Source organism: Lutra lutra, chromosome 16 (genome assembly GCF_902655055.1).
Source record: "Lutra lutra chromosome 16, mLutLut1.2, whole genome shotgun sequence".
In the NCBI taxonomy this organism is placed as follows: domain Eukaryota; kingdom Metazoa; phylum Chordata; class Mammalia; order Carnivora; family Mustelidae; genus Lutra; species Lutra lutra.
This window is the reverse complement of record NC_062293.1, coordinates 35,025,587-35,096,568: the sequence shown is the minus strand read 5'-3', so window position 1 is coordinate 35,096,568 and position 70,982 is coordinate 35,025,587. Positions and strand designations below refer to the sequence as shown.

At 47.9% G+C, this 70,982-nt stretch overlaps 1 protein-coding gene and 1 pseudogene across 5 annotated transcripts; one reads left to right on the top strand and one right to left on the bottom strand.

Moving 5' to 3' along the window:
- Window positions 1-15,284: 15,284 nt before the first annotated feature.
- Window positions 15,285-16,316, bottom strand: LOC125086683 (putative high mobility group protein B1-like 1; annotated as a pseudogene).
- Window positions 16,317-25,404: 9,088 nt separating this feature from the next.
- TBX4 (T-box transcription factor 4) lies at window positions 25,405-56,638 on the top strand. 5 transcript variants are annotated; one of them, XM_047708907.1, is made up of 9 exons: window positions 25,405-25,417; window positions 30,026-30,229; window positions 31,022-31,116; window positions 39,237-39,356; window positions 40,648-40,795; window positions 51,375-51,527; window positions 52,484-52,572; window positions 52,711-52,946; window positions 54,433-56,638. In XM_047708907.1, the coding sequence occupies exons 2-9, from the start codon at window positions 30,029-30,031 to the stop codon at window positions 55,050-55,052; spliced, it is 1,662 nt and encodes a 553-aa protein (XP_047564863.1). In that variant the 5' UTR covers window positions 25,405-25,417; window positions 30,026-30,028; the 3' UTR covers window positions 55,053-56,638. The 5 variants fall into 5 exon arrangements, with proteins under 5 accessions (XP_047564863.1, XP_047564861.1, XP_047564860.1 ...); XM_047708905.1 differs by having other exon boundaries at window positions 25,409-25,423; XM_047708904.1 differs by lacking the exon at window positions 25,405-25,417 and adding an exon at window positions 25,974-26,200.
- The last annotated feature ends 14,344 nt before the right edge of the window (window positions 56,639-70,982 follow it).

Sequence of the window (70,982 nt, the reverse complement as noted above, 5' to 3'; positions counted from 1 at the left end):
GCAGATTACTTAGCCTGGCCCCTGGCAAGGACAGTGCTATTCTGCCTTGGGAAAGACATTTGAGACTTACTGCAATAGGCACCTCCCCCAGAAGATTAGCAAGGACATCCAGCCAAGAACAAGTTCACCAATCAATGAGAACCGCAGAACTCCAAGCTAGGGGAATGCACCACATAGAATTCATGGCTTTTTCCCCATGATACATTAGTCTTTTCAAGTTAAATTGTTAAAATTTTACTTTTTTCTTATTCTATATTTTAAAATTTTTCCTCTTTCCTATTTTACCTTTTTTTAAAAACTATTTTATCCTATCAATACATTTTTTAAAAGTCTTTTTAAATTTTCATTAGTATAGTCATATTCTATCACTTCATTGTATTTAACCTTACTTTTTGTAGACTTATAAATTGTTCTTTCTTTTAAATTTTTGGCATATAGTTTCTTCCAAAAGACCAAAATATACCCTAAATCTAGCATATAGCTTTGTTCTAGTCTGAGCCTGATCATAGTTTCTCTTTTTTCTTCTGTTTTTCTTTTGCCAACCAACTTATCAATTCCATTTTTAGAATCTTTTTCAATATTCATCTTTACAGTCATATTACATCCCTTCATCGTGTTTAACCTTGTTTGTATGTGTGTGTGTGTGTGTGTGTGTGTGTGTATGTATATGTATATGTGTGTGTGTGTGTGTGTGTGTGTGTGTGTATATTTTTTTTTTCTTTCTTTAAAATTCGGGGAGGCAATTTCTTCTAACAGACCAAAATACACTCAAAATCAAGTGTGTGGCTCTGTGGGGACATATATATATATATATATTTTTTTTTTTCCTCTCTCTCTTTCTCTCTCCTTTCTTCTCTCCCAGTCTTGGTCTCTTCTGATTTGGTTAGTGTATATTTTTCTAGGATTGTTTCTACCCTTTTATTATTTTATTCTCTCATTCATCTATTCTTATCTGGATAAAATGACAAGGTGGAAAAACTCACCTCAAAAAAAAAAGAACAAGAGGTAGTACCAATGGCTAGGGACCTAATCAATACAGACAGTAAGATGTCTGAACCAGAGTTCAAAATGATGATTATCAAGATGCTACCTCAGCTTGAAAAAAGGATAAAAGATATCAGAGAATCACTTCCTGGAGAAATAAAATTCCTTTCTGCAGAAATGAACTAAAATCTAACCAAGTTGAAATTTAAAAAGCTATTAATGAGGTGCAAACAAAAATGGAGGCTCTTACTGCTAGGAAAAATGAGGTAGAAGAGAGAATTAGTGATAAAAAGACCAAATGAGGGAAAATAAAGAAGCTGAGAAAAAGAGAGATAAACAACTAGTGGACCACGAGGGGAGAATTGGAGAAATAATTGATACCATAAGACAAAACAATATTAGAATAATTGGGGTCCCAGAAGATGAAGAGAGAGAGAGAGGGGCAGAAAGGATATAGGAGCAAATTACAACAAAGAACTTCCCTAATTTGGTGAAGGGAACAAGCATCAAAATCCAGGAGGCCCAGAGAACTGCCCCCCTCACAATCGATAAAAATAGGTCCACACCCTGTCATCTAATAATAAATCTTACAAGTCTAAGTGACAAAGAGAAAATCCTGAAAGAATCTCAGGACAAGTGGTCTGTAACATACAATGGTAGAAATATTAGATTGGCAGCAGACCTATCCACAGAGACCTGGCAGGCCAGAAAGGACTGACTTGATATATTCAGAGCACTAAATGAGAAAAATATGCAGCCAAGAATACTATAACCAGTTGGGTGGTCATTGAAAATAGAAGGAGACATAAAAAGCTTTCAGGACAAAAGAATTTGCAAACACCAAACCAGCCCTACAGGAAACATTGAAAGGGGTCCTCTAAGCAAAGAGAGAGCCTAAAAGTAACAGAACAGAAAGGAGCAGAGACAATATACAGTAGCAGTCACTTTATAGGCAATACAATGGCACAAAATTCATATCTTCGAGTAGTTACTCTGAATGTAAATGGGATAAAAACCCCAATCAAAAGACACAGGGTATCAGAATGGATTTAAAAAAACAAACAAACAAACAAACAAAAACAAGACCCACTGATATGCAGTCTGCAAGAAACTCATTTTAGACCCAAAGACACATCAGATTTAAAGTGAGGGGGTTGAAAACAGTTTACCATGATAATGGACATCAAAAGAAACCTGGGGTGGGGGGGGAGGAGTCAAGATGGCGGAGAAGTAGCAGGCTGAGACTACTTCGGGTAGCGGGAGATCAGCTAAATAGCTTATCTAAAGATTGCAAACACCTACAAATCCAACGGGAGATTGAAGAGAAGAAGAACAGCAATTCCAGAAACAGAAATTCAACCACTTTCTGCAAGGTAGGACTGGCGGAGAAGTGAATCCAAAGCGACGGGAAGATAGACCGCGGGGGGAGGGGCCGGCTCCCGGCGAGCGGTGGAGCAACGGAGCAAAATCAGGACTTTTGAAAGTCTGTTCCGCTGAGGGACATCGCTCCAGAGGCTTAACTGGGGTGAAGCCCAGGCGGGGTCAGCGCGGCCTCAGCTCCCGCAGGGTCGCAGAAGGATCGGGGGTGTCTGAGTGTCGCAGAGTTTACCGGTATTAGAACGGGGAAGCCGGCTGCAGAGACAGAGCCGAGGAGTGACTCTCAGCTCGGGGTTGCCTTGAACCGGTCGCAGGCTCGGTCAGCTCGGAGCGTGGCCGGAGGCCAGGGTGGCGGGAGTCATTGGGCGCTGTTCTCTGAGGGCGCACTGAGGAGTGGGGCCCCGGGCTCTCGGCTCCTCCGGGCCGGAGACCGGGAGGCCGCCATCTTTATTCCCGTCCTCCGGACTCTACGGAAAGCGCTCAGGGAACAAAAGCTCCCGAAAGCGAACCCGAGTGGATTACTGAGCGCGGCCCAGGGTAAGGGCGGTGCAACTCCGCCTGGGGCAAAGACGCTTGAGAATCACTACAACAGGCCCCTCCCCCAGAAGATCAACGGGAAACCCAGCCAGGACCAAGTTCACCTACCAAGGAGAGCGGCGGAATTCCAGAGGAGAAGAAAGCAAAGCACGGAACTCATGGCTTTCTCCCCATGATTTTTTAGCCTTGCAGTTAATTTAATTTTTTTTTCTTTTTCAATTTTTTTTTCTTTTTCTCTTCTTCTGCTGAATTTTTTTTAACTTTTACTGTTTTCATTTTTTAACGTTTTTTAAATAGTTTATCTAATATATATATTCTTTTCCTCTTTTTATATTTTTTCTTTATTGGCTTTCTTTTTTTTAATAGTTTCTTTTTTTTTTTCTTTTCTTTCTTTCTGAACCCCTTTTTATCCCCTTTCTCCCCCCTCACAATTTGGGATCTCTTCTGATTTGGCTAAAGCATATTTTCCTGGGGTTGTTGCCACCCTTTTAGTATTTTACTTGCTCCTTCATAAACTCTTATCTGGACAAAATGACAAGGCGGAAAAATTCACAACAAAAAAAAGAACAAGAGGCAGTACCAAAGGCTAGGGACCTAATCAATACAGACATTGGTAATATGTCAGATATAGAGTTCAGAATGATGATTCTCAAGGTTCTAGCCGGGCTTGAAAAAGGCATGGAAGATATTAAAGCAACCCTCTCAGGAGATATAAAAGCCCTTTCTGGAGAAATAAAAGAACTAAAATCTAACCAAGTTGAAATCAAAAAAGCTATTAATGAGGTGCAATCAAAAATGGAGGCTCTCACTGCTAGGATAAATGAGGCAGAAGAAAGAATTAGCGATATAGAAGACCAAATGACAGAGAATAAAGAAGCTGAGCAAAAGAGGGACAAACAGCTACTGGACCACGAGGGGAGAATTCGAGAGATAAGTGACACCATAAGACGAAACAACATTAGAATAATTGGGATTCCAGAAGAAGAGGAAACAGAGAGGGGATCAGAAGGTATATTGGAGAGAATTATTGGAGAGAATTTCCCCAATATGGCAAAGGGAACAAGCATCAAAATCCAGGAGGTTCAGAGAACCCCCCTCAAAATCAATAAGAATAGGTCCACACCCCGTCACCTAATAGTAAAATTGACAAGTCTTAGTGACAAAGAAAAGATCCTGAAAGCAGCCCGGGAAAAGAAGTCTGTAACGTACGATGGTAAAAATATTAGATTGGCAGCAGACTTATCTACAGAGACCTGGCAGGCCAGAAAGAGCTGGCATGATATATTCAGAGTACTAAATGAGAAAAACATGCAGCCAAGAATACTATATCCAGCTAGGCTATCATTGAAAATAGAAGGAGAGATTAAAAGCTTCCAGGACAAACAAAAACTGAAAGAATTTGCAAATACCAAACCAGCTCTACAGGAAATATTGAAAGGGGTCCTCTAAGCAAAGAGAGACCCTAAAAGTAGTAGATCAGAAAGAAACAGAGACAATATACAATAACAGTCACCTTACAGGCAATACAATGACACTAAATTCATATCTCTCAATACTTACCCTGAATGTGAATGGGCTAAATGCCCCAATCAAAAGACACAGGGTATCAGAATGGATAAAAAAACAAAACCCATCTATATGTTGCCTACAAGAAACTCATCTTAAACCCGAAGACACCTCCAGGTTTAAAGTGAGGGGGTGGAAAAGAATTTACCATGCTAATGGACATCAGAAGAAAGCAGGAGTGGCAATCCTTATATCAGATCAATTAGATTTTAAGCCAAAGACTATAATAAGAGATGAGGAAGGACACTATATCATACTCAAAGGAACTGTCCAACAAGAAGATCTAACAATTTTAAATATCTATGCCCCTAACGTGGGAGCAGCCAACGATATAAACCAATTAATAACAAAATCAAAGAAACACATCGACAAGAATACAATAATAGTAGGGGATTTTAACACTCCCCTCACTGAAATGGACAGATCATCCAAGCAAAAGATCAACAAGGAAATCAAGGCCTTAAATGACACACTGGACCAGATGGACATCACAGATAGATTCAGAACATTTCATCCCAAAGCAACAGAATACACATTCTTCTCTAGTGCACATGGAACATTCTCCAGAATAGATCACATTCTTGGTCCTAAATCAAGTCTCAACCGGTATCAAAAGATTGGGATCATTCCCTGCATATTTTCAGACCACAATGCTCTAAAGCTAGAACTCAATCGCAAGAGGAAATTTGGAAAGAACCCAAATACATGGAGACTAAACAGCATCCTTCTAAAGAATGAATGGGTCAACCAGGAAATTAAAGAAGAATTGAAAAAATTTATGGAAACAAATGATAATGAAAACACAACGGTTCAGAATTTGTGGGACACAACAAAGGCAGTCCTGAGAGGAAAATATATAGCGGTCCAAGCCTTTCTCAAGAAACAAGAAAGGTCTCAGGTACACAACCTAACCCTACACCTAAAGGAGCTGGAGAAAGAACAAGAAAGAAACCCTAAACCCAGCAGGAGAAGAGAAATCATAAAGATCAGAGCAGAAATCAATGAAATAGAAACCAAAAAAACAATAGAACAAATCAACGAAACTAGGAGCTGGTTCTTTGAAAGAATTAATAAGATTGATAAACCCCTGGCCAGACTTATCAAAAAGAAAAGAGAAAGGACACAAATAAATAAAATCATGAATGAAAGAGGAGAGATCACAACGAACACCAAAGAAATACAGACAATTATAAGAACATACTATGAGCAACTCTATGCCAACAAATTTGACAATCTGGAAGAAATGGATGCATTCCTAGAGACATATAAACTACCACAACTGAACCAGGAAGAAATAGAAAGCCTGAACAGACCCATAACCAGTAAGGAGATTGAAACAGTCATCAAAAATCTCCAAACAAACAAAAGCCCAGGGCCAGACGGCTTCCCGGGGGAATTCTACCAAACATTTAAAGAAGAACTAATTCCTATTCTCCTGAAACTGTTCCAAAAAATAGCAATAGAAGGAAAACTTCCAAACTCATTTTATGAGGCCAGCATCACCTTGATCCCAAAACCAGACAAGGATCCCAACAAAAAAGAGAACTACAGACCAATATCCTTGATGAACACAGATGCAAAAATTCTCGCCAAAATACTAGCCAATAGGATTCAACAGTACGTTAAAAGGATTATTCACCACGACCAAGTGGGATTTATTCCAGGGCTGCAAGGCTGGTTCAACATCCGCAAATCAATCAATGTGATACAACACATTAATAAAAGAAAGAACAAGAACCATATGATACTCTCCATAGATGCTGAAAAAGCATTTGACAAAGTACAGCATCCCTTCCTGATCAAAACTCTTCAAAGTGTAGGGATAGACGGCACATACCTCAATATTATCAAAGCCATCTATGAAAAACCCACCGCAAATATCATTCTCAATGGAGAAAAACTGAAAGCTTTTCCGCTAAGGTCAGGAACACGGCAGGGATGTCCGTTATCACCACTGCTATTCAACATAGTACTAGAAGTCCTAGCCTCAGCAATCAGACAACAAAAGGAAATTAAAGGCATCCAAATCGGCAAAGAAGAAGTCAAACTATCACTCTTCGCAGATGATATGATACTCTATGTGGAAAACCCAAAAGACTCCACCCCAAAACTGCTAGAACTTGTACAGGAATTCAGTAAAGTGTCAGGATATAAAATCAATGCACAGAAATCAGTTGCATTTCTCTACACCAACAACAAGACAGAAGAAAGAGAAATTAAGGAGTCCATCCCATTTACAATTGCACCCAAAACTATAAGATACCTAGGAATAAACCTAACCAAAGAGACTAAGAATCTATACTCAGAAAACTATAAAGTACTCATGAAAGAAATTGAGGAAGACACAAAGAAATGGAAAAATGTTCCATGCTCCTGGATTGGAAGAATAAATATTGTGAAAATGTCTATGCTACCTAAAGCAATCTACACATTTAATGCAATTCCTATCAAAGTACCATCCATTTTTTTCAAAGAAATGGAACAAATAATCCTAAAATGTATATGGAACCAGAAAAGACCTCGAATAGCCAAAGGAATATTGAAAAAGAAAGCCAAAGTTGGTGGCATCACAATTCCGGACTTCAAGCTCTATTACAAAGCTGTCATCATCAAGACAGCATGGTACTGGCACAAAAACAGACACATAGATCAATGCAACAGAATAGAGAGCCCAGAAATGGACCCTCAACTCTATGGTCAACTCATCTTCGACAAAGCAGGAAAGAATGTCCAATGGAACAAAGACAGCCTCTTCAATAAATGGTGTTGGGAAAATTGGACAGCCACATGCAGAAAAATGAAATTGGATCATTTCCTTACACCACACACGAAAATAGACTCAAAATGGATGAAGGATCTCAATGTGAGAAAGGAATCCATCAAAATCCTCGAGGAGAACACAGGCAGCAACCTCTTCGACGTCAGCCGCAGCAACATCTTCCTAGGAACATCACCAAAAGCAAGGGAAGCAAGGGCAAAAATGAACTTTTGGGATTTTATCAAGATCAAAAGCTTTTGCACAGCAAAGGAAACAGTGAACAAAACCAAAGACAACTGACAGAATGGGAGAAGATATTTGCAAATGACATATCAGATAAAGGGCTAGTGTCCAAAATCTATAAAGAACTTAGCAAACTCAACACCCAAAGAACAAAGAATCCAATCAAGAAATGGGCAGAGGACATGAACAGACATTTCTGCAAAGAAGACATCCAGATGGCCAACAGACACATGAAAAAGTGCTCCATATCACTCGGCATCAGGGAAATACAAATCAAAACCACCATGAGATATCACCTCACACCAGTCAGAATGGCTAAAATTAACAAGTCAGGAAATGACAGATGCTGGCGAGGATGCGGAGAAAGGGGAACCCTCCTACACTGTTGGTGGGAATGCAAGCTGGTGCAACCACTCTGGAAAACAGCATGGAGGTTCCTCAAAATGTTGAAAATAGAACTACCCTATGACCCTGCAATTGCACTGCTGGGTATTTACCCTAAAGATACAAACGTAGTGATCCGAAGGGGCACGTGCACCCGAATGTTTATAGCAGCAATGTCTACAATAGCCAAACTATGGAAAGAACCTAGATGTCCATCTACAGACGAATGGATAAAGAAGATGTGGTATATATACACAATGGAATACTATGCAGCCATCAAAAGAAATGAAATCTTGCCATTTGCGACGACGTGGATGGAACTAGAGGGTATCATGCTTAGCGAAATAAGTCAATCGGAGAAAGACAACTATCATATGATCTCCCTGATATGAGGGAGAGGAGATGCAACATGGGGGGTTGAGGGGGTAGGAGAAGAGTAAATGAAACAAGATGGGATTGGGAGGGAGACAAACCATAAGTGACTCTTAATCTCACAAAACAAACTGAGGGTTGATGGGGGAGGGGGTTGGGAGAGGGAGTGGGGTTATCGATATCAGGGAGGGTATGTGCTATGGTGAGTGTTGTGAAGTGTGTAAACCTGGCGATTGCAGACCTGTACCCCTGGGGATAAAAATATATGTTTATAAAGCTGTAAAAAAAAAAAAAAAAAAAAAAAGAAAGAAAGGATGAATCCCCAAGTTTTGTAGCAACATGGACGGGACTGGAAGAGATTATGCTGAGTGAAATAAGTCAAGCAGAGAGAGTCAATTATCATATGGTTTCACTTATTTGTGGAGCATAACAAATAGCATGGAGGACAAGGGGAGATGGAGAGGAGAAGGGAGTTGAGGGAAATTGGACGGGGAGGTGAACCATGAGAGACTATGGACTCTGAAAAACGATCTGAGAATTTTGAAGGGGTGGGGGCTGGGAGGTTGGGGGCACCAGGTGGTGGGTATTGTAGAGGGCACGGATTGCATGGAGCACTGGGTGTGGTGCAAAAATAATGAATACTGTTATGCTGAAAAAATAAAAATTAAAGCTAAAAAAAAAAAAAAAAAAAAAGAAACCTGGGGTGGCAATCCTTAGATCAGACAAGTCAGATTTTAAACCAAAGATATATATATATAATAAGAGATGAAGAAGGACATTATATCATACTTAAAGGGTCTGTCCAACAAGGAGACCTAACAATTTTAAATATCTATGCCCCCAACATGGGAGCAGCCAATTATATAAACCAATTAATAACAAAATCAAAGAAACACATCAACAGTAATTCAATAACAGTAGGGGACTTTAACATCCCCTGCACTGAAATGGACAGATCATCTAAGCAAAAGATCAACAAGGAAATAAAGACTTTAAATGACACACTGGACCAGATGGACATCACAGATAGATTCAGAACATTTCATCCCAAAGCAACAGAATACACATTCTTCTCCAGTGCACATGGAACATTGTCCAGAACAGATCACATCCTGGGTCACAAATCAGGTCTCAACCAGTACCAAAAGTTTGGGATCATTCCCTGCATATTTTCAGACCATAATGTTTTGAAACTAGAACTCAACCACAAGAGGAAAGGTGGAAAGAACTCAAATACATGGAGGCAGAAGAGCATCCTACTAAAGAATGAATGGGTCAACCAGGAAATTTAAGAGGAATTTTTAAAAATCCTGGAATTGGGGCACCTGGGTGGCTCAGTGGTTTGGGCCTCTGCCTTCGGCTCAGGTCATGATCTCAGGGACCTGGGATCGAGCCCTGCATCGGGCTCTCTGCTCAGCAGGGAGCCTGCTTCCCCCTCTCTCTCTGCCTGCCTCTCCATCTACTGTGATTTCTTTCTCTCAAATAAAAAAAAAACTTTTAAAAAATGATTGGAATGGAAACAAATGAAAATAAAAACACAACTGTTCCAAATCTTTAAGACACAGCAAAGGCGGTCCTGAGAGGAAAGTATATAGCAACAGAGCCTTTCTCAAGAAAAAAGAAAGGTCTCAAGTATGCAATCTAACCCTACACCTACAGGAGTTACAGGAAGAACAGCGAAAATGAAATCCTAAACCCAGCAGGAAAATAGAAATAATAAAGATAGGAGCAGAAATCAAAGAAATAGAAACCAAAAGAACAGTAGAACAGGTCAACAAAACTAGGAGCTGGTTCTTTGAAAGAATTAATAGGATTGATAAACCCCTGGCCAGACTTATCCAAAAGAAAAGAGAAAGGACCCAAATTAATAAAATCATGATGAAAGAGGTCAGATCACAGCACAAAAATACAAACAATTATAAGAACATATTATGAGCAACTGTACACCAGAAAATTTGACAATCTGGAAGACATGGATGCATTCCTAGAGATATATAACCTACCCAAACTGAACCAGGAAGAAATAGAAAACCTGAACAGACCCATAGCCAGTAAGGAGCTTGTAGCAGTCATCAGAAATCTCCCAACAAAGAACCCAGGGCCAGATGGCTTCCCAGGGGAACTCTACCACACATTTAAAGAAGAATTTACACCCATTCTCCTGAAACTGTTCCAAAAAATAGAAATGGAAGGAAAACTTCCAAACTCTTTTTAGGAGGCCAGCATTCCCTTCATACCAAAACCAGACAAAGACCCCATCAAAAAGGAGAATTAACAGACCAATATCCCTGATGAACACGGATACAAAAATTCTCACCAAAAATTCTCACTAGCCAATAGGATCCAACTGCACATTAGAAGGATTATTCACCACGACCAAGTGGGGTTTATTCCTGGGCTGCAAGGTTAGTTCAACATCCACAAATCAATCAGTGTGATACAATATATTAATAAAAGAACAAGAACCCTATGATACTCTCAGTAGATGCTGAAAAAGCATTTGACAAAGTACAGCATCCTTTCTTGTTCAAAACTCTTCACAGTGTAGGGATAGAGGGTACCTACCTCAATATCATCAAAGCCATCTATGAAAAACCCACAGCAAATATCATTCTTAATGGACAAAAACTGAGATTTTCCCCTAAGCTCAGGAACATGGCAGAGCTGTCCACTCTCACCACTGCTATTCAACATAGTACTAGAAGTCCCAGCCTCAGCAACAAAAAGCAGACAACAAAAAAGCCTCAGAGAACAAAAAGAAATAAAAGGCATCGTAATTGGCAAAGAAGTCGTCAAACTATCACTCTTTACACATGATATGGTACTTCATGTGGAAAACCTAAAAGACTACACTCTAAAGCTGCTAGAACTCATACAGGAATTCAGTAAAGTGTCAGGATAGGAAATCAATGCACAGAAATCAGTTGCATTTCAATACAACAACAACAAGACAGATGAAAGAGAAATTAAGGAGTCGATCCCATTTACAATTGTACCCAAAATTGTAAGATACCTAGGAATAAACATAACCGAAGAGGCAAAGAATCTGCACTCAGAAAACTGTAAAGTACTTGTGAAAGAAACTGAGAAAGACACAAAGAAATAGAAAAATGTTCCAAGCTCATGGATTGGAGAACAAATATTGTGAAAATGTCTATGCTACCTAGAGCAATCTACACACTGAACACAATCCCTATCAAAATACCATCAACTTTTTTCAAAGAAATGGAAAAATAATCCTAAAATTTATATGGAACCAGAAAAGACCCCGAATAGCCAGAGGAAGGTTGAAAAAGGAACTCAAAGTTGGCAACATCCCATTTCCAGACCTCAAGCTCTATTACAAAGCTGTCATCATCAAGACAGTGTGGTACTGGCACAAAAGCAGACACCTAGATCAATGGAACAGAATAGAGAGCCCAGAAATAGACCCTCAACTCTATGGTGAACTGATCTTTGACAAAGCAGGAAAGAATGTCCAATGGAGAAAAGACAGTCTCTTCAGCAAATGTTGTTGGGAAAATTGGACAGCCACATGCAGAAGAGTGAAACTGGACCATTTCCTTATACTACATACAAAAATACTTTAAATGGATGAAAGACCTCAGTGTGAGACAGGAATCCATCAAAATCCTTGAGGAGAACACAGGCAGCAACCTCTTCGACCTCAGCTGCAGCAACTTCTTCCTAGAAACATCACCAAAGGCAAGAGAAGCAAGGGCAAAAATGAACTATTGGGAGATCATCAAGATCAAAAGCTTTTGCACAGCAAAGGAACAGTCAACAAAACCAAAAGACAACCAACAGAATGGGAGAAAATATTCACAAATGATAGACATGTCAGATAAAGGGTTAGTATCCATGATCTATGGGGAACATATCAAGCTCAAAACCCAAAGAACAAATAATCCAGTCAAGAAATGGGCAGAAGACATGAACAGACATTTCGACAAAGAAGACATCCAAGTGGCCAGCAGACACATGAAAAAGTTCTCAACATCACTTGGCATCAGGGAAATACAAATCCAAACCACAGTGAGATACCACCTAACACCAGTCAGAATGGCTAAAATTAAGGCAGGAAACGACAGATGCTGGTGAGGATGCAGAGAAAGGAGAACCCTCCTACACTGTTGATGGGAATGCAAGCTGGTGCAGCCACTCTGGAAAACAGCATGGAGGTTCCTCAAAAAGTTGAAAATAGGGGCGCCTGGGTGGCTCAGTGGGTTAAGCCTCTGCCTTCGGCTCAGGTCACGATCCCAGGTCCTGGGTTCGAGCCCCACATCGGGCTTTCTGCTCAGCAGGGAGCCTGCTTCCTCCTCTCTCTCTGCCTGCCTCTCTGCTTACTTGTGATTTCTCTCTGTCAAATAAATAAATAAAATCTTTAAAAAAAAAAGTTGAAAATAGAGCTACCCTACGACCCAGCAATTGCACTACTGGATATTTACCCTAAAGATACAAATATAGTGATCCAAAGGGGCTTGTGCACCCCTATAGTAGCAAGGTCCACAATAGCCAAACTACGGAAAGAGCCTAGATATCCATCAACAAATGAATGGATAAAGAAGATGTGTATAGGGGCACCTGGGTGGCTCAGTGGGTTAATCCTGTGACTTCAGCTCAGGTCATAATCTCAGGTTCCGGGGATTGAGCCCCGCATCAGCTCTTTGCTCAGCGGGGAACCTGCCTCCCTCTCTCTCTCTGCCTGTCTCTCTGCCTACTTGTCTCTCTCTCTCTCTCTCTCTCTCTCTCTCTCTCTGTCAAATAAATAAATAAATAAATAATCTTAAAAAAATGAACAGAGGACTCAGGAAGTTAAAAAAAAAAAGGAGTGGTGTATATATAATGGAATATTATGCAGCCATCAAAACCCCAAAATCTTGCCATTTGCGATGACGTGAATGGAACTAGAGGGTATTATGCTAAACAAAATAAGTCAATCAGAGAAAGACAATTATCATATGATCTCTCTGATATGAGGAATTTGAGAGGTGGCAGGGGTGGTTGTGTGGGGAAGGGAGGGAAAAATTAAACACGATGGAACCACAGAGGAAGACAAACCATAAGAGACTCTTAATCTCAGGAGACAAACTGAGGGTTACTAGGGGGTGGCGGGGCAGGGATAGGGTGGCAGGGTGCTGGACATTGCAGAGGGTGTGTGCTATGATGAGTGCGGTGAATTGTGCAAAACTGACAATTCAGAGACCTGTACCCCTGAAACAAATAATACATTATATGTTTAAAAAAATTAATTAATTTTTAAAAAGAAAAAAACAAGCACAATGCAAGAATCTTGAATTGCGGAAAAATGTAAAAGATAGACTTGGGACAACTGGGGAAATTTGAATGTGGAATAAATATTGGGTGATACCATGGACTTGTTATTTTTTTTTAATGTAAATGATACTGGAGTTATATAAGAAAAAAAAATGCTACCTACTATGGAGTGTTTGCTGAATCTTAAATGGTACATACAGATGAGGAACCTGAGGCCCAAAGAGGATGATTAAACTCACATTCCTTCCTTCTTTCTGCCATTATGCTCAACTTTAGAATTCTGAGAGCATCTAACATGGTCCTGGCTGAGGATGGACAGAGCCCCTTCACGGACAGTCCCACTAAAATACTCAACGGGAATGATTCTTTCCCCTAAAACTACAAACTTTTCTGAGTGTGAAAAAGGAGTGTGGATGCAGGGGGTGAAGATGACAAATGTCTACCATACTCCTGCCCAGAAACATCCAACTTCTGCCCTGCCTTTTTCCTACTCCACTTCTAAATATTATTCTAATAATTTCCCTTCCTTCATCACTAGTCATCTTCTAGAATACAAGTCTGATCAGTCCAGCCCTGTTCCCTCCTAAAAACCCTTTATGGATTCCCATTGCCCTTAGATAGAGGTGGTTTTTTAAATTGTTTTGTTTCTGTCTCAATTCAAATTTTATTACCCTCATTATATGCAGGTGTGTAGAAAAAAGATTCTTATCAGCTAACTATATGAAAAGATAAATAGTGTAAATCATTCGTGTGATCCAAAATGGGTAAAAGCAAAAGATTATAGCTGCCCCTCAAGAAGAAAAAATTCAGACCTATGAAAAGGACAACACATTTTTAAAAATTGTATTTATTTAGAAGCATTCAGAATATCAACAGAACAGGGACACCTGGGTGGCTCGGTCGGTTAAGTGTCTGTCTTCGGCTCAGGTCATAATCCTGGGGGGCCTGGGATCGAGTCCCACATCGGGCTCCCTGCTTAGTAGGGAATGTTTCTCCCTCTCCCTCTGCCACATTCCCTGTTCACATGCCATGCTTTCTCTCTCTTTCTCTCTCAAGTAAATAAATAAATAAATATTGTTTTTAAGATCTTATTTATTTGTCAGAGAGAGAGAGAGTGCACAAGCAGGGGAAGAAGCAGGCAATAGGAAAAGAAGATCCCAAAACTGTGGGATCCCAACCTGAACTGAAGGCAGAGGCTTAACCAATTGAGCCACTCAGGCATCCCCCCCACCAAAAAAAATACAGAGGGCCGTCTGGGTGGCTCAGTTGTTAAGCATCTGCCTTTGGCTCACGTCATGATCCCAGGGTCCTGGGATTCCAGGGTGCTGGGATTGAGCCCCAAGTTGGGTTCCCTGCTCGGCAGGAGGCCTGCTTCTCCCTCTCCCACTCCCCCTGACTGTGTTCTCTCTCTCGCTGTGTCTGTCTCTGTCAAATAAATAAATAAAACCTTTAAGAGAAGAAAAAATGTCAACAAAACAGCTGCAACTTTTTTTTTTTTAACAACTACAAAGTGAACAGAAAAACAATGATTTCATATAAGTCGCATCAGCAACAACTGAAGATGAGAAAAACCATCATCCTCCTTTTTATCTGATTTGGGCTGTGCACCAACAAGAACTTGCTTTACATTTTTATGCCCATACTGCTAACAAATTTAGTAGCTATTGAAAATACCACGGAGATAAGGCTAGCTAAAGACAAATTCGGTAGTATGTAAATTCCATTTTAAAAAAGACACGGTAAAGTTTAAAAACAGATCTTACACTGCCTAACAATTTTTTTTTCATTAAAGGGGGGGGGCATTAAATGCTTTATGGACAAGAAAAAAAGCTGCCCTCAAACCAATTTTTCCACCATTATCATCTTCTTCCTTGCCTTCCTTCTTTATCTTGCTCTTTTCAGCCCTGGATAACTCCCATTTCTGCCTCATTAGCTTCCCTGTAGCTCAATATGCAACAATATTCTTTTCCTATTTTCCCTTCAGCTAGGCAGCCTCAGGAGACTGCTCATCGTCTCCAGCAGCATTATCCCATGTCTCTCATGGGATCCCAGGTCCTTCCCACATCACCAATGGACAGGCCCAGATGTTCTCCTTTGATTTTTGGATGCTACTCAGAACAAAACAAGGCCAAAGGAGGCTTCTTGGATACATCAGGATCTTTGAATTTCCTTATTATTTCCCCTTTAAGAGGTATGGATACAGGTTTTCATGTCTCTTTCATAATGAGCTTTGTCAGTCTTTGCCAGATCTTCAAATTTTCCTTCCTCTCTAGAAGACATGTCTTCCACCCCTCTGAGCACTACTTAGAAAACTTGGAGAAGCTGGCTGAAGCATCTTCGTGCCTCATCTTGTGCCTCTTCCAGCAAGTTTGCAGAAAGAATGTACACGATGTTTTCTGCCTATCAGGATCCTTCTTAGGGTCTCCTTTGCCTATGTTTAATTATTTTTCCTCCGTGAGGCTCAGAGTCACCCAGTGCCCATCTGGCTCTCAAGGGCCCTGGTGCTATTTCTGCAGAACTCAATGTACTGCCATGGCTCTCTAGATGAAGTTATCAATATGGTTTGCAAGGCCCTTCCCAAGCCCTCCCTTCCCACAAAGTTCCAATTTCTATCACCGCAGCCCTGCTGCTCCTCAAACATGGCCTCTGTGCCTTTGTACAGGTTCTTCCCTTTTCCTAAAATACCCTTTTCACATTCTTCCTCAGGAATCCATACATATTTGTCTTTCAAAGATGGGCTCAGATGGTACCTGCTCATGGAGCGAGCCTTCCTCGAAAAGGTAGGATTAGTTGGTAACTCCCCCTTTTGTACTCTCATCATACCCAATATGGACTTAGATTATAGCCCCAAGCACATTTTATTACTGCATTTCTTTACAAGTCTGTTCCTCACTAGTTTGGGAGCTCCATCTCAAGTAGGGCCTGGGTTTTTCTCTGCTTCATTTCTGTAGCACTTAGCACTGTGCCTGGCATATAGTGTTTGCTGAATCTTAAAGGAACTATGCAGATAAAAAAAACCCTGAAGCCCAAAGAGGGTAAATCACACACCTAGAAAAATGAACCAACCTGACGGAAATGGATTTGGAGGAGATAGGATACATCAGATGGTGATTTTAATAGTTTGGGCAGTTGCTAAGGACCCTATACCACCCACCCCACACCTTGCACCCACATACAGGCTGGTAACCACCTAGTTATTCCCTTGGGAAATTTCCCTTTGGGAAAATTGGGCTCAAACTCAAATAGTCAGGAGAGATTTAAGTTAAAGAAGAGTAAGATCTTCTTGTTCCTGGGTTCTTATAGAAAAAAAAAGTGAACTGACTCAGCACGGACTTGACCTCTGGGGGCTTTTAAAAACAAGAGAGATTTTGTCAGGAGGACTAAGTCCGAAGTCCTGTTAGAGGCAGACAAATGACAGAGCAGACGCCTGAAGAGTCTGCCTCTTGAGGAGGCCCATGAGGAGCAAAGGAACCAGCCAGAGAAGTCCAGTGTCTCCAACCATGTTCCCATCGCGCTCCAGGATGTTTGGGGGAGGGAAGACGAATGAGGGAGCCCTTGTTAATTAAGCCTCTACCCAAAAACGAATGTGAGGCTAATAAGGCGGCCCCATTCCAGGGCACCTCCACACCAAGCCAGCCGGTCTGCCTGTTTATTGCCCGTATGGAGATCATTAATGCCTCCTGACACTGAGGTCACTCCTGGGGTCAATCCCTGAGCCCGTTGTGCAAAACAAGGGGAAATGAACTTCCCAGCACATGTGGCTCAGGCTTGGAGGGGAGGAGGACTCCCGTCACCCCACACCTCAGCTCTGGGAGAGATCAGCACCCCAGGCTGTCAGACCCCCCAACACAATCCCCTCTGCCCAAGCCGTACTCTGGGGAAGTGGTCCTGCGGAAGGTGAAGGAGAGCCTTCGTCTGGACCAGGACAACCCCCACTGAGGTTGTCCCAACCCACAGACGGACACTAATCCCCTGGCGACGGGCTGGGGTGGTGTCTGGGAGCTGCAGCTGCAGCTCGACAGGGGCCAGGCCCCGGCCACAGGTGGCGGGAAGGCACAGGTCGGTGGCCACGTGGGCTCGAGCTGCAGCTTCACCCCACCCTCACCGGCTTCTCCTGTGCTGATTGGACCCCTTACCCCTCTGGATCCAAGATGGTGGAGGGGGTGGGGTTCCGGCCAAAGCAAAGCTGCAGTTGGTGAAGCCCAGGACTTCTGAGCTGAAGGACGGCCTCAGTAGCCATTCAGGGAGCTCCTGGCGGTGGTAGTGGGCACTTCGCCATTTACCTCACACTTCAGCAACCAAGGCAGCCACACAAATCCATCTCTTACAGCCTGAGAAGGGCCAGTGTGGGAAAAAGGAACACGAAGATGGTCCTATGGGCAAATCCATACCAGTCTGGGGCCTCCTACTCGGTAATGACCAGAACTGGCAATCAGCCCCTACTGACCCAGGAAGATGTTGAGAAAGCCCCCAACTGGCTTGGAGGAAATCAATAGGATTATGAAGGCCACAGCAGGCTGAGTGACAGTTACCAAATAAATGATCTCAGAGGACAAAGCTGAGGTTAAATGAAGCCCAATAAATAAAGGAACATGTTCAAAGAAGGAACTTTAGAAAATGCAGGGACATGGGGGATTGAACGTAGAGACTCCTTCCTGGCCTCCCCTTTTAGGGTCTGTTGAATTCTAGGGGAGCCACAATCTCAGGCTCTGCCTCCCAAGAACACAGACCAGGGTCTGTGCCCTGTTCAAGACCAGTGTGGCATAGCTCTTAGGCTCAGGGCTCCTTGGACAGCTCCATCCACCCAGCTTTGGTGGCTGAAATTAAGAGAATGGCAACTCCACTGTGAAGGTCTGACCAGTTAACAGAGCCCCAGAATGCTTCTGATTCCTTAGAGACAGGAACAGACCAACTGCAGCAAGAGGGGATGAAGCTAGATGTTAGGAGGCACTTCCCAAACATTATCTAGATGGAGGGAGCTTATGGATCTTGGAGGCAAGGAAGAAGGCCTGTTATAGAGGATTTTATTCCAGACGAAAGTGAGTTTATCCTCATCCCCATTTGTGCCTGGGTTATTAAACATTGTCTTTTTTTGGCCAAGATGGTGTTACCAGCTAGAAGGGGCCAGCAGCACCATCTCTGCATAAGAAAAGATTGCAGTAGAATCAGTACTCTCCATTCTACTGCCAGCATGTCCTGGTGAATGAGCAGCCCACTTCCATGAGTCCTGCTGACTCCTTCGTGGCCAGCTTGGTGGGGGTCAGTGGGAGACAGAGCATGATGTTTCTGGGACCATGAAGGATGTACTATGTCTTTGGGGAGGGAGGGAGGCTTGAACTCATGACCCTGAGACCAAGATCTGAGCTGAGATCAACAGTTGGACACTTAACCAACTGAGCTACCCAGGAGGTGCCCCTGTACTATGTCTGTCTGTCTTTTTTTTTTTTAAGACTTTATTTATTTATTTGACAGACAGAGATCACAAGCAGGCAGAGAGAGGAGAAAGCGGGCTCCTTGCTGATCAGAGAGCCCGATGTGGGGCTTGATCCCAGGACCCTGAGATCATGACCTGAGCTGAAGGCAGAGGCTTAACCCATTGAACCACCCAGGCGCCCCTATCTTTGGGGAGTCTAAAGAGAGATGACTAAGTCTGTGGTCTCTAGGTAGGTATTGTATTTTTTAGAAAATGAACAATAACGATAGTTAAGATCTTGGGCTCTAGAAACTTAGAGGTCTTTTTTTAAGCGTGAGACCGTGGGTAAGCTCAATTGACAGTACAGTAATGATAATAGGATTATTTTGTGTCAGGCAGTATATTACACTTGGACAACAATACTGTAGGGGAGGTACTGTTATCCTTGTTTAACAAGTGAAATGAGCTTAGTTAGGTTAAATGACCATAGAACAGTATATTTGAATGCATGGGCACTGGAGATCCAGACTAATCAATTGGGTTCAAATCCTGACTTCGTTTCCTCGTTGTATGACCTTAGGCATATTTATCTGTGAAATGAGGACCATGATAGTATTCACCTGATAATATGGTAAGGTTGAAATGAGGGTAAAGACATAAAACTCTTGGAATTCTGCTAGGCACATTGTAGGCACGCAATAAACATTAGCTATTGTTGTGAGCCCTTCAAGCACTTCTATGTGCTCATCCTTTCTACTATCCTTCAAGGTGGCTGTTATTATTAAATTCATTTTACAGATGAGGAAACAGGCTTTAAGTGGATCGTGATCTACGTCCCTCTGTAAGCAGCCTGCTGAGGACCTGAATTCAGGTTTTTTCACTTCAAATTCCAAGGACTTGCTGATCGATCACATACTCTCTCATTCTTAGTCCTAATTTGTTTCAGCCTCTCATTCAAAAAATACCCTCAGGGGACCCAAAATCAAACCCAGTTTTGGATAGTCTGTGCTTAGGAAGAATAGAGGGGAGAAAGAGGAAGAAAGAAAAAGGGGGTTGGATAATGAGACAAATTCTCTGATGTAGGCATATTTGTTACCCAATCCCACCCTTGTAGAGATACCTTACTCAGAGGGATAATAAAATAAGCGCGCATTTCAGAGCAGTCGTACTGGAGGAAATGGGCAGAAGTGGCAGTGTAGGAGCAGGTAGTGGAATGGGGGAGAAAGTCTGATCGGCAGATAACCCACCCATGGCTAAGGCCTTGGGAACAGAAGGCCTAGATTGCTAGCCCTGACTATGCAAAACCCAGATCTGAGTATTCGTTCCTTATCTCTGTAGCGCCCCCACTGAGAGTTATAGGAAGGACTCACAGGGTAAATGGTAAATCACTGCTTCTGCCCTCAGGCCTGAGGGGGCTCAGACCAGCCTATATCACCCAGGTCAGGGATCAAGCCAGTCCACTCCTCAATTTCTTCTAACTGGAAGTTTCTTAATTCTCTTTGTGGGCGAAGGCCTGGGAGGCCAGGGTGAGGGGTCAGGTGAACACCACACCTGGGGCCTGAGGGGAAGCACCTGCAGCAGCTGCTACCTACTACCCATTCCTGTTGCTCAATCCTCCAATTTCCAGAATGAGCTCAGCTCCTGCCCCCACCCCAGCTGAGCTTGATAATCCTAATGGGATGTGGGCTGGAAAATCTAGAACCAAGATTTGGGGCTACTGGGGACACAGTGGGATAAAGCCACAGGGGACAAGTGAATTCTGTGTTGCCTCACCCATCCTTTCCCTTTGGGGGACTTAATAAGGACCCTAGGCCTTAGGTCATAGCACACACTAAAGAGCATGGCTGGGAAGGGGATGTGGAGGGAGGGATTTCTGTGTCCTGGCTTTGAACAGGAAAGTGTGTGCAAATACACAAGGATACACACGAACATTCAGAGTGTATCCCTCATGGTGGAGTGCCTAAGGACTCACTCAACACATAGTTGCGACCTTTACACACGTCTCTGGAGTGTGTTTGGCTGTAAGTAACTGAGACCCAGACTAACAATGATGTCAAGAAACGGGCTTATTTTTCTCACAAGAAACAGTTGGCACTGGCTTACCTGCTTATTGATGCCCTCAATTGAGGCTCTTTCTTTTTTTTTTTTTTTTAAAGATTTTATTTATTTATCTGACAGAGAGAGATCACAAGTAGACGGAGAGGAAGGCAGAGAGAGAGAGAGAGAGAGAGAGAGAGAGAGAGAGAGAGAGAGAGAGAAGCAGGCTTCTTGCCGAGCAGAGAGCCCGATGTGGGACTCGATCCCAGGACCCTGAGATCATGACCTGAGCGGAAGGCAGCGGCTTAACCCACTGAGCCACCCAGGCGCCCCAAGGCTCTTTCTTTTTGTTTGGATATCCTTAGTATAGTGCCCGTTGTCTTTGTGTCAGGGTCTCTAGGGGGTGAGAATTCCAGGGTTCTCATCATTAGAAGAAAAGAAGATTATGTGTTCCCCTTTACCAAGAAAGCAAAAAAAAAATTGGGGCGCCTGGGTGGCTCAGTGGGTTAAGCCGCTGCCTTCGGCTCAGGTCATGATCTCAGAGTCCTCGGATCGAGCCCCGCATCGGGCTCTCTGCTCGGCAGGGAGCCTGCCTCCTCTCTCTCTCTCTGCCTGCCTCTCTGCCTACTTGTGATCTCTCTGTCAAATAAATAAATAAAATCTTTAAAAAAAAACAACAAAAAAAACCAAACAAAAAACAAAACAAAAACCTCCTCCTTCCCTAACTTCCTCCTGGCAGTCTTCTGTTTAGGCCTTATTGGCCAACATTGGATCACGTGACCACTCCGCGTTACCAGGGAAACTAGGAAAGCAAGGAACAGGATTTCCAGGATTGGCATAGGGCAGTACTTTGCTCCTATCCTCAGCGGTTCTGACTCAGTTGGTCTGGGGTGGATCTTCACATTGGTATTTATTAAATACTCCAAAAACCTAGTGGGTTTTTAATTTGTTTGTTTTGTTTTAAAATTGTAATTTGCTTTTCACCACGCTATGGAGCCAGCTCACGCAGACGTCTTCAACCAAACCTCCCCTTGCCTCGGCGCAACCATTTTACTGTACTGACCAGGATTCTCCAGTTTATCCTGCAGCCCCTGCTCCCCTCGAAGTTGACTATTTAGGTGATTAATTAGTAAGTTTGCAGGTCATTCATTAGTGAATTTGTGGTAGTAACTGGTTAGCCAATCAGTTGACTAACTAATAGAACTAATAAACTAACCAAGAGCTTGGCCTTTCCTTTTTATGCCTGGCACATAGCAAGCACATGATAAATAATACTTTGGATGAATGAATCCATAAAATGGAGATAAAATGGAATTAATACAGCATCGGATGAGATAGTAACTATGAAAACACTTTGTAAATGGTAAGACACTGTACAGACATATAGGTAAAAATTGACATGAGAAACTACTTCAAAAATTGGGAAGGGGAGCGGCGCCTGGGTGGCTCAGTGGATTGGGGCCTCTGCCTTCCACTAGGGTGGTGGTCTCAGGGTCCTTGGGCTTTCTGCTCAGCGGGGAGCCTGCTTCCCCCCCTCTCTGCGTGCCTCTCTTCCTACTTGTGATCTTTCTCTCTGTCAAAGAAGTAAATGGAATCTTAAAAAAAAAAAAAAATTCAGGGGATGCCTGGGGGGCTCAATGGGTTAAGCCTCTGCCTTCCGCTCAGGTCATGATCTCAGGATCCTGGGATCCGAGCCCTGCATCCGGCTCTCTGCTCAGCGGGGAGCCTGCTTCCCCCCACACCCCTGCCTGCTTCTCTTGCCTACTTGTGATCTCTCTGTGTGTCAAATAAATAAATAAAATCTTAAAAAACAAAAAATTAGGGCAGGGGGCACCTGGGAGGCTCAGTCGCTTAAGTGTCTGCCTTTGGCTCAAGTCATAATCTCAGGGTACTCAGACGGAGACCTGCCTAGGCTCTCTGCTCAGCAGGGAGTCTGCTTTTCCCTCTCACTCTCCCTCTGAGCTCTCCCTTTTCTCTCTCTCTCAAATAAATAAATAAATCTTTAAAAATTAAATAAATAAAAGTTAAGGCCAAGGGAAAGTTTGTTCCCTACACTTCACCAAAGAAATACTGTTCCACATTTCTGAAATGGAAAAAGACCATTTTGCCCTGCTGCTGATAAGCAGAATTTGCTCTCAATTATAGTGACTTTTTCAACACTTGGTGATAGCATGTATTTTTATTCCTTTTCCCTTACTCCTATTTTGTCTTTTCACTTGTGTTTTTATTAGCTTATTTTGGTTATAAACTATCTCAAGCCTTTTTGGAAAAGAAGTGGGATAAAATAAATTTTAGAAATAGTTGGGAATTAACCTATTAATTACCTACCACGTGCCAGAAATTTACATGCATTAACTTAGTCAAACCTCACAATAAGCTAGTAAGTTGGAGTGATTGTATCCATTTTATTTAAGTGTTAAGGGACTTGCCCAAGGTCACACAGCTGCTAAATGCTGAGCCAGGATTCAGAGCCAGGTTTCAAAGCCAAAGTGAGCCTGACACCAAACCTGATGGCTTTCCCCTAAGCCAACCCAAGTTTGTGTGATAGATGGTCAATTATTCACTTAGCTAGCTGAGGAGAGCTTTTGTACTCAGAGCTACTCAAATTCATTTTGGAAAAAGCGAACAAAAAAACCACCCATCTTTTTTTCTCCATCAGCTGTTTATCAACAAATACTACACCTTTCTATTATTTTATGTACCACGAAGAAGAAAAAATATTTATTACACTATAGCACTGCAATGAATTAAACTACCATTGATTCTAAGATGCATCCCCATTTCAGAGCTGTCAAAATGTGGAAAGAAATGTATGTGTTAGAATCAAATTAACAAAGAATTCCATTCTACTAACAGAGAATGTGTATACATACCTTCCCTTTCTCTCTTACTTGCTGGCTGGTTTGCCCCATTGTTTTCTTCGCCAAAGGCTTACCAGTCCCTTCTGTATCTCATTTCTCCATGTCATCATGAACTACTTAATGCTGATTTGGAGTATCTCCTGTGAGTCTTTAGAAAGCCTTGCACTTATAGAAAGTCTCCACTCTAGTTTCTGTAAAGAACAACTCTAGATGCTCTCATTATGAACTTCCTCCAATGATTATCAACCAGTTCTTTCTAGACTCTGGCCTAAATGTAGTCTTCCCATGGTACCAGGTGATTCACTGCCTTCCCTGTTCACCATTCCACACAGTAGTTGGATGGTTCATCTGTACACTATTTATTTGCAAGGGATTTTCCTACAGGCTGTTGGGGAGGGCATGGGAGGAGGAGCAGAAGCTGAGATGTGTCATCTAATTCTCCCTAACACAGGAAACATGACTCCCCAGGCATCTCTGAAACACCAGGGTCTTTCCTTTCTCCACTCCAGGAGAAGGCAGGATTGGAGGAGGATTAAACTTCTCCATCCCTTAGATCTTACTTCCTCTTCCTGGTCCCAAACCAGGGACCAGGGGGAAAAATTGGGAAAGGAAGATGGGGTAGTAGAATCTGGTACTGCTAAGGATGATAGGGATTCATGAGCAGTGAGCCCATTGTGGAGATGGCGTCCAGCTCCCGACAGCAGCAGCTGGCTTTTCCTAGTTGGTGGTAGACTTCCACCTTTGAGTGCTGGGTAGTAGGGGAGGCACTGATCCTGGCTTTCCATTCCTAGCATAAGAAAAGGGACAGATCCATCCAGGGAAGCGATTGCCCTGTCCAGTTCCCGTCAATCTGATTTTGAGGTAAAAGTCTGGAAAGGAACAGAGGCTCATTGGAAATGAGTGGAGGGAGGGCTGCAGCTCACGCTGAGGACCAAGAGGCTAACCTGAGAATCCTACTGAGAGGGGACTCTGGTGGGCAGACCTAATCTTGCCTCAGTATCCTGGGCATATGACAGGCTGTGAGGCTTGGAAATAGGCTAAGGTCCACATGGACCTGTCTGCCTGTCGAGCTGAAGGGTCCTGTGTCAAGGTACAGACAGACATAGAGAAGGAGAGGTAAGTGGAGACAGAGGGAGTGGAGAGTCAGAGGCTGGGCAGGGAGGTCTAGACAGTGAGGCGGCAGCCCTTTCTGAGGCACAGAGGCCGGATAGCTCCCAGCACAGTGGTCTAAGCTTCCTAGACTGGAGCGGGCATTGGACTTCCTCCTCAGCTTTCTGGGATTTTGAGGCGGCTGGCGGAGTCTTGGCCCTCGCCGCAGTTTCCCCCAGGGACTCTGCCAAGCCCTGGCACCTTGAAGCCCGGGCCTCGGCTCAGATTCAGAAGCCGGCCCAGCACTTCCCCGCTGCCGCGGCTCCAGGCCTGGCCGCCCGGCCTCCTCCCCGCCCGGGCGAAGGGCCTGCCCTCACCCGTGACCTCCGCGGCTGACTCCGAGGCGCGCCAGGCCGGGTCCGGCGCCCGCTGCCCGCTGCCCGCCAAGCCCGGACAAGCCGGGGGGCCAGTGAGCAGAGAGGGTCCACGCCCTGGCCGTCGCGCGCGGAGCCGGAGCGCGTAGGTGTGAGAATGTGTTGGGGGCATGGTCGGTGGACGAGTGCGGGGCTGTGAGGCGCTGTGCGCCGGTTCCCCCGGGACGTGGGCTTACCGAGCCGCTGCGTGCACGGCTGGGAGCGGGTCTCGGACGGAGGTGTGTGCGGGCGCGGAGCCCGCGGCCTGGGGCTCGGCTGAGGGCGGCTGTCTGCAAGTTGGCTCCGGCCCGACCAGGCCTGGCTGCGCCGCGCCTCAGTGTGCCCGCAGCGCCGGGGCTCGCGGCGTGCCGTCCTCGTTGTCCAGTCTTGGTGCGAGCAGTGCGGCCCGGGTCGGCCGCTCTCTCCCTTCCCGCCCCTCTAATCTAAACCATGCGGGGCTCCCAGCCTGGCCGGGCCGGCGGGGCCCGAGGGCCGCAGGGAGGGCACCAAGCCGCGCCGTGGGGGAGTGCGAGGCCCGCTCAGGGCTCGGCGTCCTGGGGCCCGTGGAGCCAGGGGACCCTCGAGCCCCCCTCCCCGGGGGGGCGGCGGGCGCAGACTGATTGACAGCGGCGACGTCAGCGCAGGGGGGTGGCGGCCCCGGAGGGAGGGAGGGAGGGAGGAGGAGGGAGCTGAGGCCCCAAAGTGCAGCGTCGGAGATCCAAGGGCCCGCTCCAGAGCCGGGATGTGTCCGGCCCCGAGGGCGCGGCGGGCAGCGGGACACTGACCCAGCGGCCCCAAGTCAGTGCCCCAGCCGTCCCGTGCCCCTCGGACCCGAGCCTACAGTGGACCTCGGGCGGCAGGCGCCTCCGCATGCGGCAGCGCAGTTAGGGTGAGTGTGGTTCCGGCGGGATGGGGGTGAGCCGAGTGTGCGGGACAGGGGCTATCCTGAGCCCAGGGTTAGGTTGTAGGGCAGAAGAGGATGAACTGGAAAAGAAGCGAGTAACGGGACCGGGAGAAGGACCTCAGGGACCCGCAAGGCTGCAGAAGGGTGGCGAGATGTGCTTCAGATCAGGCTGCCGCTTCGGCCTGACTCCCCGCGTTTTGGGGCGCGAGCCCTCATCTCCTCTGAATAACAGGATGGATTGGGTCTAGGGACCCAAAGGCAAAGAAGGGACAGCGCCGGCTCCAAAGGAACAAGGTTAAGCCGTGACAAGCGGAGCGGTGGTCTTGAAACTGGTGTTTGCAGAATAAGAAAGGCCAAGAAGACGGCCCGGGTACTTGCGGCGATATCGTTGTGAAAGTGCGCGATTGGAAACCTGGACTTCAGAGCCTTTGATGCAACAGGCTCATCAAAATTAAAACAAGAAGCATTATATATAAATAATTATCGATGATCGAGAATTATCAGAATGTGAGCAATTACCAAAGAAACAGGGCTAAGCGGCAAAACTAATAGTGTTCACACTTTAAAACAAGAATAAAAGAGTAGTCAGTTTCAGAACCAAGTGAAAATTGTAATCACAAATTTAAAAGGATTATAGACAAAGTAACTCCAAATATAGGAACAATGTAATAAGAACCATTGTATTAAAATCAGTAATAATAGTATAGGAAATAGTAACAAATGACAGAACTATGGAAAAAGGGTGAACAATTGAAAAACTATTAAGGGAAATACTAATATTAGTAGTACTGATGGAATACTATCATATAATGTAGATACTCTAATGAATTACTAAATATTAATCAAAATCTTTAGAGCAATACTAATACAAACAAAGACAGCAGCAAGAATTGCTGGAATAATATGACAATTTATTACCAAGGTATTAATAGTCCCAACAACATTATAAATAATGGTAGAGTAATAAGAAGAACCATGTCAATGTGATGAAAAATAATCAGAGCATTAGGAACTACAGCAATATCACCAATTCTGACAAAGTAACAAGAAATAATGATTCGATGAAAAATAGCCAGTGAATCAAGATCGCAATTACAAATAATGACAAGATATTATAAAGATGTGATGAAGAATACCTAGAATATTGTGAACAATTCTAACAAAACAAATAATGACAAAATAAGAAGTATTATAAGGATGTGAAGAAAATTAACATCAATATTGAGAACAATAATATCACAAGTAATGGTAGAAAACAAGTTACCGAAACTGTGACAAAATACAGAGACAGAGGAGCCAGCCACGGAAGCATTTTAGGGGTACAGAATAAAAATTAAAATAACAATAGATTACAATGACCTATGGGAATACGATATCTAATAATTACCTGACTATTGGTAATAGTATCACTAAGGTACCAGGAGACCCTAGAATGATGGAGCAGTGACAGGAAAGCACCAACATATTTGATAACGATGAATTAACAAATCAAAGCAGTGCTTTGATTTTACAGTATTAAAAATTAAAAGTACTAATAATTTAATGTGCTAGGATATTCTTAATGTCATTGAACTGATCGGAATACTGCTGATAATAGAGATAATTAAAATATTTAAAATAATACAAAATGTTAATTCCCCCAGTGCGAGAAAAATATGATCAGTAATCTAGAGTGAAAAGTAAAATGCCCTTCTCCTTAGAAAACGAGTTAGCTGAAAGCCGCAGACCGAGCGGAAGGGCGCCGAGCTGGCGGGCCGCGTCCAGGGAGAAGTCGGAGAGTGGGGCGAGCGCGGAGGCTGCGGAGGCCCCGGGCCGCGGGCTCCGCTTGGTGCGGAACCCGGCTGTGCAGTTCGCGCCGGGGCTCGGGGTGTGAAGGGAACCATAGGGGCCACTCTGGGCCAGCCGGGAGGGAAGAAAAGGAAATCGGCGGGGAGCTCCAGCCAGGGCGAGGGCCAGCTGTCGCGATGTCCACATATGTCTCTGGGGCGGAGAGAAAAGGAAGAAGCGAAGGAGAGCACCGTGCTGCCCTCGTCCCTGGTCGGAGCCATGGGACTGGCGTCAGTGGATGCCGGCGGCCGAAGAGCTCCATGCACAGGACTGAGAGCGCCGGGAGCGAGTCAGATAGCGGTCCTGTATGGCTTCTGGTGTGACAAGTGCCCCGTAGAGGACCCAATGGCTAAAACAGCATTGCAACAGGCGGCGCGCCCTCCGGGCCCAAGCGGATCGCGGGGGACCAACCCGCTGACCCCAGATACAGTTGGAACCAGCGTATTGGGCCAGAGCGTGCAACTCCCCTCCTTGAGCTGTGTCCCCTCGCCCTGGGGCTTCAGGTTTCCTAGGCTTGGCTCGGAACCGCACGTGGCCCAAGGCGGGTACTGGTGCTAACCATGACCAGCAAGACTTGTTTCCTGCTGCCTGTTGCCAGAGGATTGGGAGGGCTGTCAGCTTTATCTTTATGGGCTTTTCCCAGCCCCAACTTGCCCAGGCCCCTTTTTATCTCCCTCGGTTGCACTTGGCTTGTTTACTTTGTGAGGCCCTGGGAGCCAATGTCTAGGACCTGGGATAGGGAGGCCAGTGGGCAGGATGGTCAGAGGCCTGGACCTTGGGATGCTCAGGGAGACCCAGAAGAGAACAGAAATAAGACAGGAAGAGAGGCAGCCATGCACATAGAAAAAAGACCCACCAGATGCAAAAGAAGGGAGAAGAGCAGGGAAGTGGAAAGGAGAAGCAGAGATAATGTAGGGGTGCCTCCATGATGGAGGCAGGAAAGGCAGGACCTGCAGCCTGGGCTCTCATTCTGATATCCCAGGACCAACTTCTAGAAGGGAGCAGGCACTTGGGGCAGCCTGGTGAATAGTTCTAGACACTTGGGGAAGGATGGCTGTGCTTGGGAGCAGGACTAGGTCATGCCTGTGAACTGGACCCACCCAGCTGGCCTGGTCCTTAGCTGGGAAGGGTCTCAGTCCTTTGCCCCAAAGCAGAGCCCTTTGGAGCTTAAGTTTGACTGAGTGAACCAGCACATGTGAATGTGTGGGGAAGAATGTGAGGCTCCTGGCTGAGTTCAAGGCCTGAATCAGTGCTGCACTAGGAGAGTGTGGCTGTTTGAAGGACTAGAAGGCTCTGTGAGGGTGCTTGTGTCCGTGTGAGGCTGTATGTGCCTGTGGGAGGGACCCATAGGGTGTCTATGGGAGTGGGAATGGGCAGGAGTGAAAAAGCCTTTGGTTCAGGAAGTCTTTTCCTGACTGGTGTCTAAGGGACTGCGTGAGTGCAGATGGCTGAGTGGGGACCTGAGGGACTGCCCAGCCCTAGGCCCTTTCTGCAGGTGTGGAGCTTCAGGAGCCTGGGCCCTGCCCTCCTGGCCTGGTTGTCCTCTGGTGCCTACCCAGGAAGTCTCCTGGCTGCCCTGACCCAAGAGTGAGCCTGGATGGCTATTAGGAAACAGTGAAAAGAGACCTAGGCCTCAGGATCCACTGGAGCCCAGCAGGAGGGAGGGACTGGGGGTGCAGCTGGGGCAATGCCGAGAGGGCGGTCCTTCCCCTAGACCGGCTCATCACACAGCCCCACACCCAGGGCCAGCCAGACCTTGAACCGCACACAGACCCTCCCAGGTCCAGAACCCAGAGGGAGGCGGCCACGGTCCTACCCTCCGAATTTTCTCCCTCCCCCAGCTCAGAAGGGGGCGGTGTCCACGTGCGCCAGGGCGGCCTTTCCCTCCCGGGCCCGAAGTCCTTCGGCTGGCCTGGAGCGGGCTGCGGGGCCTCTGGCGAGTGTTGACCCAGGCATGTGACTCGGTGTGTGCTGTTCCCGCAGGAGATGCTGCAGGATAAGGGCCTGTCGGAGAGCGAGGAGGCCTTCCGGGCTCCGGGCTCGGCGCTCGGCGAGGCCAGCGCTTCCAACGCCGCCAACGCTCCCGAGCCCGCGCTGGCTGCTCCGGGCCTCAGCGGAGCCGCGCTCGGCAGCCCACCGGGCCCCGGCGCCGAAGCCGCAGCTGCTGCCGCGGCCGCCGCAGAGCAGGTAGGGCCTGTGGCCGTCGGGCAGAGGTTGGGCATCCGTCTGTCTATAGGGCCGCCTGCGTCTGCCAGTCCGCCCCAAAGAGGACAGGACTCGCTTCCCCGGGATCTGGTTGCGTCCTGGACTGTGTGTTCTGCTCCGCGGAGTAGGGCTCACACTCTGCCTCTTGTCCCTCTTCTGCTTCGCGCCCTCGGTGCTCCTCTGGAACAGGCGGCGGAGGGCACCCTTTTGGCATCGGGGCGAGCCCGGGCCAAGTGAACAGCTCCGACGACGCTGAGAGGGCGGGGGCGAAAGCCTAGCACCGGGAAGAAGAGCGGATCCTAGCGGGTGCGAGCGGGGAGCCGCTGTGGGGACGTCCCTAAGAGGGTCTCGGTGATAACCTGATGATCACAATGAAAGGAATCCGTCTGTGCACGCCCTAGGCCTGCGTGGGTCTGCATAGGGTGTGCGGGTGCGGGCGTCCCTCCTGTGTCTGTGTGTCTGTCCGCAAGCCTGTGGCTACGTCCCACCACATGGAGTGTTTATGTTTGTGTAGTGTGTCATCTACCCTGACACAGTCAGTGTGTGTCCTCTGCAGACCGCTATAGCTCCGAAGGAGTGGGTTTTAGCTACTTTTTAAAGTTTGAAAAATTCACCAATGGTACAGTATAATTTTATGAAACGAAACCTTCAGGCAAGGAGTCCTGGGGCTGGCAGCACTCTGCATGGTTCTTTGGGTCTGTGTTCTCCGTCCTCAGGGCTCCGCATGGAGCCACATCCCAGGCCGATGTAAGTCCCTTTCCTTCTTGCCCCTAGACCATCGAGAACATCAAGGTTGGCCTGCATGAGAAGGAGCTCTGGAAGAAATTCCACGAGGCGGGCACCGAGATGATCATCACCAAGGCGGGCAGGTCAGCTCTGGGATGTTTACTTGGGGATTGGAAGATGACTGGTGAGAGCGATGGGGATCCCCAGGAGCTTGCTTAACAATCATCTCTCGCTGGAGACAGGGGAGCAATGGAGGTCCCCTTGGGCGCTCTGACCTTAGCCCAGCGGCATCCTACCACGGTTTGCCAACGGGCCACAGAACTTCGCCCAGGGTATTCCTCCTCTAGGAAGCCCAGAAGGATGGAAGGATGGGAGGGGCAGCTCTATGCAAATAAAATGCAAATAAGGATCTGGGGGTCAGAGGTCCCACTTCAAGCACTATCGGCCCCTGTGGGGGGCTGCTTTGTCCTCCTCCTTTTGGGGATCTGCCTGGTTTATCAGGATTGCATTGATTGGGGACCCGGAGATGACCCTCAACAGACAGCGGAAGGGGACCTGATGGTGTTTCCCTATTTCTGTAACTTTTCCAGGGCAGCATGAACCCCAGATCTCTCATCCCAGGGGTGCTGTTCCTCTCTTGCCAGCAACCCCCTTGGCCAAGGGAAAGGCACCGTTGGGCCCTGTGTGTGTGCTGTTTAGGGAGCAGCTCTCGGGTGGCTGCCAGAAATAATGATTTATAAAGTGGAAACATCTTTAAAATCTGCTGGTGTCTGTGGGAGAGAGCCTGGAGGAGAGGGTGAGAAGAGGGAGATGCAGAGGGGGCAAGACCAGAGACTGGATGGGGCCGGGAGTCTTGAGCGGGGCAGGAAGGGCTTGGCCAGCAGTTATCAGTGAAGGGGGACTGACCCGCAGACAGAGAAGCTGGGGAGTTCAGGTGTAGGAACTACCCCCTCCCCACTTGCTCACATTTGATTTTGGTCCCTGGGGACAGGGTAGGTGTGGAAATGTCCGGTTGCCTGGCCGTGTGCCCATAATTAGGTTTTCCGAGGAATAAGGTGGTGAAGTATCAATAGCCGGGAATGGGGAGTCAGACCGCAGCTGCTGGCATCTGTGCAACCCCCAGGCAAGAGTCTCTCCACTCTCTCATCCCCCTCTCCTCATCCCTCTCTGCAAAACCATACATACAGTTGTATGCAAAGCACTTAACATAGCTCCTGGCACATGTAAGCAAGCGTGCCCTAAATGCTAACTAAAATTAATCGTAATTAGAGAAATGTCTGGCATCCTCTCAGCATTTTTCTTCTACTTTTTAAAGAGCTCTGCTGACCTGCTCAGAGAACGGTGGGCTGTTCAAAAGAAACAAAAAGCTGGTGGTTTGCAGTGTGTGGTGTAGGAGTGCTGTGGCCCCTCATGTCCGTTCCCTGGCAGGCATGCAAGGTTTCCTTTTTTTTTTTTTTTTTTTTTTTTGGTGGGGGTAAAGGTCTGGGCACTTGGCCACCTGCCCCAGTAGGTGGCAAGGGCGCCTGGGGATGCTATCATGAGAAGAAGCAGGGGGCTATCAGAGCCTGAATTTGCTACATTTGGGCGATGAGGAAGGAGGACACATGAGGGGAACCCAGTAGAGGGTGCCACTTAGAATAGTCCTTGAGTTCAGTGGGGAGCCACGTGTCAAAAGCCTTGCCTCTTCCTAGCTGAGTGCACTAGGACATGTCTCTAAGCTTCCTGTGGCTCAATGGTGTTGGGTAAAACAGAGCTGGTGACTGCAGACTTACCTGCCATCCTTCCTTTCTTGGTTACTATGAGACTCAAACCAGAGGTCCTGTGAGCTATGTATGGTAAATTGTTGAGTGGATTATAGGTGTGAAGAGGGGGAATTTATTTCTTATGACTGCTAGAGTTGAGGGAAGGAAAGAAGAAAGAGAAATTTCCAGAATTTCCTTTTTAGGCAGCAGAAATAACCTTGTCTTTTGAAAATAAATGGCCAGCATGTTCTTGGGGGCAAGCCTGGCTTCTGCTATTTAAAACAAAAGGCATTTGTGATTCTCCTTAGTGGGGTTTCCTGCATCTGTATGGGTCCTCCTCCTTCCCTCCCCTCAACAGACAGACTGACAGACAGACAGACACACACACACACACACACACACACACACACACACACTTCCATAGGTGACCAACGTCAGGTAGATGTTTGTGCCTGATCCTTGAGATGGACCTCAGGGAATGATGATAATTTTTAAGTGGCTGTGATGAAGTTGGCCAACTACGGTTTCATCACACTCTTTCATTTCTCTGGCAGAAAGTTATTTGTGCAACAGGTCTAGTCCTTAAGAAAGTCACTAGTCTCATTGCCCCTCCCCGTGGTTCTCACAGACCCTCTTTCCTCCTACATAGCTGCTCACTGACCTCAGAGACCAAAGTCAGGGCTCTACCCACCCCCATGATCCCCTCCTCCTGCCTCCCCTGACTGGACAGGCTTGGGGGGCATCTTGCTTTGTTTGGGCTACCCTGAGGACTCCCAGTTCTCTTCTTCATATCTCTAACGGCACCCTTCCTGGGACACCTGCATTTCTTAGCAAAGGACCTGGACTGTTCCCCTGAACCTTGAATCACAGATTCCTAGACTGCTCAAGCTGGAGGAAAACCAAGGGAACATAAACCTTATCCCAGAGAAGAGAAGGCACTTGGCTTTTATAGACAGAAGCAAGATTAGGCAGTTGCCGGGTCTGCACCAGTCAAGTGGATGACACTCCACCCCCAGAACAACACCCCACCCCCAGAACAACACCCCAACTTTGAGAAATTCCCCTTACTGCTAATTTAAGAGGTCATTCAATGTGGGGTTGTTGCTCTACCGTAGGGACCCTGCTGGGTTAGGGGCATGGTCACTGCTATCTGGTTGAGGGAGAGGCAGGCCCTGGAGAAGGGGAACCAGAATATTCTCAAGCTAGTTTGTCTTTGGGTCACAAGCCTCTTGCCTTAAGCCCTTGAAGGTCTGTAGGCCAAGGAGAGATCATCCCCTTCATCGGATAGTGGTTTGGATTCTCAAACCATTTGATTTAGGGAATAAAATGCCAATCACATAGGGAGACATCAATTTCTAAATGCTCAGTAACCCCTGATGTCAGGTGTAAAATGGGGCCAGAATGCTCCCAGCCAGTTTCTGTCCCTCTCAGCCTCCAGCACTCACAAGTTTTAAGCCGTTTGCTGCAGAGAGCAGACCCCTCCTCTCTCTACCTCCTTCACATCCCTGCCAAGCTTGATACATGTGAGAAACTGCATTTTCTCCCAAACATAGATAAAAGTGAGCTCCACAAAAATTTAAATATAAACGTCCCAAAAATGAAAATTTCCTAACCGTTTGACTGCTCTCCTCCTAGGTCATGGTTTTGCCACCAGATAAATCTCTACTATCAGCCTTCATAGCCTGCTGAGTTCAATGTTGCTTGTGTTAGTGACAGTGAATTTGCGTTTGAAAAATGAACTACCGATGAGAACTCCTGTTGAACCTGTATTGTTTGTTATTCTGAGGCAAGGATTTGGCCCAGCTTAATCCGGGGCTTCAAAGCCAATTGCCCTCGCTCTGTATACAGAGCGTCAGAGCCCAGTGGCGTGGGTGATAAGACAAGTAAGGGTTGAAGACACTGGGAAAGTGGGTTGGGGAGAGAGTCCTTTGATCTCTTTCTAAAGTATTTTCTGAAAGCAAAAGTCTATCAGAAGGAAGTGTCTTTAAAAAAAAAATCTGAGAAGCAACTGATCTCCCCAAACAGCATCCATTCCACACACCCTCACTCCTGCCTCCCACCTCAGGGAAAATATTTCTTAAAAATGCTTTGAGTGAATTAGAAAACTCTGTGTGTGTATAAAGTGGGAACAAATTATGAAACTTTGCCATGCTCTCAGAAATAATTTTGCTCTAGAAAGTTTGGTCTCAGTATAGGCAGTACCAGCAACACAGGCCCCCCTCCTACAGCAAACTGAACCTTGGTTGATGGGCCTTAATCTCTTCCCAGAAATCTCTCTCAAGATTCCCAGACACTAGGGATAGAAAGAAGGGTGGGGTTTTCTGTGGAACCCCATCTTTTGCCTGTAACTGGTTCCTTTCAGACTCTGGGCTCTGCTGCTGATATATTCTGTTATATATCAGTATATAGACGGATATATACAGTATCTGTATATACACGGATATAATTTTCAATGTCCATTTTATTGAAGTGGAAAATTCCTGCATAGAAATGAACGAACCTTAATTGTACAGCTCTAGAGACTTACACAAAATGAATACCACCCCCATCAAAGCACCACCCAAATAAAGAAACAGAAGCGAATCCTCTTGTGTGCCTTCCCAACCCCCCACCTCTCCCCGCCCCCCTCACAGCTCCTCTCCCGACTTCTCACCCCTTCGATTTGGTTTTGTGCCTATGTTTAAGGGAAGGCACATTTAGCGGCTCCTGGGGTTTCCGGGCCTTCAGAGAAAGTCTGGTGCGTTGGGTTTGGGGTTTGGCGGCCTGGCTAGGTGGAGAGAATCTGGCTGGTCTCCTAGGTCCGGTTTACTCCCTGCACCCCCCTGGATTGGTGGGGGGCTCACAGGTCAAGGCCAGGAATTTGGCGACGGCTTTGGCCGGGGAGCCGGGAGCCCCCGCGGCTCTCGGAGCCCAGCTGACCTTGCACGTCCCCTCTCGGCAGCGAGCGAGCAGTTGAGGGGTTGTTGCCAAAATCACAATGCCCCGAATCCCTTGCCCCGCGCCCCGCAAGCCTCCCACGCCGAGAAACGTCCAAGGAAGCTTATCTTAGCAGTTCATTCTAAAACCATTTCCGAGTACGAAGTAGATAAAGGCTCCAGCCCGCACCCTTTCAGAGCCTGTTTCATGATCAGAGGAGAAACCCCCGGCTTTCATCTCCTCCCCGGCGGCGGGGCGGGCGGCTTGTTTATTCCCCGGCGGAGCCGTTTCCGCGTGCGCCCGGAGCGCCGCTCTGCCTGCGGGGCCCGGAGCCCCGAGGGGTCGCCAGGGGCGCGGACGGGAGGCCCGCCGGGCACAGGGAGTGGGTAGGGGAGAGGGCTGGACGGCGCGGGACTGGAGGGGCGGGTTGCCGCGGGGTGTCTGGGACCGGCGAGCCAGCGATTCCCGGCCAGCGCGGCCGGCGGGGCACAGTGCGAGCCAGGCGGCTGCGAGTCCTTCCCTCTCCTCCCGTCCCTCCCTCCCCGACCCGCTGAGGTATTCATTCCCCCCACCCCCCGCCCCAGGGGTGGTTTTCAGCCACATTTATGTCCTAAATCACAGAAACAATTTACATCGCGTCCCATCCTTTCATAGATTTCAGTAGAGAGGGCCTTCACCGTGGACGGGGACTCCCGAGGATGCCACAGCTCCCAGACCCATCCTGCTGTCGGTTGCCAGAGCCATGCCCACCTGGTGAACGCTCCCTTGCTGGGCCTTTAGGATCCAGCTTTAGCCCCCTCTGGCCCGGAGGAGAGGTTTGCAGGCTGCGTGGACCGTGTGCTTCCCCTGCACACGCAGCCTTTTCCCCACCCGGCTGCACCCTTCATTCTACTGGAGCCCCGCAGGTGGGGAAATGATAGTGCCCAGGGTCCCCAAGGCCTGCGTTCTCAGAAGCAGTCACCAACCTGGACCCTGACAGATGGGGAGATGCTTATTCCGGTGAAAGCAGTGGAACTCACTGAGCCTCATAGTTCAGCCTGGAACAGTGACTTTTGAACCTCTCTCTCAGACCAGATATCCCCTCCCGCAGGGGCTCCTGCCCTAAGAAGAGGGATATTGGTAGGCACGGGAGGCAGAGGCTGGGGAATACCTTCCTTCCCTGCCCAAGTCTTGGCAAAACCTCCCTGAGGGTGTTTTCTGTCAGGAATCTGGTCCATGGTCAGCTTCTGGGAGAAGCCAAAAATCACAGGACCCCAGCTCAGGGCCTGGGGGAGCTGAGCCAAGGCTGCTTATAGGCCTTCTAAAAAGCATTTAGCCAATGTCAGCCTGGCCTCCTGAGCCGCTGAGATGAAGGGCAGTAGGGAGTAGGAGAAGAGGAGAGGCAGGGTCCTTCACCCTCCTCTCAGTCTAGGTTTGGGAGACTATTCCAGTGGCAAGGAGCCATTTTCTCCTGGCCGCCTTGGTAGATACTGGCCTGAGCCGGGAGGGGGTGGGGGCAGCCATATCTGTCCTCTGCCATTGCCACCTGGAGTGATTACAGGAGAAACAGGCTAAGACTAAGTGCAGGGCACTGGTGCCAGGTCAGCCCAAGCACAGCCAGGGCTGTCCCATTTTGTGGCAGTTTCTGTAACAGTTACAAAATGGTGGCCTGGAGGGGACAGGATTCTTGGCCTTTCCCCAGGGAGGAGGGGAGGTGAGGCAGCTGCTGCCGTCCCCACTTCAGCTTTAGGCCTATCAGGGAAGAGGCTGAGCTGGGAAAGAGGGTGGTGCAGGCTGCAGCTGTGCCCCCCAGGCCAGGCAGGGACTGGTAAGCAGGAGGCAGGACTGGGTTCCTGAGCCCTCTCACTTCCCCTGTTCCTGGAGAGGGGGTGGGGTGGACATTTGAAAATGCTTTCAATTGACATCTGAGACAAATTCTTCCACACGGTTTATAAGTCCCTAGACTTGCTGCTAGAACTTCCCTCCTCCCTCCAGGCATGCACACATGCACACATGCGCACTCCACTGTGTATTCAAGTACATGCGCTCGCGCATACACAGGGCCAAACACCTCCCATGTCCCTGGCCCACTGCAGTGCTCTCACAGGCCTTTCCTCCCACAAGAAAGAGGGTGAGCAGGCTGGGGCTGAGCCAGGGGTAGAACTGAACCTCCTACCTCAGGGTCCTGGCTGGGGCTTGCTGTAGGTCTGCCAGCTTATGGAGGCCTTGATCCCTTCTGGAAGCCCTGTCCTGTCCAGGTAAGCTGAAACCCCTGTTGACAAAACGAGGGGCTCCAATCATCTGTTTGAGGCATCTAGGGCAGCTTCTCTTGAGGTTCCCCTTACAGATACTCAGCTTAGTGAGGAGGCAGAGGACCACTTGATGGCTTTCCTTGAGGGGACTGGTTGGGCAGGGTCCCAGCTCAGGGGATTTGCTTCCTGACACCTTAAGCATCTTCAGTTAGGCTTGGATCGGCCTCTCTCTTGGGGAAACACCTTTGTGGGAGATCAGCTAGGAAGGGGTGGGGGTGTCGGAGGAGGATTGTGAGGAAGCTCTGTCTGCCCCTCTGGGGAGATCCAGTATCAGGGGTCTAGTGACCAGGGGGCAGAGCGGCGCCCTTGTAGGTTCGTGTATGTGCTGTTGTTCATGTGTGTGAAAGGGGGTCTGGGGAAGCCCTTCTTTAGAATAGTCACTGAGCCTGAGGGTCCCATGCTTAGCAAGGGCTATGGAAACTGGAAAACGTCCCATTTTTTTAGTGAGTCCATTTTCACAGAGATCGGTCGCCCAGCGGTTTATGGAGGGAGGAGTGCAGTGAGGGCCAGTGGTAAGAGTCACAAATGGACTCAGTGAATCCACACACCAGCCTATGAGATAGGTGCCAATATCCCCATTTTAGAGTTAAGGAAATCCAAGGCACAGAGAGATCCAAGCAAGTTGCTCAATGCCTCACAACTTGTCAGTGGTGGGGCTCATGGCACAGTGGTTCTAGAATCTGTGCTTTTCTCCATGAGGCTCCTGAACTGACTTTCCCTGGTCCCCGGTTAGTGTGCATAGGCCCAGGCAAGGTCTTCACACAGTTAAACACTTTTGCTAAACACTCCAAAGGAATCCAAAGACCTAGCAGCGCTCTCCTGTTTTCCCGTGAATTGGTTTGAGGCCTGAGGGTTTCTACCTAGACAAGGCCCAGAGGAGACACTACACTGATTACAGAAGCAGCTTACAGTGACTTTGAGGTCTTTTGCTCTGGCCCCCGTAATGGCAGCCCAGAACTTTAGTAGTGTATGGACTGCAAAGGACAGAAGCGAAATTAAGCAGCTAGGTTGGTGTTGAAATCTTCTCTTGTGACCCTGAGGGTTCCTATGCCTTAGGTGCTCACAGCCAGGAGGACTAAATAGTAGGGAATTGTGTTGCATTGGGGAAGCCAGGTAAGCCTTCTTCCTAGACACAGCTCCGGGGGCTCAGAGCATCTGGTGCAGGCTTTCCCTTGTGTAGGGGGAAGCTGAGGCCAGAGAGGGAAGGGCCTTACCCTGCTTACAGTTCTGATATAGGGCCTTCTGTCCCCTCACCCCTGTGTGCCATCTCTCCTGGTGCTCTATGCCTCTGCCTCACACCTTGGTGCCCCCCAGGAGGATGTTCCCCAGCTACAAGGTCAAAGTCACAGGCATGAACCCCAAGACCAAGTACATCCTGCTGATTGATATTGTCCCTGCGGATGACCACCGCTACAAGTTCTGTGACAACAAATGGTAAGAACCTGGGACCCTCACATCCCCTGTCTTCTCTCACCCCCCCCCCCCACCTGATGTTTGCTCCAGGGACTCACCAGTTAGTTCCAAGGATTGCCTGGACCGGTAGACTTGGGAACCAAACTCGCAGGGGCTGTGGGGTCCACAGATGTTTGCCCACCTGCTGCCGAAGGGGCTGGGGCTAGAAACGAGCTGCAGTATTTGTTTGGTGGCTTTCGAGAGTCTGTTCTCTCCCTCCAGCTGTGGACAGATGGGATTGGGGACTATGCTGTGGGGTGACAGATGGACACCAACGTTGGATGGATACAGGCTCTGGTTGGGCTGCACTGAGGAGGAGGATGGGAGCTATTTTCTTGAGGGACCTTGATTTGGATGGTTAGCACCCAGATGCCTGGTCTGTGGAGTCTTCTGCTGCTTTTCCACTTGCTCATTGTCTGGCTGTGAGCCCTTCCTTTAAGCGGTTGATCCACAGTGAGGGGCAGCTGCCTGGTGGTTGGATGACAGGACCCTTTGGCAAGGGGCTGGGAGAAACAAGTGGGTTGTAGGGTAAATAAACATTTACGCAGGGGCTGGGTAAATAAACATTGGGCTGCTTTTCCTAAGGCTACCTCCTCTGTACCCTGTCTATCCCCAGAGCCCAGGATGGGGCTCAAGTTGAGAGAGGGATTGAATGAATTAGCAGCCAGCTGGGATGGGGGCTCCACAGTGGGCTGGTCAGTAGAGACTGGGCCGCGGCGGCAGGATTCAGTGGCCAGGACCTAGCAAGGGCCATGTTTCTATTTCTTCTCTCTTCAGGTTGAATTGTCATTCAGAGCAGGCTCTAGCTGAGGGGAGAGTTACCAATTAATTTCTTTGGGGGTAAACACTATATTGGAGACAAGCAATTTGAAAGCTGTCTAGGTCCTCTAAGACGCTCCCTCCAAATAATATAAATAATAACGTTTCAAAATTGAAAGGATAACACGTATACAGAAGTGCCTAAATCTGCCCACAATATATTTGTGATTAGCCCCATTCTTTGAAGTAAATAATCACATCTGTCTGTAACTTCCCTTTCTCTTTATACTGCAATCAAATAAAAGTTTCGGAGTCGCAGCTCCTCCTCAGCACGCTCTCCTCTGACCAACACTCAAACTCCCAAAGCCCTAAATTGAGAGTACAGGATAAGCAGTGATTCCCACCCCGCCCCCCTCAGGTTTATGGGGATTTGCTCTCAGAAGGGGCAGGGAATCTGGGCTTTTCCAGACCCCAGAGTAATCAGCTGCTGTGGTTCTATCTGCTCTGTTGGCAGGATGGTGGCAGGGAAGGCTGAGCCCGCCATGCCAGGAAGGCTCTATGTCCACCCTGATTCTCCTGCCACTGGGGCCCACTGGATGCGGCAGCTCGTCTCCTTCCAGAAGCTGAAGCTCACAAACAACCATCTGGACCCCTTCGGCCATGTAAGAAAGAGACTGCCTGGCCTTGAGAGCCAGTCCTGGCAGACCGCACCGCTGGTGGGGGGCTGGGTAGGGGTGGCGATGTGGAGACTCCACTCCGGTGATCCAGCTCCGGGCTTTGGTCCGCGCCTGGGCCAGAGTGAGGAAGGAGGCGGGGGTCTGAGTCCCACCGCCCCAAGGCTCTGCGTCCTTCTCCTCACACTTGCTGGCTGGGTAACTTTGGGCAAGTTTCTTGGCCTTTTTGAGCCTTGGTTTTCTTATCTAGAAACCTTTCATGGTTGTGAGAATTAACTGAGAGAATGCGCAGGAAGCACCGTGCACGTGGGAGGCTCTAAATAAATGGCAACGGTTGACAAGGAAGATGATGATGGGTAAAATCTCTCTGCATCAGTGTCCCCAAATTTGGCCTTGCTGGAGCCTAACACACGTTAACTTTCTTGGGAAAAAGTCACTGATGAGTTCTGAGGCCTCTCATTGGCGTGAGCTGTCTGCCTGGCCTGGCAGCCCCTGCTCTCTGGAAGGGAAGGCCTCACTCTGGCCCTGGTGGCCGCTCCTCCCTGGCCTTGCCCCGGGCCTGGCTCTTACAAGGGAGACTCTACAGCCCCAGAGATGCTGCCGCTGACGCCCCATTCCAGGCTGCTAAAGCTCATTCTTTCCTCATCTGGCTCTGGCAGGCCCACAAAAAGCGTTTTATGTGGAAATTTTTAGCTCAAGTGTGTGGCAAACTGAAGTCTGGGGACCTGGTATTATCGGCCAGGGCACAGGCCCGGCCCCTCTCAGCTACCCATCCTTATTCTGGAAGTACAGGGTGGGGGTGGGGTGGGGCACGGGAGCAGCAGAGGCTGCTAGATGCAGTTACCCAGGCTGTTCATGAAATCCTCAGGGTGTGTCTGGTGGTGGGGGACACAGGGGTAGGGCTGGGGGTGCAGGGATGTGCCTCTTTTATACCTAAGTTCTATTCCGGAGGGGTTGCATGCACATCAGAATCCTGTGAATCATAGTTCCTCATGGAAAATGCCAGCAGTGGGTCATTTCTGAGTGGTATATAAGACAAGCAGCCCTTGCTTCTAATTTTCTGAGTCTGTTCAATTCTCTTCTGAGTTGGTAATCTATAAACAAGCAACTAGGAGAAAGCTTAATTAGTGTATTTAACTCCTGACTTTTCTGTTTTTAAGGGGTGCAGTTTTTCTCATGCGATGCAGGCAGGTGCTGTGGGGGGTGTGGCAGAAAGATGCAGCCCCAACTTCTCATGGGGGCAGAGGCAAGCCACCGATCTAATGGGAAGGGTGGGCCAAGCCCCCACCTCCCAGAGCACGGGGCCTTTTAACAGAGGAAGAGAAGGGCCTCCTGAGTCTTCCTGGGCACTATCCTGGCTAAGACTTTGCTCTCCATGGGCTCCTACCCGGCTTCCCTTGCTTGCCCAAGTCATGGCACCAACCTGGAGAGGTTAACGAGGGCCTCTGTGGTGGGTGTGTGGGAACCTCACTGGGAGGCTTGTCTCTGCCCAACACTGCACACAGGGACCCCATGGGACTGACCACTGGGGTGAGCACAGAGCTTGGCAAGAGCTGGATCTTGGAGTGAGCAGTCCAAAGTACCCAGAGATCAGTCAAAGTTCTGGTGAGAATGTTGGAGGCACGGCTTGCTACCATGGTTCCCAGCTGTAGGGATGCCTGAGAGGACTCATCAAACCCTTACCCCCACCCCAAACCCCTGCAGAAGGTGGCAGGGGTGGGACTCAAGTGCTTGAAAAGTGGGGATTTTTTAAGAAGTGGGAGAGAGACCTGGCCTTCCTAGCCCAGCAGTAGATTTTCCCAGCCTGGCTTGCTCCTCGGGTGGCTCTCGAGTCCGAGTCCGCAAGGAGTTTGCAGGAATCCTGCATATTGTCTTGAGTCTGAGCCCAGTGGGGCTGCCTGAGGGGCTTGTGATGTTGGGGGTGCCCCTGGCTACACTCACCACGTCTGCCTGGAGCTCATCTTTCCTTGGCGATAGGGATACTCCCCATACTAACTCAGCTCTCTGCAGAGGGTTGAGATGCAGAGCCTCCCCCAGCCCTGCATCTGCCCAGCATGAGCAGCTTAGTGGTTACAGCTCCCCATGTATGGTGGCAGGACCCAGAGACAAGGCCATTATCTCAGGTGCTGGGTGTGAAGGAGCTGTCTTGAACCCATACCTGTTCCCAGTCCAGCGTTCTTTTGGCTTCTCCGCCTGTATTTTCTGTACCCAGGGCTTGAGCTGTCGTATCTTCAACTATTTGGAGCATCCCTGGAGAGGGAGCAGCTTTTGACCATGCAGGCAAGGTCTGTGGAGGATGGATTCCTAGATGAGCCAGGTGGACCAGGGCTTTCTGCTTGTTGGCCTGCTCCGGTGGGAGTGCTGAGCCCTTCGTCACCCTGCCTGGCTTCTCAGTGCAGGAGCCTGGGAAAGAGCTATGTCGGGCTATGAGTCTGCCCCAAACAAGCCCTTGCTTCTGCACTGCTCACCTCCACAGTTTCAGTTTTCCTTAAAACCTCCTGGACCTTGAGGCACTTTCTCAACCAAGTGAACTTTGGACTTTTGGCTTGGGTCTCCTAGTATCTCAGGGATTTTAGCTGTTGCCTTTCATTTGCAGCCCACCCCGGGAGAAGGTTCAGGGTCCCAATGAGGGCCTGGACAGGGCAGCCAGTCCTACATACAGGCCAGAGGGACCCCTCGGACCACATGGCCCATGTGTTCTAGGACCGGGTTCTCCCTAGAAAACTCCTGGTGGGTGTTTGTTGCAGTCCAGGAGGGCCCTCTATTCCTTCCTGGGGTAGGTTCAGGGTATTACCACCAGTAATCCCCTGGGAGTAAGTTTCTGGGAGTAAGCCTAAACCCAGAGATGGGCAGAAAGGATCAGGGGGTGCTGGGCAGGACTGAGCTGCTGCCTTAGGGCCCCAATTCAGCTCCACTTCTGTTCCTCTGCTTAGGGAGGGGCAGGTGCCCATTGCTTCCTACTTGCACTGCCTCCCACCCCCACAGGGTCCTGGGCCAGGACACCAAGAAATGGTAAGAGAAGTAGCTTCGGGAAATTGAGGAGGGCCTCCCTGAGGTAGGGCCTGTCTCCTGCAGCAGGACTTGGTGATGGCTGGGTCTTACTTTTCTCCTGATCTGGAGGCAGGGAGCCAATGGCTGCAGCAGGGTGTGTCTGTGCGTCTGTGCATCTTTGTGTGAGAAGAGAGACCTCTTATGCCCCAGGACTCCCAGACTGCTGAGTTGGGAGACCAGCTTACGATTTCTGACACAGTAAGTCTAACTGTTCGAGAGGCTGGGTTGGCTCCAGGCTGGGGGTATGGGCTGTGGCTCTTTGGTCACCATGTGGCACAACATTGTCCCCTCGGTGTGCCACTTCCTCCTCTGACCCCGGGCTTCTTCACCTAGTTATTCCTGAGCCTTGGGATCTAAGCTCAAATGCCCCTTCTTCAGGGAGACAGTTCAGGGTCCCCATTACATGCTCCCAACGTGCCATCCACCTTTCTGTCCTAGTCCTTACCACAGTTAGGATTTTATTTATTTAAAGATTTATTTATTTATTTTAGGAGTGAGGGGTGGAGGGAGAAGGAGAGAGAATCCTCCGCAGACTCCGCAATGAACACAGAGCTTGACTTGGGGCTCCATCCAATGACCCCGAGATCACAACCCAAGCGGAAACCAAGAGTCAGATGCTTAACCAACTGCGCCACACAGGCACCCCCTAGAATTTTATACTTATAAATCAGATTTGTTTTTGAATAGGAAATATACAGTTCCGTGATTTAAAAACAAATCAATGAGTACATAAAAAAATGTCTGTAATAAACCATTTTTCTCCTCTGGTTCTCCATCTCCCAGTTTCTTCTAATCCCCGGCCACAGCTAACTGCTGTTAATAATTTCTTTTCGGCATTTCTTTTTGCATAAACGAGCAGGATGCAGAATCTCAAGTCCTTTCTTTCATATGCAAAAGGTAGTACACTATAAAAGCTTTTTGTACCTTGCTATGTAAACAGTATAAAATGGAGATCATGCCATTCATCTAGAGTTTCCTTTGATTCCTTTCCTTATAGCCGCTAGAATTTCATTGTGCGATGGTTCCATAAATCATGTAGCCAGTCCTTATTGAAGAAATGAAGATGCCTGTTTTTGCTCTTTCAATTAAACTGGTTCATATATCACTTTACACCTGCGTCAAGTATCTCTGTGTGGTGAGTTGCTTGCTCAGAGGTGTTTGGATTTGTAACTCGTGGTTTTGCCTTTTGATGTGTATTCCTGCCATGGCTGGAGCCTTCCTAGCAGGTGGGAGAGACATTCTGGGCTTTTCCCAGTCTGAGGGGTAAACTGTAGATGCTGGTTGTAGTTTCAGTTTGCATTTCCTTTATTCTGAGTGAAGTTAAACATCTTTTTCCCTCTTCTGTGAACTGCTGTTCTTATCCTTTGCTCATTTTTTCTCTCAGATTTTTTGAGCAGTTATCCCTTCTAGGAGCTTCTATAAATGAGGAAGGCTTAGCCCCTGTATGTGACAGGAACTGCTCATGTGTTTTCCCAGTTTGCAATTTGCCTTGTGACTTTGCCTATAGGGGTACTCCCACACAGAAGGTTTTGACTGAAAATATTGCTCTTTTCCTTATGGTTTCTGGATTTTGAGTGACTGAAAGCGTTTACCCACTCCTTACTTTGAAGGAAAATTTCTTTATTTTCTTCTAATATTTTATGGATTTAGTTTTACATTTAAACCATTGATCCTTTTGGAATTTATTCTGGCATTCAGTAGGAGGTGTGAATCCAACTTTTTTTTTTTTTTTTTTTTTTTCTAAAAAGCTATCCAGTTGTCCTCACACCAGTAATTGACTGGTTCTCTTTCCCTCCTGGCTTCAGATGCCTTATTTCTGTACACTAAATCCTCCTTGAATTTGTGTCTGTTCATGTACCAGTGCCTTCGTTGAGACTTCACGATAGGCTTTAGTGTCTGGCGGGGCTGGTTCCCCCATTGCTCTTCTTTTGCAGAGTTTTTTTGGTTCGTCTTATCTGTTTTTTCATATGAACTTTAAGAATCAGCATATAATTAAAAAAGAAACTTAGTTGTATTTTTATTACGATCACTCAAAATTATAAATTGACTTAGGGAGGGATGGATAGGAATGCCTTTCTCTTTGTTGATGCCTACTTTTTGTTTTTCAAAAGTGTCCTCAAGTTCTCTTCATCATAGGGATGCTTGGGTGGCTCCATTGTTAAGTGTCTGCCTTTAGCGTAGGTCCTGAACCCAGGGTCCTGGGATCAAGCCCCATATCTGGCTCCCTGCTCAGCAGAGAGCTTGCTTCTCCCTCTCCCTCTGCTGCTCTGCCTCCTTGTGCTGTCTATCTCTCACTCTTTCTCTCTGTCAAATAAATAAATAAATAAAATCTTTACCCCTCACCCCCCGCCAAAAGTTTTCTTCATCAGATCCTACAGAACCTACATATTTTCAGTTAAGTATTTCATCTTAGTCATCACTATTATAAATGTAGTCTTGGGGTACCTGGTGGCTCAGTTGGTTAAGCACCTGCCTTTGACTCAGGTTGGAATTGAGTCCTGCAATGGGCTCCTTGCTCGGCAGGGAGTCTGCTTCTCCCTTTTCCTCTCCCCCTGCTTTTGCTCACTCTCTCTCTCTGACAAATTAAAAAAAAAATTAAAAAAAGATAAAAATTGGATAAACTTTAAAATACATAATATATAAATAAATAAATAAATAAATAAATAAATAAATGTAGTCTTTGTTCCAGTACATTTTCTCATTACTTACTTTCGCCTAGTTTTTGGATTTCCGTGTGACTTTCCCCACTAGACAGGAAACCACAAGGTTTTAAGTCACAATTGTATCCTAGTGCCTGGCACTGGGTCTGGCACATTGGGTGCTGCTAAGCAATAAGTGAATGAGAGAACTGGCGGACAGGGGTGGGATTTAGCTGGAGAAGGCTTGTTCTCTGCCAGGGGCTGAACTCCCTCCAAAGCTTATGCTGTCAGCATGTCGGTGGGGACCCAGGGCTATTGATCTCCCTCTTTTCCTCCTTTTCTCCCACATTTTTTGCACCCTGACAATGTGCTGAGCCCTTGCTGGTGCGTTGGGAGATGCAGAGGCCCTGTACAACTCCCCAGCGGGCCTGGTGCACTCCAGCCAGGGACATGTATGAGTTCAGGCTCAGGAATTAGTACCAAAATCTAGCTCCGCCTCCCACTGGCTGTCTGAGGTTGGGTAGATGCTTCACCTCCCTGAGCTGCAGTCCCCTTAGGCTATGCCTAATGCACCCAATAATAATGCCTACTACACAGGGATGTGGTAAAGAGTACTTATTCGATGTGTGTAGGCTCCTCAGCACAGGGCCTGGCACATAGACTATGTTCTGTGAACACTGCAGTGTCTGTGAGAGAAGGCAGAAAGCTTCCGGGCCCCTGGGCTGCTGCCCTGGGAGTGAGGCCTAAGGCATACCTGGCCAAGGCCTCGTGAGTTGGCTGATGGGCTGCCCGACTCAGCTCTACTTTGGGTCTTCTTTCAGCCAATCGCTTACCTTTCTGGGTCTCAGTTTTTTCCTCTTTTTGTGTGAGCTCTAGAACCTGCCTCCATCCTTACCTCTTCGCAGGACTGGAGAAGGTAAGAAGGATGATGGAGAAGGTAGTCTTAAAAAGTAAAATTATGACACAGGGGGACATCTGGTTTTAATCTATGACAAAATGGACATTGGCCACATTTGTGCGGCTAGCATCCAGATACACTGTGTTCCGTGATGGACATGAGGGCCTGGTGAATCCTCGTCTCTCACAGTGTTGGGCTGACACTTTATCATTAATTTCTGAGCGTGTTGTGGAGAGCAGTGTGTGCTCTCTCAAAGGCCATCTGGACTCTTCTCAGGATTCTGTCTCCAGCCAGCTCTGTGTTCTTGGGCAAGTCACGTTCCCACTACAAGCCTCCTGTTCCTCATCTGTAAATTAGGAGGTTGGACTAGAATGATTTCTAAGGTCTGCCTCTCCACGTGCTTATGTTCTGTGATTCTAATGCAGATAAATCTCAACCTCACTGGCCAAGCATGCTAGGGTGATCTCTTGAGGAAATGGATGTTTGGCGCTATCACAGTTTGTTAAAATAGAACAGGCTTCTGAACTGCAGCCAGAATGTAATGAATCCCATGTCTGTAAAACAATGATGGGACCAGTTATGTAGTGGGGTTTGTTGACGTGGCTGGTCCATTTGGCCCAACGTCCTCTGCCACAAGTATAAATGTGAGACTCTGGCAAAGGAGATTAATGTGGCGCCTGAGGAACTTCCGAGTAAAGCCAGGTGTGAGTCATGGAGTTGGTTCCACATTCTCCTGGGCTGTTGGGGCTGAAGCACCAGTTTAAAATTGCGTTGGTTCAATGAGCAGGACCTTTCTCCAGACACCTGTCTGGGTTCCAGAGTGTCTGAGTTATGAGGGGTGTTTGGGACCACTTCTTAGTCGAAGGCCTCCCTTTACCTATAGGGACCCCAATGCCTGGGGGCGGAAAGAGCTTGCTCAAGACTTGCAACTGCTGAGCAGAGATCCACTGAAGCTTCTGGACTCTTCCCGACTTCTCTGTGTCCAGGATTGCAACCCCTATGGCTCCTCCCTGCCCTTCACGGCTGGCACTTTCTCTCTTCCCAGTTTTCCCAGCCAGACTGGGTCCCTCCCCTAGAAGGTGTATTTGGCAATCTCTCCACCTCAGTCAATGGAGGACCTTGTCTGATAGGCTAAGGAGTTTGGCCTTTATCCCAAGGGGCAAAAGGGAACAATCAAAGGTGGCATTATGAATATAAGACACTTACTGAGCTCTAAATGTTGGCAGGAATGGAGGGAGGAAAACTTGGGAGGCAAGAGGAAGAAATACAAAGCAAGTGGACAGTCCTTCTGGATGAACTGGAACGTTATAAGCAGGGGAGTGACCTGATGTGATGTGTAGCAGTGAAAATGGAGAGGGAGACAGGGAGGAGGTAGCCCCAAACCCAGAGAGAGATGGCGGGGGGGGGGGTGGTGGAGGGGTTGCTGAAGCAGTGCTGGGCAGTGGGAACAGAGAGACATTTATCTTGTGGATAGAGTCACAGGACTTGGTCACTGACTGGACCTGGAGGTGAATGACAGTGAGGAGGAGGGAGTTGATGGTACCCAGGGCTCTGGCCAGACGGACAGAGCCTAGGACTCCCCAGGTGGCCGAGGAGCAGGGTGGGTGTCCTTGAGGGACAGCCCAGCCTCACTGTGCTGGTGCCTGGCATTGCTTAGATCTGTCAGTCCACTGGCTGTGTGCTCCCCAAGTGGCCAGGGGCTAGTCCTGCCGCGGGGATGGCAGCATGCTGTGCATAGGTTTAATCCTGAATTTTTACCTGAAGAATGCCTTAGAGGCTGCCTTGCACTTACTAGTTCCTGTCTGAGGGTAAAGGATCCCAGAGGTACAAAAGGAGTAAAAAATATGTCCCTTTTTCTTTTTCTCTTGAGGAGTTCATAGTTTAATTGAAGGGACAACAGGAACAGGAAACCACTAGGGAGCAACACAACAGCCAAGTAGACAATGTGTAGGGAGGAAGTTTCAGAATCAGGGATTCACAAAAGGACCTAGTGATCTGGGAAGGCTTCCCGGAAGAGTCAGGTTTAGAGAAGATAACCCTAGAAGGTGAGAGAGAGGGGAAAAGGAAGATCAAGCCAAAGGAACTGCATGTGAAAAGGCCAGGAGGTGGGACTCTGGGGGCTTCTGGAGGCATCTTGACCACCTCCCAGGGATTTAGTTTCCTGACCTTCTGGGAACTTGGGTCCTTTGTGGACTCCTGCAGCTGGGGGGCAGTGCAGTGTGGCAGAATAACCTAAAGGGACTGAGAGGTGTTTCCCAAGACCAGTCCCCTATCCCCAGCCTCTTGGAAACAAATGTCCATTGAGGCCTCCCGAGGCAGAACTTGTGTCCACTCTGCGTTTGTTTATCTGGCAGGCTCCCAGTTAGGCAATGGGTCCTCAGCTGCAGGCCCTGGCTGGGGGCTTGGGGTGCTCTGTATCTGCCCCGAGAGGGTCCAGAGATTTGTCATGGGAGGCTGTCACAGCCAGTGCAGAAGGCAGAAAAACTAGCTCTGCTGGATGGAGAGATCCAGGCAAGCTGAGGAGCCCAGGGAGAGACAGAGGCCACGGCCCAGCTGCTCTCCACCTGCTCCTCAGCTGTGCCTGTCCCCTGGGCTTTCTCTGTCCCCAGGCTGTGCTGAATGTGGCACCTTTCCCTAGACTAACCCTTCTGCCTTGGTGTGCCCTAGAAGAGTCTGGTTCCGGCCCTTCTTCTGGCACTCTGGTCACTCAGGGTTTTAATCTGGCACCAGACCTCTCCCTGGGAACTGGGAAGATGGGAGCCAGTAGGGCTAGCCCAGGAAGGGGCACCCCTAGAAGGAAAGGAAGGAGAGAAGGGAGCTCAGAGAGTAATGGGGCCAGAGGGCCAGCCTTGCCCAGCCAGAATAGGAGCCAAAGGGTTAACAAAAGCAGCGGTGCTGATAAAATGCCCCAAATTCCTGGTCCTGCCTCCAATAGGGAGGGCGTCTGGCAAATGTCAACGATAAAAAATACATTTTAATGGCACATGATGCAGCCGCTACCGTGGGGCACAGCCGAATGAAGCAGGTTTGGAGCCGCAACTACTGTATGTTACTCCCAGGGCTCCAGGGCCAGGCCTCTTGGGTTCTTTTGGTCTAGTGGGTCGACCCACCTCCCCAGCCCCAGGCATCCTCAAGGGCCTGTAGGTGCGTGGGGCCTCTGGCCTTCTGTGGCATTATTTCTAGAACTTTGCTCTCTCCTACCCTGGCACCTGGAACTGTGGCTTATGACGGAGCTTCCCTCCAGGCTGTGAGCAGCCTTGAGCAGGTCTGCCGGCAGGATGCATCTGGGTCTCCCAGAATCCCTTCAGCAGGCCTCTGCAAATGTTGAAACAGATGAAGTTTGTGGGACACTCTCCTCAGCTTCTCCCCCATGTTGCACACCCTGGAAGTCATCTTTATGAAAAGCGGGTCATACAGCAGTGCGTATGGGGGCGGGGGGGTCGTCGGGGCGGTGAGGAACAGGAGAGGCAAGAGAGGACAGGATGGGCAGGTTGAAGAGGCAGCTGGAGCAGGAAACCTGAGGGAGATGAGTTACAAATTAGGATCCTATTTTACAAATATGAAAACTGAGGCTCAGAGAAGTCCAGTGACTTTCCTAAGGTCACACAGCGAGTCCGTGACACCCTGGGCCTTTGCCTATAGCTCGGAATTCCACCTGCTACACAGTGCTGAGGTCACTTGGGCTTTAAACTATTCAGTTCTCCATTACTGCAGTGAAACATCTGTGCCATCAGGAAGGTCTTGGGGCCAGGCATTCGTTCTGGAGCAGAGGGGCTGAGCGGGGGCCATGGGGGCTGAGCTGGGGCCCAGGAGCCTGCTTCTTTGCTTGGGAGCATTGGCACCTTTCTGGCCTGTCCCAGGCATCAGGCCCTGGAACCTGGGCTTTTAGGAGCATGAAAGCCAGCCTGAGTCCAGCTGACTGAGACCAGGGACGAGGGGGTGGGGACCTAGAGCTCAGAAAGAGATCCTTGTCTTCCAGATCATCCTCAACTCCATGCACAAGTACCAGCCAAGGCTACACATCGTGAAGGCTGATGAGAACAATGCTTTCGGCTCCAAAAACACAGCCTTCTGCACCCATGTGTTCCCAGAGACTTCCTTCATCTCTGTGACCTCCTACCAGAATCACAAGGTATAGCCACCCCCAAACCCAACCACTGACCCTGCCTAGCATTTCTGTGCCATCAGGGAGGCAGGAAGGGAAGCCCCCATGCACAGGGTAGAGGCGCCTTGGACACCTGGACTGTCCCTCGGAGCAGTGAGAAAGCAAATGCTGAGTAGGAAGGGAGACCAGATTCCTAAATCTCCAGTGCGAAGTAATTATGGGGAATGGACAAAGTTGGCACTATAAGAACCAAGAGCGTGGATCTTGCCTTGTGGCTTGAGTGTTAGGCCGTTTTGTCCTACAAACTTCTTGGCCCTGCTGGGATTCAAAGATCGGACTCAGGGCCTGCCAGGAAAGGGGAAAGATTGGGGAAAGGAGCCTCAGGGCACAGTCAGCTGTGTGGGAGCCGGGAGACTGAGCCTGCCGTCAGCCAGTGGTCAGATGGGTCTACCTCCCACCCTGCCACGCCCCTCCCCAGCCTGACTGCCCCAAACCGCCTCTGGGTCCATGCATGGGCCATTCTCCCCTGTCCCTCTGCCGCTGCCCAGGCGACCCTTCCAGGGGGCTTGTCACATCGTGCAAGGGACTGGCCAGGTGGGCTTGGGGGATTGAGGAAGGGCCATAGGCTGTGGCAGATTTCAGGCAGAAGAGTGACAGATTTGCATTTAGTATGGTCCCTCAGAAGCTGATGTGGCAGATGCCCTGGATGGGGTGACACAGATGTGAAGCTGTGAGAGGCACACAGATAGGAGAACAGGAGGCAGAGTCAGAAGGTCTGCAGTGAGGAGAATGGATGGGAGCCAGCAAGGAGCCAGTCATGGATGGAGAGGGCCGGGAGGACGCGGCAAGGCTGCCGGCCAGCTGGCCGAGGGCTGGAGTGTACACCGTCCCTTGACTCTGCCCAGAGCTCTGAACAGTCTGGGACAGGGCAGGAGGACCAGCTCAGTCCTCTACTATGGCGACTGTGTGTCCTCTCCTGACAGATCACACAGCTGAAAATTGAGAACAACCCTTTTGCCAAGGGATTCCGGGGCAGTGACGACAGTGACCTGCGTGTGGCCCGGCTGCAGAGGTGGGGCTGCCTGGCCTGGGGGGCGGGATGCGGGTTGGGGGTAGGGGCGCAGACTGGGTTCAGGAGAACGAAGGGTAACCCTCAAAATATCTTTACTCTCTTCCTGTCTTCCTGTCCCTGTCCTCCCCGCCTCGCCAGCAAAGAATATCCTGTGATCTCCAAAAGCATCATGAGGCAGAGGCTCGTCTCCACCCAGCTCTCAGCCAAGCCTGACGTCAGTCCCCTGCACGGTGCCCATCAGGCGCTCCAGCACTACCAGTACGAGAACGGGGCTCACATGCAGTTCGCCAGTGCTGAGCCACAGGACCTTCCCCTCAACACCTTCCCAGCCCAGAGGGACTCCAACCTCTTCTACCACTGCCTGAAAAGACGAGGTAGCTCTCTCCTAGGCTGGAAGCCCTAGAGGGTCAGACAAGGGGTAAAGCTCTTCCTACAAACACTCTCCACCATATGTGCGAACATTCACGCTGTGTGGGCACACACCTATGCGTGTATGTGTGCATGTACACACACACATGCACACACACGCACATACCTGGTTATTGTGTGGCTTGGGAGAACAAACCTGGAGGGTTAGGAACATGGCTGGCTTAGTGCAGGGATTTGATTCTTTTTTTTTTTTTTTTAAAGATTTTATTTACTTATTTATTTGATAGACAGAGATCACAAGTAGGCAGAGAGGCAGGCAGAGAGAGAGAGAGGCAAGCAGGCTCTCTGCAGAGAAGAGAGCCCGATGCAGGGCTCGATCCCAGGATCCTGGGATCATGACCTGAGCCGAAGGCAGAGGCTTTAACCCACTGAGCCACCCAGGTGTCCCAGGGATGTTGATTCTTGATTTTAATCCTCACAGACCACTTCTGGCCTTGATGTCCCCAGGACCCCGGTGGGTACCCCTGCCCAGTGCCACGTGCTTTTTATAGCCACTGCTCCACGTGCTTTTTATAGCCACTGCTCAGAGCCTTCATGGGGTGGGCACATCACATAAAGTCACATGGGCTTTGTCTCTAAGCCTGTGAGGAGGCCGACACCTCAGGGTCCAGAGGTGTGGGGACTGGAGCTATCATTTATCAAAGCACCCTCAATCCTAAAACAGGGGTGACCCAGAGGATATGCCACTCCAGACAGTCAAGCTGTCATGGCTGAGGACATCAAAAGAAGCGCATAGGTGGTTTGGGGCAGCTGATGTCATCTTTCCCCAAAGAGAGTATCAGCTTAGCATTAAAAGTCCAAGTCACCTTTTACTGATTATCAGCTCCATTTCTATTTTGTAAACACTGGTTGGAATCTGTATTGTAACAATGCTGGGACTCCTTTGAACACATGTAGGGTTTACTTCCTCTTCTAAAAGCAACAGGAACGTGCCTGCAAGTATCTTTGGCTTGCTAAGGCCTTCCTGGGAGCTGAGGATTAAGGCAGAAACATTGTGGCTTTAATTTTCTGGCTAATTCAGACAGATGTGGCCTCCGGGCCTACTCTGGCCTGGCAGTTGCCTCCACTTTCCTTGGCCAGGGTGGGCCTCGCCTAAGAATGCCAGGGCACATAAAGGCCTCTTCCCATCCCCAGCAGTCATTGTGGCAAAGGATGAAAGCTATATGCTGCCTGGCTGACCACATCACTGCATGTCCACTGATGTGGTGTCCCCTGTGGCCTCTGAGCAGGGTCCATAATCTGACCACTTCTTGGCTGCTGCCACCTTATAAAAGCTGTAGCTGATTAAAGTGATTCTGGAAGTGCCATGGCCACATGGGATGAGGGGCAAGTCCTAAGTGACAATGGCAGGCTGACTTGGCATCCAAGAGGAGGGTTCTGGGCCCTGGGCTGGTGGAAATGGCTCTTCCTGAAGGTTTCTCTGTCTTCCAGCAGACAGTGCCCGCCATCTGGACTTACCCTGCAAGCGATCCTATCTGGAAGCTCCCTCGGCAGTGGGAGAGGATCATTATTTCCGTTCTCCCCCTCCCTACGACCAGCAGATGCTGAGCCCCTCCTACTGCAGTGAGGTGACCCCAAGAGAAGCCTGTATGTACTCAGGTTCGGGGCCGGAGATTGCTGGGGTGTCTGGGGTGGACGACTTGCCCCCACCCCCCCTGAGCTGTAACATGTGGACGTCAGTCTCCCCGTACACAAGCTACAGTGTTCAGACAATGGAGACTGTGCCTTACCAGTCCTTCCCCACCCACTTCACCGCCACCACTATGATGCCTCGGCTGCCCACTCTCTCGGCTCAGAGCTCCCAGCCGCCAGGAAACACCCACTTCAGTGTCTACAATCAGCTCTCACAGTCTCAGGTCCGGGAGCGGGGCCCCACTGCCTCCTTCCCCAGGGAGCGCGGCCTCCCCGCCGTGTGCGAGAGGAAGCCGCCCTCTCCACACCTGAATACTGCCAGTGAGTTTCTCTACTCTCAGAGCTTCTCCCTGTCCCGGGAAGCTTCCTTACAGTATCATTCAGGAATGGGAACGGTAGAGAACTGGACTGACGGATGACTCCCATGTCTATCGATAGCCCCAGGACCACGGTAATCCGGTGTTAACCTCTGTGGGTGGCCTGCGCTACCAAGAAACACGGGAAGGTATTTCAAAGGGTAGGGTGTCTGCGTGTGTGTCTGCGTGTATGTGTGCCTGTGTACGTGCCTACGTTGGGAGAATATCCGCCTTCTGACATACAGCTGAGGCCACGACAAGGAAGAAAACCACAATTATCTAAGAAGTGATTTTGGCTCTGATACCTGGGTCCACTGTTATCTTACATCTCCTGACAGGTGCATGGGTAGGACGGGGGTGGAGAGTTCATGTGAGTTACTTAGAGGTTTTGATAATATAATCTTTGATTCACTCAGGGGCCAGGTGATGAGGTCTCTCTCGTAGGGAAGGTTGGAGAAGACTCTCATTGCTGGGGTGGGAGGTCTCTGTGCACATCTTTGAGTTCCTGGCCTTCTGTTAGCAAGAGAAGCTGGAAATCTTGTCTGGGGAGTAGGGGGCCCCCTTTTGGCCTCTGGAGATTCTGTGAGATGACCTGAGACGTGCACTCAGCTAAGCCACAAAGCGCTCTCTGAGAGTAGAGCTCACAGCTCAGTCAGTGGCCTGGAAATTGATCCCTGGAGCCCTGAGGTCTGAGGGATGACTTTCAGAGAAGGTCATGTGCTAAGTGCCACCTGATGGGTATTAAAACATTTTATTTTTTTCCTTCAAGAGGAGGGAAAATGCAACCAATAGCATCTCTGTCATCATTCAGGTTTTTTACCATGGTACAAAGTCCTTCCCCTCAGCCCCCGACATGCAGTTTCCCACTCTCTCTGGTGTACAAGACTCGGCCTTTCAGGCACCACCTGCATCCGATGACTGGCCATCATGAAACACACTTCACCTGGCAACGTCCCCAGGAGACCGCATTGGAGCTGCTGCCAGGCAGAGCCTGTTCAGCTCTCAGAAAATCCTCGCCTTTGGAGCAAGAAAGCCCGGACAGAAATAAAAACAAGAATCGAGAAAACATTTATTTCTTCCAGTACATTCAGCCCGTGAGCTCAGAGAAGCAAGGATAATTCTCCCATGAGGTGGATCGTGTGGTCCCCAGCCCAGCTCTTCAGCGTGGAACGTCACCAGACCATCCATGTGGGTGGTGTGAACTCTGTAATCTAACTTGGGAAATCACTAAACTCTTTGCATGCTGAATAGCTATTTATATATTATATAAATAAATAAATATATATATATATATCTCTCTCACAAATGCAGGCCACATGTCAAATTCAGCTTTGCTTTTTACAAATGAATAAACAATAAAATAAACGCTGGAGGGGGTATTTGGAAAAGACATCTATTTAAATTTTTATTACACATTTGATGTTAAAAACTAAGAATGGTTTAGAGAAAACATATAAATAAATAATAATAAATAAATATATAAATAAATAAATCTATATATATAAATATACACCCACCACAGATTAAACTATATTAGAAGACACAATAGCCAACAGGGGATATGGAACGTCAAGTGTTTTGTTATATAGCATGGACATTTTATTTTACATATCGTAACATAAAGCCATTTTACAACTGTGAAGTGTGTGGATGCTCTTTACTACTGACTTGTCATTTCTTGGCTCAGCAGTGGTCTTAGTGTCCCCTTTGCTGGTATTTTTTTCTGTGCCTCTGAGCATTTGTACCATGGAGCCTCTGAGCCTCGAGTGAAGGAATTTAGAACCAACGGAACAATTGTACCTCTGTTCTCATGTTACTCCCCAGATGATGGGTCTGGATTCCAGGGCCCACAGAGACCCCAGAAGGGCAAGGCAGGCAATACACCAGAATTCGTCCGCTTTTAGTAATCAACACACAACCTGGTGATTTGGGAGAGGTGGTCTTACACAGAAGGGAATTCTTGGTGGGATTTGTGTGGCCTCTTCAGACAAGGAACTGAAGAGCAGGTTGGAGAGAGAGCCTGGGGTTTCCTGGAGAAGTCAGATGTCTGAGCTCATCAGCCAGCTGCACCCCATGAAGGCCTGGCAGAGACCTCTGCTTCCCATTCCTCCGCCAGATCCCTACAGCTTGGCCATAAGATGGAGTGTGAAAAGGAGAAATGAAATTCAGTCTAGTTTCACCCCGTTAGATTAGAAGAGAAGCTGGTGTGGAAAGGTGTGTTGGGTCTCTCTCCTTACAATCCTGCCTCTTGCCCCCTCCCCTTGTGGCTCCTTTTCCAAAGCTGCTCACTGTTACCTACTGTCTGCACAGCAGGCTGATCTGGGAAGTCAGCAGAAGAGAAAGCAAGGATAAGGGTATTCTTTAAACCCTCATCTTTTTCAGGATGATGAGGTTTCCTGATGGGTAAAAAGTCAACTTTGTCATCTTTTTCCCCCTGAGTCCTTCCCTGTGGCTGTAGGGCTGCTCTCTGGGGAAACTTCTTGCTACGGAAGGAGGCCAACTCCTTCTCTCCTTGGCTGTTGGTTCCCATCTTGGGCTCATTGGTCACAGAGAAAAACTTACCTGAACCTGGCTTACAGTTCAGGGAAGGGGTGGGTTTAATTTTAATTTTAAGTGGGTTTTGTCTGCGTGTATGTGTGCCCGTGTACACACCTGCTCTGCTCTTTTCTTTCTGGGCGAAGAGTGAATTCTGGGATACCCCACACTTTCTAGAACCCCAGACAGAGGGCTGGGAGCTACATGTGGGTTCCCAGGCTCTCTAGACACATAGTTGCCTGAGTCCAAGGTAAAGAATGCTGTCTCTTAAGGAATATTCTGCCTCTAGGCAGCCCCTATCTTCCTACCTGCTTTCTGGGAAGCATGAGGTCCTTGGGCTTCCCCACCTGGGCACGGCTAGAGAGCAGGGCCTGCAGTGGGATTTGTGGAACATTCCTGCCCCTCTGAATCAACAAGTCAATAAAAAGGGGGCACATGGGATACCCTGGAACAAAGGGCACCATTCAATAGCGCCAACAGGTCATACATCATCGGGCCAGAAACCTGCCACATGAAAAGTGTCTGCTTCTACAGTGCTCTGCCTGGGAAGGGGGGAAAAAAAAGGATGAATATTCAGCTGTGAGGCCATAGACAGGCAGCTCCCACCCAGGGCTCTGCTCTCTAGCCCAGGCCCGGCCGCTTGGGGAAAGGGGGCTAGGCTCTCAGCTACAACTCGGCTACCCAACTGCCTCCAACAGCAGAACGAGCCTGGCACAACAAAAGGGAGAATGAAAGAGAAGCTGGGTCAGACTGACAAATTGTTAAAAAACCAAACCAACTTCCAGTCTTGGCTGGGCCTCAGGGGGTCAAGAGGCCTCGGCTCGCCCCACTAATGGAGCCTGCTGGAGAAGTAGCAGCCCCAGCCTCGCAGTGTCTTATCTTACAACATAAAATTAAAACCCACTTAAAAGGCCGGAGGGCATGTTAACATTCCCCCTCCTGTCTAATTGAAGTAGTTCCCAGTGCAAAGATTTCACTTGAAAGATGTTCCCCTCCGAGCCCAGTTCTCCCGCTTGGCAGGCAGGGGAACGGAGCGGGGAGGGAGAGACTGTCATTTCGAAAGACCAGCACAAGCTCAGCAGGAAAAGCACGGTTCGGTTGGCCGTCCCCACCCAGGCAGCAGGTGGCGACAGCAAAGGTTAGATCAGGCTGGGCTGTTTTGTATTTTTTAAAAATTTACAAATTCATTAGCAGCTGTGTCAGCAGAGGCCAGACTCCTGACAAGAAGCCTCGGTAATGATTCAAATATGGCGAGCCCTGCCGCTAGACCTGGCAGTTCCCGTAGCGGAGAGAGTTCTATCCCGTCCCCCAACCGCGCCATGCTCCCTCCTATGCAAATATATTACAGGTCTCCGAGGCATACGGAATCAATCAGGGACATCCTGTAAAGGTGATGAACTTGCACTGGCCATCCCAAGTAATGGGAACCAGTCAGCCTGCAGCCGGCTGGGACTGAAAGCCAAGGTGACAGCTATTAAGCAATTGTGTGCAGAACAAAATGGCAAAGGGGCCGGGTAATCAATTCAATTTCGATGGGCAACCCAAGCAACTGCAGCGTCTGTCATCTGTCGCAGCTGATTAGAGAGGCTGGCCAGAGCTTTCAGTGAGAGCCCATCAGAGATCAGAAACAGGCCTGGGATGAAAAGGGAAGGAACCGTCTCCTGAGAAGCAGGTGATGAAGGACTCTGTTTTATGTGACCGTGTTCTTCTTTCCCTCCTTGAAGAAAGAGGAGAAAAAAAGCAAGCAGTTTGGAGATTAGATAGTTTTCTTTTCAGCCATTTATCATTATGAAGGAAAGTAGACAGGGCAGGGGCAGAAAAATCTCCAGTGGGATTTCTGCGAAGTCTCACTAAGAAGGACCAGGTTTACACTTTGCCGCTCAAACAGCCTCTGCTTATTACCACAGCCTGACGGGGTCTGCAGAGCATCCAGAGTCCCTCTTCTCTAACAAGGGCAAACAGGTCCCAGTGCTCAGAGGATCACAGAAATTCTCCTGCAGAAACCCCAAACCACCAAATTGTATCATTTGTGAAAATTAAAGCCTGCGTTGGAGTAATGGGGAGAGGAGGAAAACGGGAGAGGAAAAGATGAGACAGAGTTGTACAAAGTCGCAGCAGGTGAGGCCCTAACAGCGGCCCTCTGGTTTCCCTGGGCCCAGGGCAGGGCAGGAAGGGCCCTGGCTATGTCTGCCCAAGGTCAGCACTGACCCCAGTCTGATGCTGGGCCCTGGAAGCCTGATAGAAAATTCAGGCTCCTGTTCGGTCCTCCAGGGCAGGGGGACTGGGGTAGGCTGAGCCAGGGCACCCCCAGGCATGGAAGCTATGACAGAGACCAGCTCTGGGACCAAGGAAGGAATGAGAGGCTCGTGAGCTGATGGCAAGGGATGCGAACCCAGGAAGGAGAGGGCCACGCTGGAGCCCAGGGTGGGGAAGAAGCATCTGAGGTAGGGCAAGTGGTGAAAGAGGAAGGGCTGATTTAGAAATGGACGGCCCTGGGTGCCTGTGATCAGCATCATTTTAAGAATTGCAAAGGGCTAATGAACTTGAACAAAGCTAACCTCCCGAATCACCTGAAATGCAAATTAAAGTGATAAAACACCATTTTTATCTAACCAATTAATAAACATTTAAGAAAAGATGTGAGGAGCACCTCTCAATCACTGTCAGTGGGAACACAGATTGCTACAGTCTTTCTAGGAAAAGTAGTTTGGTAACTTGGACAAAGACTCTAAGATTAGTGTTCATATACTAAAGGAAATAACCAGAAATGTGGACATAGCTTAGTGTTCTATAATGTTCATTATGGTACTATTTTTAATAGCCCAAATTGGCAGAAAGTAAATTATAGTTAAATAAATTATGATATACTCATATTCAGGACTATGATGTAGTCATTGAAATTATACTTACAAAATGTGTTTAATGACACGGGGAACTGATGTAATACTAAGGGGCAAAAGAGGATCATAACATAGAGTATGATCTCAAGAATACTCGGGAATGAAAAAAACACTGCTGCAGCCAAACTACAGATCATTAAACAGCAATCAACAATAGAATGAAATATATAAATATATAGCTCCATGATGTATTTATTGTGTGAAAAAAATTTTGTAAGTAATAGATACGGTTTCCCATTTGTGTGAAATGTAAAACAAAAAACAAACAAAAAAAACCAAACCCCTCTGTGTGTGTGCATGTTGGTGTGCATGATATGTGTGTGTTCTGTGTGTCTGTCTGTATGTGTGTGTTGTGTGTGATGTGTGAACCTGTGACATGTGCTTGTGTGTGTGCAAGTGTGTGTGTGGTAGGGGCTAAGAGGTTTAGGAGTGATTTTTTCTGATATTTCCCCCATGCATCTCTGCTTTATTTGCCTTGTTAACATGAGCATGTATTACTTTTATAATTAACAGATTTCACTAAGGAACAAAGAAAAATAAGTTGTGATTATAGAACTTCCTGGAATAAAAGAAGGAGTCGATGAAATCGTGCCCAAATGCTATGATAGTAAGTCTGGGAAGTGGTTGCTGCTCCCAGTCATGTGGACAGAGACTGACCTCTAGGCGTCTTCACCCTACTTGTTTCCCTTCCGATTCTTGGGCTCTCCTTCTTAGACACTTTTTCTTCTGCCCTGGCCTGTAATGCAGCTGTTGTTCCAGGACTGGGGCTTTAGCCATGTCTCCTCACTAGCCACTCTCCCTAGGTCTTTCACTGACATACGCTGACCAATTTCAGGTCTAATCTCCTTTTTCCCTCTCCTGAGACTGTCTCCTGGATGTTTTGTTTAATAGATGTCAGGATCTCCAACTCTTTCGGTTCAAACCAGAGCCCTCCAAAGGTCCTCTTGCCGTCTCTGTTTTGGTAAATGGCACTACCAGCCAATGTCTCATTGCTCAAGTCAGAAACCTGGCCTCCAGTTCCCTACCTGCACATTCCCAAACCCGTGCTGATTGAGGCAGATTCTATTTTCTAAAGCTGGATTACGTCTGTATACTTTCTCTCTCTGTCATCGGGGCTGGCAGTGTCCGCCATGGCGGCAAATCCCTGGGTCTGGGCTGACCAATTTTTAGCGTTGTCTGTGTGAGGCCGCAGAGCATAGGGCTGTAGGAAGCAGCACTCCAGGGCACAAAAGCATTGCCTGTGAGGTGATGGCTCTTCAGACTTGGGAGCCAGGGAATGGCCCAGGCAGAAGACAAGAGGTTACTCAAGCAAGGGAGAGTTGTCTTCGCTGGTGACTCTGCTTTCAGCTTGGTATGGCCTGACTGCTTTGCTCTGGCCACCACCGGGGTGTGGTGAGAGAGCAGGACACCCTGCAGCTATTTCTGTAGGTGCACAGGCCAGGCCTGTGCACCCCCAAGCTCACGAGCAGTCTGAGCACCCTCCTGCCCAGCAGGCTTACATTGAGAGTGTGATGCCCAAACTTAAAACTCTCTGTTGTCTTACCTAATTGTTTGTTACAGGGCAAATGAGCCCTGGGAGTATTAGATGGGGGCTGTTTCCAGCCTCTGCCCTCCAGGTCTTTATATCTCTTTCTGTTTCAGGGATTCCAAATAGTCCCCTCTCCCAAGCCCTTCTATAGGAGACCACTCAGCCTAAGCCAATATAGGACTGGCCTTGTCTCTCCCTTAGAAAGAGATAACCCCAACAAAGCCAGATAAGAAGCCCCCAAACATGGCTCCCTGCATAAAGTACCTAGGACAGGGTATATGCTTAGGAAACGATGGTACGCCTTCGTCCTTCATCCCTTCTCAGCTTGACCTCTCTCCCTAGAATACAGGTGCCTATGAGCTAGAGCAGCCGCAGATGAGCCACTCACCATCCCACTTGAGTAGGCGAGTTCCTTAGAATGCTCTAATCTGAAACTTCCTTATATTCAAGGCCTAAGGAAGCTGGAGATTTGTCCAAATATAATTTAGTAAAGAATTTGTGGCACTTAGATTTATCATTGCCTCGACCACCACTCACCACAGGCTGGCCATGAACTTGTTGGCCTCTACCTCACCGGGCGGGGGTTGGGGAGGTGGGGGTGGGTAGGAGGCCACTGCATTAGGTCTCATCCTATCCATGAGACTGGGACAGCTTGGTCCAAACTAGCAGACTTAGTAAATAATCCAGGTCACTCTAAAACAACTGTTCAAAGTGTTGGAGGGATGGCCCCAAGGCTTCTTGGCTTGGGTGGCAGAGCCTGGGTGTCTTTTCCTTACCTTTGCAACTCCTGGTCACAGAACTCTTCCTTGGGATGACCTGGAAGAGACTTGATCTGGAGTCACTGTTCTTTACACCAAGAAGTCCTAGCTAGGGTGGCTGAAGCAAGGGCTGGGTCTGTAAAATGATGTTGTTCCATTAGGAATGATGGAAACTATGTGAGCTGCTTTTAATAGCACCAAATACAGCACAGCACAGTCTTCCTTCCCTTGGACCCCACGTGCTGACGGCCTGGCCCACATGTTCTGTGGCCCAGACTCAAAGCCAAGGGCTGTCTCTTCAGGGCAGTTGATGGGCCTGTATTTACTCCAAACTTGGTACCAAAAGTTCAGGCATTAAGCTATGGCCAGTCACACTGAAGACCTGAGTTTTCTAGCCCCCCAAAATGAGCTTTTGGCATATTATTATCAATGGTGAGCAGTGAAAAAAGCTTGGGACTGGGTGTGAGAAGATGCAGGTTCTGGTCCCAGTTTTGTCCCTCACCAGCTGTGTGACTTGCCCTCTTTCTGAGCCTCCTTTTCCTTCTTCTGCGCAGCTCCTCTTAACCCTTGTAGCACTGAAGGTCTATAATTCCATGGATAATGTCTGCAATCATGAATTTCTTAGTTATATCCAGGACTCTGAATCTAGAGCAGGACTCTCTCCAAAGAAGGGTAATGGTAGGAAATACAGAAACTTCTTTCTCTATATTTATCTCATCCTTTTCAAATATCTAAGGTCTAGATTAGTACAGTAGTAAATATGTGTAATTTGTATAAGTAAATTTATAAATAATAAATAATATATTAGGGCATGTGCTTGAAAGCTTTTTGCTGAAGGGAGGTGAGATTTTTAAAAAAGTATGCAGGGATGCCTGAGTGGCTCAGATCATGATCTCAGGGTCCTGGGATGGAGCCCTGTGTCAGGCTTCCTGCTCAGTGGGGAATCTGCTTCTCTCTCTCCCTCTACCTCCTTTCCCCTGCTCGTGCTCTCGCCTCTCTCTTAAATAAATAAAATCTTAAAAAAAAAAAAATTAAAATTAAAAAGTATGGAGGCTAAGGGGTGCTAGAGAAGTCCCTGTGAGGGTCTGGGCTCTACGGACCTCCCAGAAATGGAGAGGCAAAACAAGGCAGTGGAGAGAGAATGGTCCTGGAGCCCTTTACTTATTAGCTGTATGCCTAATCTCTGTGAGCCTCTATACCCCTATATGTTAATTAGGGGTAATGAAGTGCTCCCTCTCTTCCAAGGTTATAAAAAAGGTTAAATAAGACAATACAGATAAAACTGAGCTCAATTAATTTGGTCCCCTCCCCCAACATGGGATGCCAGTCTGCACAGGTTTTATTTTAGATGCCGAAAAGATGTAGACTTTTTTTTTTTTTTCTGGGAAATTCCTTTTATTGCTTTTCGGGACTTTATTGCTTCTCCTGTCTCACAGTTAAGCCTCCTTTAACAGACGCCAAAGCCTATGAGCAGTTAGGTATAGAGTGCCAAAGGGAGATGGAGGGCCATTCTGGGAAGAACCCCGCCTGGTCTTTCCAGCCCTCTGAGCACCTCACACTTCCAGGGGCTTGGGACTCATCCAGGATTCAGGACAACATTCAAGGACATTTAGGAAAGGGTATCCCTCCACCGGTGATACCAGGCATCTTCACCGGTGCCTCAGGAAGCTTGGGCTTTCTGCTCCTTCATTCAAAGCTCATCACCATATTCAGGGATGCTGGGAATTACCCTATTCCTGAAAGAAAGTCCCAACTCTGCCACTATTTTGTTGGAGGTCCCCCAGTCTTTCTTGGCTTTGATTTCCTCTTTACAAAGAAGGATGAATACTATCTGTGCCGCCAACCTCCTAGACCTGCTTCATGGGCCCAATGAGATGCGCTGCATGAAAATACTTAGTGAGAAAAGAAAGGGATTGCAATTATTAGGTTTCCTGTTGGTCCACTTAGTACCATCCAGGCTCATGTTTGCATTTTCATGAAAAAAAAAAAATCACTGCTTTTTATAGACTAAGGAGGGGGAACAGTTGGCAAGGTATGGAGCAATCTCCTTGGCTCTGAGAGGTGGATGATTTAGCGTCATCATCTGCCTTACCGGTGTCTTTGCCCTGCCTGCGTCCTCAGCTTTGGACGAGGTCAATTTCCAGCACACACAGAAAAGCCTGTGGCTGTGGTCGGGAACAATCGGCCACAGTGCTCCTCTCATGTTGTTGATCCCTTCATTTCCTCCTGCAGACTCCTGTCGGAGACTAAGTTCTAAATTTTACGCTACCCTTTTGGACTAATCATTTGTAACAGCCCTAAGCACCCAGCCCTTCTCTCACGTTTGCTGTCTGGCTACCGCTCTGGATGGCAAGATTGCTAATTGGGACATGATCCCAGTAAAATGGCAAGAAAGATTCACTGGACCTTAAATATCCTACCCACAACTTTACACTCAGGCAGCCATGGAGGAAGCATGAGTCATACCCAAGAGGTGAGGCTGCTGCCTAGGGAAGGCCTCCGCAATGACATTTTTCACGCTTTTAATAAACCTCTGTATTATTAGAACTCACCAAAGCTGAATTTAATGAAAGTTTTAGGCCCTAAGGCCTGAATTTTTCTTTTGTATTGCAAAACGAAACCAACTGGTCCAATTCAAATTAACCCCAGAAAATGTTTAGACTTTAATTGTATTTCTTTCATTCTTTTCCCTTCTTCCTCTCTCCTTTTCTCCCATCTCTCACTGCCAAATTTTGCTGGCGATCACAATGTATTGGAAGAAAAGGAAAGGGTACGGGAAGAGGAAGAAATAGAACAGAAACACATTCAGAGTCACAAGTTTCTCTATGGGAGTCTTTAACAAAAGTTACTGATCAGTGTCATAAATTCAGATGGGAAGTTTTAAAAAGTGAATGAAAAGGCGAAAAATACCAGACCCTCTCAATTTGTACCAGAGACATGAGGCGACTGAAAATGCAACGGGTCTCTTCTCCGGGGAGACCTGCTAGGCATTGCTTGGTGACAGGCAGCCTTGCCCCCTGCTGGTGCCACAAACACACACGGGGTCACTCCAGAAAGAAGAAGAGGACAAGTCTTTTGTTTTTTACACTTCTAGGGCTGAGCCCTGGGGAACTACCTCGGGGGGCTGATGGGGAAGAAGTGTGCGGGCTGGAGGCTGTGCACCTGGCCTTCCACTCTTCAGAAGCTCGGGCGGCAGGAAATAGCTGGGAGGCAGCTTCCGTATGTGCAGGAGCTCGTGAAAAGACAGCTTTCTCCCCCTCACAGCTACCTTCGTAAACAAATGTTCACTCTCCAGCCCTCACCCCAATTTGAAGCATATTTACCCAATAAGGCAGACCTTCAAATGCCTCCTTGTCCTTGGCGGAACAGGAAGGCACAAGCCCAGGCTCTGCTCACTTAGCAGCTGGAGTGGAGAGCGTTGGTGGGGTGCGGGGGGAGGAGGAGGGGGGCTCGGCCATCCTCCCAAGCCCCGGACCCCCACAGGAGCCCGAGAGGTCTGCGAGGGGGACAACTTCCAATGTCCTGCCTTCCGCATCAAGGGGCAGGCGGTCGAGGGGGACTGGGGAGAAAAATCCCGGCCCAGAGCTGCCTTTGTCTTAGCCGATCCCTCCTTCCTGGGATCGCGCTCCACGCGGATTCCTGCAGGGAAGTCCCTGCTTGGCATCCAGGCTGGCCTCAGGCATAAGATCCTAATTACTTGAATGGTATTTGTTTTCATTGCTCTCTCTCTCTCTCTTTTTTTAATGTGTCCAGGTCGATGGCATTTTAATGCCTTATTAAATGGGGGTTTTACAGCAGTCTGTCTGTTCAGTCTCTGGGCCCGTGCCTGTACTTTGTGAGCAGGGATTTTATCTTTCCTGCCGGCTGAAAATATTTTCCGAATTCCCCATAAAAGTTTTCGAGATTTCCTAAGACAAATAGAGCTCCACCAGCTCTAAAATGACCTTGATGCCGTCGGAATTACATTCAGACACATGCTCTCCCCCTTGCTTACACAGAGAACTAAACCTCACTTGTACTCATTCGCTGTCCTCACTACACCAGAGTTGCTCCACGAATGTGCTGGTGCGTGAAAACACAGCTCTACCTGGGATGGCTCCTCCGAATCCCGTCTTTTACTGGTTTCTTCCATCCTCTCAGATGGCCACCCCAGCTTTGAAGGCAGCATCAAGAAAGCTCAATAAAGCCTGTCTCTGGATGAGGGGTTGACATAAGAGTGTGCAGCGAGCACGGGGGAGGGGAGCAGCCTGACCTGCAACAGAAACACGACTGTCATGAAGACCACAAAGTTGCCTAGAAGAAAATCAACCCCGTCCTTTTGCTTACTGGCCAGTGTTTAAAGTTTTATGAAAATATGTTGTTCAGAAAGAAAATGAATGGGGCGCCTGGGTGGCTCAGTGGGTTAAAGCATCTGCCTTTGGCTCGGGTCATGGTCCCAGGGTGCTGGGATCGAGTCCCGCATCAGGCTCTCTGCTCGGCGGGGAGCCTGCTTCCTCCTCTCTCTCTGCCTGCCTCTCTGCCTGCTTTTGATCTCTGTCAAATAAATAAATCTTAAAAAAAAAAAAAAAGAAAGAAAGAAAATGAATGTAAAGAGCCTCAAAATAAGCCACTGAGCATTATGGAAAGAACCAGGAACAGACATAGGTTCAAATCTCATTTCTGGCACAATTTAGCATGTGATTCAGGGCAAATAAAATGGGGGAAATCATCTATATCTGTGTCTCTATCTATCTCAGGGTGATTGTGAGGATCGAAATGAAGTAATGTATATAAAACATCTAGTGCTGTGCCTGCCAGAGATTGTAAATTGTTACCATTCGTACGTCCTAAGGGTCATTAGGACTCAGATGGGCAAAAGCACCAGCTGTGTGGACCCTGGTTTTGTTAAACCTTCTGGAGTGGGAGAAAGGAGGCCTCAGGGACTGGATTCCCATTCTGGGCCAGATATAGCAATAACCGGTGCAATCAGAATTTACAGACTCCAAAACCAGAATTTACCTGACTCCAAAACCTTGGAGCCCACTCCCCAAGTTGGTAAATATTGAGAATTATGTCAGCTGCTTGTAACACAGCCTAAGCCCGAATCGGCCAGATGGGGCTTGTTTCGCTTATGAGGCATCAAAAAACCCCACCAATGCTCACCGCGTGGCTACCCAGAAAGCTTCCATTTAAATTTCTGTTTTGCTGGGTCATTTTTTTTAGCGTTATCCTCCTGGTGATGTTTCACAAAAATGCCACATTTAGGGGCGCCTGGGTGGCTCAGTAGGTTGAGTGTCTTGCATTGGGCTCAAGTCATGATTCCGGGGTCCTGGGATCGAGCCCCGCATCAGGATCCCTGCTCAGTGGGGAGTCTGCTTGTCCCTCTCCCTCTACCCCCTCCCCACCACCCACTTGTGTGCTCTCTCTCTCTCTCTCTCTCAAATAAATACTAAATAAAATCTTTTTTTTTTTAAATGCCAACCTAACATTTAAAACAGACCAATACGCTGGACGTGAATCCATAGGGTTGCCCAGCCCAGTCAGCACATTTCCTGATTATCTCATGTCTGCAGGCATTAGCAGGTCACAACAAAAGATGGAAGGTTGCCTGATGCCTACCGTTGAAGGGACAATAACCAGGGGTCATGTGTATGCTTCCACAGTTAAAACCTGTCATTTATTTAACTAAGACTTGCCACTTGTTGGAATCAATGAATACTCTCAATTTTGAGGAGTACATGTTACATTCCTTGAAATTCTGGGTTTTTTTTTAAGTCAATTTAGTCTTTTAAAAAAATACTGCTTTCTCTGTTTGTGATCTCTGCTTTTTAGGTACCTTAAACATATTTTAGAATAATCTCTAGATGGTAATTTTGTTATCTGAGGGTCTTTTAAAAAATTAATTAATTGATTTTTAAATATGTATTATTTTTTATTAACATATAATGTATTATTAGTTCCAGGGGTACAGGTCTGTGAATCAGGTTTACATACCTCACCGCATTCACCGTAGCACATACCCTCCCCAACGTCCATAACCACTCAACCACCCTCTCCCTACCCTCTTCCCCGCAGGAACCCTCAGTTTGTTTTGTAAGATTAAGAGTCTCGGGATGCCTGGGTGGCTCAGTTGGTTGGACGACTGCCTTCGGCTCAGGTCATGATCCTGGAGTCCCGGGATCGAGTCCCGCATCGGGCTCCCAGCTCCACGGGGAGTCTGCTTCTCTCTCTGACCTTCTCCTAGCTCATGCTCTCTCTCACTGTCTCTCTCTCAAATAAATAAATAAAATCTTTAAAAAAAAAAAAGATTAAGAGTCTCTCATGGTTTGTTTCCCTCCTGATCTCATCTTGTTTCATTTTTTCCTTCCCTACCCCCCCAAACCCTCCACATTGCCTCTCAAATTCCTCATATCAGGGAGATCATATGCTAATTGTCTTTCTCTGATTGACTTATTTTGCTCAGCATAACACCCTCTAGTTCCATCCACATCGCTGCAAATGGCAAGACTTCATTTCTTTTGATGGCTGCATAGTATTCCATTGTGTGTGTGTGTGTGTGTGTGTGTGTGTGTACCACATCTTCTTTATCCATTCATCTGTGGATGGACATCTAGGTTCTTTCCATAGTTTGGCTATTGTGGACACTGCTGCTATAAACATTGGGGTGCACATGCCCCTTTGGATCACTATATTTGTTATCTTTAGGGTAAATACCCAGTAGTGCGAATGCTGGCTCATGGCAGAGCTCTATTTTCAACTTTTTTTTTTTTTAAAGATTTTATTTATTTATTTGACAGAGAGATCACAAGCAGGCAGAGAGGCAGGCAGAGAGAGAGGAGGAAGCAGGCTCCCTGCCGAGCAGAGAGCCCGATGCGGGGCTCGATGCCAGGACTCTGAGATCATGACCTGAGCCGAAGGCAGCGGCTTAACCCACTGAGCCACCCAGGCGCCCCAATTTTCAACTTTTTGAGGAACCTCCATACTGTTTTCCAGAGTGGCTGCATAAGCTTGCTTTCCCACCAATAATGGAGAGGGGTTCCCCTTTCTCTGCATCCTCACCAGCATCTGTCGTTTCCTGACTTGTTAATTTTAGCCATTCTGACTGGTGTGAGGTGGTATCTTATTGTGGTTTTTTTTTTTTTTTTTTTTTTTTTTTTTAAATTTTTTTTTATTTTTTCAGCATAACAGTATTCAATATTTTTGCACCACACCCAGTGCTCCATGCAATCTGTGCCCTCTACAATACCCACCACCTGGTGCCCCCAACCTCCCACCCCCCACCCCTTCAAAATTCTCAGATCGTTTTTCAGAGTCCATAGTCTCTCATGGTTCACCTCCCCTTCCAATTTCCCTCAACTCCATTCTCCTCTCCATCTCCCCTTGTCCTCCATGCTATTTGTTATGCTCCACAAATAAGTGAAACCATATGATAATTGACTCTCTCTGCTTGACTTATTTCACTCAGCATAATCTCTTCCAGTCCCGTCCATGTTGCTACAAAACTTAGGTATTCATCCTTTCTTTCTTTCTTTTTTTTTTTTTTTTTTTACAGCTTTATAAACATATATTTTTATCCCCAGGGGTACAGGTCTGCGAATCGCCAGGTTTACACACTTCACAACACTCACCATAGCACATACCCTCCCCAATATCCATAACCCCACCCCCTCTCCCAACCCCCTCCCCCCATCAACCCTCAGTTTGTTTTGTGAGATTAAGAGTCACTTATGGTTTGTCTCCCTCCCAATCCCATCTTGTTTCATTTACTCTTCTCCTACCCCCTCAACCCCCCATGTTGCATCTCCTCTCCCTCATATCAGGGAGATCATATGATAGTTGTCTTTCTCCGATTGACTTATTTCACTAAGCATGATACCCTCTAGTTCCATCCACGTCGTCGCAAATGGCAAGATTTCATTTCTTTTGATGGCTGCATAGTATTCCATTGTGTATATATACCACATCTTCTTTATCCATTCATCTGTGGATGGACATCTAGGTTCTTTCCATAGTTTGGCTATTGTGGACACTGCTGCTATAAACATTGGGGTGCACATGCCCCTTTGGATCACTATATTTGTTATCTTTAGGGTAAATACCCAGTAGTGTGAATGCTGGCTCATGGCAGAGCTCTATTTTCAACTTTTTTTTTTTTTAAAGATTTTATTTATTTATTTGACAGAGAGATCACAAGCAGGCAGAGAGGCAGGCAGAGAGAGAGGAGGAAGCAGGCTCCCTGCCGAGCAGAGAGCCCGATGCGGGGCTCGATGCCAGGACTCTGAGATCATGACCT

Bases quoted from the DNA above. Each gene is read 5' to 3' on its own strand.
- TBX4 (XM_047708907.1), top strand. From the start codon at position 30,029: ATGCTGCAGGATAAGGGCCTGTCGGAGAGCGAGGAGGCCTTCCGGGCT. The intron at 39,357-40,647 runs GTAAGAACCTGG...CTCTGTTGGCAG, and splicing joins AAGTTCTGTGACAACAAATG to GATGGTGGCAGGGAAGGCTG. The intron at 40,796-51,374 runs GTAAGAAAGAGA...CTTGTCTTCCAG, and splicing joins ATCTGGACCCCTTCGGCCAT to ATCATCCTCAACTCCATGCA.